At 43.4% G+C, this 72,089-nt stretch overlaps 1 protein-coding gene across 1 annotated transcript; it reads left to right on the top strand.

Annotated features, from left to right (window-relative positions):
* Nucleotides 1-21,640: 21,640 nt before the first annotated feature.
* BARX1 (BARX homeobox 1) lies at nucleotides 21,641-27,044 on the top strand. The gene is made up of 4 exons (XM_073354858.1): nucleotides 21,641-21,845; nucleotides 25,396-25,684; nucleotides 26,092-26,176; nucleotides 26,880-27,044. The coding sequence occupies exons 1-4, from the start codon at nucleotides 21,641-21,643 to the stop codon at nucleotides 27,042-27,044; spliced, it is 744 nt and encodes a 247-aa protein (XP_073210959.1).
* Nucleotides 27,045-72,089: the final 45,045 nt, after the last annotated feature.

The following is a 72,089-nucleotide window of genomic DNA, read 5'->3' as shown; positions in this document are numbered from 1 at the left end:
TTAAAAATTGCCAGTGATGGAGAATCCAGCATCACCCTTGGTAAATCTGTTATGCCTTATCTCCAGTCTGAATTTGTCTAGCTTCAACTTCCAGTCACTGGATCATGTTATACCTTTCTCTGATAAACTGAAGAGCCTCTTATTAAATGTTTGTTCCCCATGTAGGTGGTTGCACACTGTTATCAAGACACCCATGAACTTTAATTTTGCACAGATCTGGCCTGGTTCTTCTCTCACACTGGTGTAAATCAGAAATAACTCCATTGAAGTCAAGGAAGTTACACAGGTGTAAAACTGCTGTGAGAGAAGAATCAGGCACATAGTATGCAATTTCCAAAGTGATAGCAATAGTCCCAAAAGTGTTAATATTTTCATCATTAGCTGTGCAATTTATTTCCAGTATCACCTCTATGTACAAAACTTTCCTCTGAAACAGTGTATTTTCCTGAGCCTTATCACTTCTCAAACCCCTACAATAGTACACTTCTGTACTGCTGTTCTAAACTGGCATTCACAGAAATTAATCAAACAGACTTTCCACTGGAACATATTTCACTGGAGCTGCATATGGGATGTCCCAGGTGTAAACATTATTATCTGTGACACAGCTGGGATGACTTGCATGAGTAGGGTCAGCAAGAGTTGGACAGAAATGTGTCTTTGGATCTTGACTACAGATGTGTTTTGTCGTTGCTTTAATTGGTGCTCAGCCATGTGACCCACTGCACGATTGGCACTGGAAAGAGTAGGCAGATAGTAAAGGGAGTGACTGCACTGGCTTCTGTTCAGTGCACTGTCAATGTTCCTAAAACTGATCTCCCAGCTATTATATATTATATAAATAGCCACCCTGCTATTCCAGTCCAGCACTCGCAATTTATTACAGAGGCCCCAGCAACACTCTTCACAGACTCTTCTGCCCATCCAAAGTCCCACTGAAATCAGTGGGCCCAGATCCACAAAGGGACTTAGGCATTGTAGAGCCGACTTTTACATGCTTTGCCACCCAGTGGAATCCACAAATGCTGGGTTAGGTGACCAGGCTCCTTACAGGAGGCATTGGGTGAGACAGGGATCCAGAAAAGCCAGCCTGCTAGGCCTGAAGCTGCCTCAACTAGCCAGTAACAGGTGCTGAGGAGCGGGGTGTGTCCTAAGCTGTCCCTACTCAGGGAGTTAGGTGTGTACAGGGCTAGGCAACAACTGAATGGGAGTTTTGAGGATCTCAGTGTTGGACTTAGATGCTTACCTCTTGCTGTAGGCATCTAAATCATCCTGTGGATCCAGGCCCTGGCCTTTCTGCAGGCTTTGGGGTCTGTGCTAACAACTCCCAGTTCAGCAATATGCTGACCATCTGACAAAGGAAAAAGCTGCCAGCAAAACAATATGATTCCATTAAATTCCCATGTGACTTAAGGAAAATTGCAACACCAAAAGTGAAAGGCTAGCGCACTAAACTACTTGTCATCAAGTCTCCTCCTAGCAATTGCTTTGATTTTTCTGATTGCACCTGGAAATGCTTATTGTATGCTTATGGAACTTGCTTTGCCTGAGCGATCATAAACAACTAAATAGGAATTTTAGTGATAAACAAGTTCCTTGTATCTGTGAACAAAAAAGGAATAAAAGCCAACTAGGGAGGCCGCTGAGTTGAGTGTCCTGGAAGAACAAGAAAAGATGAACCTATTAAAAGCGGGAAAGAATGAGCAGCATGCCGTTATGTTCTGCCTGGGATGTGGTCTCTGGGAAGATAACAGAGCCCTTCTGGGGCCAGATCATGCTCCCATTGAAATCAATTGCAAAATAAATAAGAACAGAAAATGATCTTCTGAAAGAGCAAAGAACTCGGGTGTTCAGGATGGGTTTTAAACCATGGGAAAGTAAGGATTTGAAACACTAGAACTGCAATGGAACACAAGACATTATCAAAGGTTGATATCTTTTCTGCCACAGAGTTATTCAAAAAACCTGAAACATGTCCTGATATAACATCTGATATATTTTTTAAAAATCTGAATGCCAGGGTGAGAGCATTTGGCACGTGCTCTGACAGCTAGTGATGGTGCCAGATTCCAGAAATGTGTTGGTTTGGTTCAGAGAGCCACACTCTGGTGTGTGGTTTCTTACCTAAATCACATCCAAGCCTCCTGCGTCTGCAGCCTTGCACTCAAGCTACCAATGGGTGAGGCTTTGCCATGAGATTCCCAGTGTTCCCCATAAGGGCAGGAAATGCCTCAAGAATAGCAATTTCCCCCACTATTTCAGCTCTTCCAGCATAGTGAAAGCATCCAGGAAGATAAAAAAAATAGTGGCGGTGGGGAAGAAGTGATCTGAACTTTTTTGACCCACCAGGGTTATATTCTGCAAGCCCCTACGTATCAATTGTGCCCAAAAGTTAATAAGCACCAGCATGAATGTAGCATAAGGTTCTTATTTTATCCAAACATCCCTCACTACAGCCCATATGTTATACAAGGGGCGGAGGGGCAATCCTGCTCACCTTACTCAGAAGTCTTGGGCACGACCCATGTGAGTGAAGTGATCGAGCTCTGGCCATTTGGTAATCCTCACGTTTTAATTCAAAACAAATCCTTTTGCTTAGTGTGAAAATTAATAGAATCTAGACACTTGGAGTTTTTAGTCTCCACAGCCGTTCCACTTGAAGGGTACCAAAAGCTGTAGCAACAATAGACAGAGCAGAGCACTGTCACGGAACTCGGGAGACCCAGGTTATCTGCCCAGCTCTGCCACTGACCTGCTGGAGACCTGGGGCAAGTCACTTCCCCACTCTGTGCCTCTGCCTCCCCTCCCCTTCTTCGTCAGCTTTGTAGATTTAAATTGAAATGTCCGTGAGGCAGAGACTGTCTTACAATGCATTTTGTACAGCGCCTAACACAATGAGGCTCTGACGTGGGTTAGAACCTCTTGGTGCAACTGTAATAAAAAATAACAATAAAATAATTGGAGCGCTGAAGTTGTCCATAGTGTACACAAATGAGGATGATGGAGAATACAGGGACTGGAGTGTAATAATATAAAATCATGCGGTCTGGTTTGTGCTCTTATCAGCAAGTTCAGGTTATATACATTGGATCAGGCTCCCGTAGCTACTTGCTCAGGGAGCCTATAACATCACAAACCCAGCAGAGGGAGCCAGAGCCCTTGTAGCTAACAACTAGAAGATAATTTCTGAGTCCTGTAATTGGGTAAACGTTGCTTTTGCATTTCGGATTCTGTATAACCAACAACACCTTTGTAATACACTTTGGTTTCCCCCTCTTTGTATGACAGTGTTATAGTGTTACTCTTCATGCCCCTGTCATTCAGGTTTTGTCAGCATTTCTGTTATAGCTTCCTGTCCTTTTAAATAAATAGGGCTTTATCAGCTGGCCAAAAACATTCTTTTCATTCTGAAACTTGTCACGCAAAGACTTGACATTTAAGTGACTTTGACTAAAATGGCTGGTTCGTGTTTCGGTTTGTGTTTAATTGTTTTAATTAAATACAGAGTATAAAGAAAAACGTTGTGAAGGGAGCCTAAAGAAAACAGGAATAGAACATAACAATGCAAAATAAATCACCTGTAGTTATCACTAACATGGTTTAATAATTAGATATATTGGAATTTGAAAATCTATATTTAAAAAGTCTGAAGTCTAGTTATAAAGTAGAAGCAACATAGATTATGCATGAAAAGCAAAATGGTATGAATTCCTTAAGTATACTTAAGCTTCATACATAGGTTGAAAACTGTATCAGTCCCTCTTGGAAATGGCAAGTAGAAAGTGCTTTATCTAAAATTAGTCCATGTTGCCTTATTATGTGATGTACCTGGAAGTCTGGCCCTACTCCTGTTGAGCTCACTAGCAAAATGCCTATTGACTTCAGTGATAGCAAGGTTCATCCTGTGGGGGAGATTTTCCAAACATCTAAGGGAGTTAAAAGCTCCCAGCACCCTGAGGTGCTTTTGCAAATTCCAGCTCATATGTGCAATCTGAATAAAAAGGCCTGAGCTGCATTTGGGGTGGGGTGGAGGCATGCAGCGGTGCCTGAGGAAAACCTACAGGATCAGAGCCAAAATTACAAATTGTAAGAAATTATAGTTGCTTAAATGATCTTCAGCATTATAAAGATTTTGTCCAAGTTTAAATTGACTGATTTTTAGAAAACACTAGAGCGCTCTCTTTAATAACCCAGCAAGAAGGTTTAAATTCAGTTCTTGCATAGATGACTTTGCAGATGACTTCATTCTAATTTTCAAATTAAAAATAAACCCTGTGTACAGACCCTGGACATAAATTGAGGGTTATAATTTGTAGGGTAATTTGATGTTGTTTTTTTCATGCAGGTGGCTTTTCTGATCATGAACCAGTCCATTCCCAGCCCTCTCAAACCTTCAATGAGAACTCTGGGTGTGCAGGGTTGGACCCATACCAATGTCCATCCTTTAGTGAATTACTTTAAAATATATCTTTCCTAATTTGGACCTTTATGTCACTTGAAATTAGATTAAGATTTAGATTGATCCTTGGTTGGCAGGGATGAAAATGTGTCAGATCTGAGCTGGAGCAGGATGTAGAAGGGAGATGGACCATTGTTCTCCCCCACGTATCCTCCTTCTACCATTGAAGTCAATGGAGATGTAACTTGCATATGCTGAGCACCTGCCCCTATCTATGGGGATCAGAATCCATGACTTGGAGTGGGAAGAGCCATCCCATCTACCCACCCCCACACAGAGATTCCTCACCTAAGTTAATGATGATGGAGTCAGTCCCAATTTTAGGTGCAGCCCCCCATCATGTGAATTGGTTCTGAGAGTAGCACACAGTGGACAAAGCCCTGAGAGCATGGCTTCACCAGACCCTTGCTCCCACACAGGCAAAGGAGTGCTGTGCAGGGTCAGAGAGTAGTGCAGAAGCACAAGACCAACACACATGATTTTGGCCCCAGCTGGTTCTGTTGTCCAAGGCCCGTCCACTTCTTTTCGGGGGGGGGCAGCCCCTGCAATGGAAAAATGACAAGAACACTCCATGACTCATGAGTCTAATTCAACATAAACTCTGTTCTTACAGCGAGGGCTCCTCTATTTGTTACTGCGTGTCACCCAGACAAATCAATAACCCAGCTCTTCACTTAGGGCCAGATCCTGTTTCCATTGAAGCCAATAGCAAAACGGCCACTGAATTCAGTGAGTGCAAGATCAAGCCTTTATATACTAAAATTACCAAAAGGGGGCGTATATAAACAGTGATGTGCAATTCATTTAGAGCCAAATTCTCTGGCTCAGGTGAAGGCAACAGAAGGCCCTGAAGGAAGAGGGACTGGTGCAGGGATGGAGCCGGATGCAGCCAGCACTCTGTGTGCGCGTTACATACTTGTATTCCACAGGGGCTCCCTCCACCCTAACATACAGGGGGGAGGAGGGCTTTGGGAGCATATTGGGGGTGGGGCAGTGGTGTGTAATTGATCTGCAACTGTATGGATTCATCAGCTGAAATCCTTTGCCGGGAAGGGTGCAGCAGCTGCAGATGATACTGTAGAGCAGCACTGGAGTAGAGAGCCTGGGAGGAGAAGAGAAACTACAGCCTGCTACCCCCAGAACGTCCCTGGGCACAACCCCATGTTCTGTACTGCAGCTGTGCACAGGTACCATTACACATATGGATACAGGTCACATGGTATTGCATATGCACAAATATATCAAACACACCAGCTGATTTATGAGTGAGACTCCTACAACAAAAGTTACCTCTTTAGAACCCATTGAACTCCAGCCAAAGTGTATAGATTAAAATGGATAAAGGCTGTTAGGAATGTAAATGGCATACAGAAATCCTAATCCATGTGGCATGGTTTTGTTCCCAAGTGTTATTCTAGACTGTGGCAGTAAATCACACTAACTTTATTTCTGTATCTAGGGACCTATATATCTTTATTTGAGTTAACTTCTTTTATTAATTCTCCTCACAATGGGTAACATTCAATTGATTTTTGAGACAGTATATAGGAGACTAATATTTCCATTATGGAAATATTCAACCACACTAGATCTATTGCCCCGTCAGTTTGAGTATTTGGAACAGTCAGCAGTAGAAAGAGGAACTTCTAAAAATAAAGCTCATTTAAGAGATTTCTGACATCTGTTCTCTTTTTCTAAGCATTTATGGCTGATCTGTTTTGTTAACATTCTGTGGGCCCATCCTGTAGATGCTTCTCACGCATAAGTCCGATTTACTTCGGTGGGTAAGGTGGAAGAAGTCCTGCCTATAACATTTATTGTAGGGACACATTTCATGCGTGGTCCCTATATTTTGAAAAGAAATATATTTTTACATCAAACGCTTGTAAGTTTCCCCCCAGAAAACCCAGCCCTGCAGTTTAATGGTTTCATATATTGCTTGGCATTTAAAGGAATCCATTTTATTTAATGTAGGCCTGGCATTTAGATTTTGTAAAATAAATAAATTAAAGTGGTGGAACTGCGTGTGCATGTGTGTGGGGTGGCAGAGTTAACATAACCTAATATGGCTGGACATGATTTCATGATTTTTTTAATAAAACAGTTCAGTTAAACTTTTTTTGTTTTAAGTGATTTCAACATCTCCCTGCTCCTCTACAAACCCAGACACTACAGATCTGGGCTAGTGCATAAGAACCAGAAACTGAAACCTACTAGAAACTGACAATAAAACTGAACAGGCTTGGGGCCTGATCCTGCTTCTTTTGAAATCAGTTGGCGTTTTGTCACTGATTTCAGAGCAGGCCTCAGTAATTTAGCCCAACTGGGTGAAATACACAAAGTAAACACAGTATAAGAAGTGAAGAGTTAAGGAGACTAAGATCCAGATGCTCAAAAGTGTTTAGGAACCTCACTCCCATTGAAATAAAGTTTTTTCAGTTTAGGACTCGAGGGCCCCAATAGTGCAAAGACTTGGGCATATGCTTAACTTTATGCACTGAGAACAGTCTCATTCCAGTCAATAGGACTATTCAGCGTGTGTAAAGTTAAGCATGTGACAGGATCAGGGCCAACATTGTTATTAGTGATATAGGCTCACCACAAAGGTATTTAGACTCCTCACTTCCAATGATTTCAGGATATCTTTCTAGTATACAGCTTTTATAATTGGTTGCAGGAATTTCAGGAGGGATAAGTGCTGATTCATCGTCTTGCCTGAAATGGATTTGGTAGCTAGACGTGTACTGTGCACACGTGTGTAGATTGTTTTAGTTTGGTATAGTTGTCATTAATTAAACAAGAGAGCCCAGCTTTCAAAAAGTACATGGGCTTTTACATGCACCCCAGCTGGGTGTGCAAAACCTCCAAAGCCTACCTACAACCTGGAGATTTGCACACGCAGAACTCTGGTGCACTCTCATCAGGCATTATAACATGCAACTTTGGCAGGAGTAAAAGTGTGCGCACACATTTCTTAAAATCTGGGCCTAGGAGTTTACATGGGCTACGGATTCAAATATAAGGTTTACACCTGCAGCCATTCATTACTTATGGGACTTCACTGAGAGCTTTGCTTAAGGAGGGCCTGATCCTGTAGACCATAAATCTATCTGTGTATTAACTTCTCCCCTAACAGTTTCAAAATATGTATATCCTTGTTTGTGAGAGGTGAGTTTGACCCATCTCCTAAAAGGCCAAACCTGCCCCTTCTTTGCATTGATGTAGAAGGTCCTAAATACCACAGAACTGCTGCAGTTCTGTTACACAGGAGCCACAGGTTTGCACTCCTTCTACACACCACAGTGAAACCCTCTACAGCAGCTTTTTCTATGGCATGCGTCCACCAGGGGCTTTTCTTGTGGCTACAGCCTCCTGGGCATTGACTGGGGGTGTGTGTGCAAAGCAGCGGCCCCTCCCCAGGGGCCAGCAGGAGTGGTTGGGCCTGCCCCCCTTTGGAGAGACACAAGCTGAAGGAACAGGCAGCCAGTGAGTTCCCTACCTTCCCAAGGGCACTGGGATTGGGCTTCAGCCCTCAGGTGGCAGGCTCCAGCCACGGGACTTTGGGCTCTGTTCCCTGGGCTTGGGGCTTCGGGCTCCATTCCCTGGCTGTGTGGTGATAGGATCTGGCCCCAAGCTCACCCCCACATCACCTCTGCCCCCCTGCTGCCTCCCGCAGTGCCCATGGCCCCTGCTGCCTCTGTACCTACCTCCCCATCCAGGGCTTAATTTGTTCCTGGGCTTGCCGGGGCTGAGTAAGTCTGTTGTGAAAAGTTATATTCATATGTTTGTTAATATCACTTTTCACAGCACACTGAGTAGCTAGCAAGTCTAAAAAAAAAAAAAGCACCCAAAAAAAAGCAAAAGAAACAATAAGAAAAATGACAAGAACATTAAAAGCACTTTATTTGTGTTTCTATTCTGTTTAGGTCCAATAAAGAATAGAGACAACTGTACACTTTATTATTGGGTCTGCAAAAACAAACAAACAAACAAAAAACCCTACATAGCTAGATTACAATGATTTGGACACATATCTGTGCATATTTATTTGTTTTTCCTAAAGTTAATTAAGTATTTTAGGAAAAATTGTCAGGGCGGCCACCAGCAAGCGTTGGTAGCCGCACTCTTCAGCCACCAAAAAATTTGTTGTGAGAACCCCTGTGGTGGAGCAGAAAAGAGAAGGATGGCCGCATGTATGATCAGGAGATTCATGACTGCACTGATCCGCTGGCTGAAATACCCCCTTTCCAGAGGCCACAGCAGCTGTGCCTCTAAAATAAACTGTATGCTGGCAGGAGCGACTTCTTAAACCCCTCCCATATGTCCCCTGGTGCAATATACGTTTATATGGGCTTTGCACTGGAACACAGAGCTTAGCTCATAGAAAGGAGTATTTCAAGTTGGTGTTACGAATTACACCTGGTAGGACACGCACACAAATGCTTCGAATTACACCTGGTAGGACACGCACACAACTGCTGCGAATTACACCTGGTAGGACACGCACACAAATGCTGCAAATTACACCTGGTAGGACACGCACACAAATGCTTCAAATTACACCTGGTAGGACACGCACAGTTCGATTCTAGGCTGAGGCACAGAAACAAAGTTCACAACTGCAGAGTTCCCAAAAGACACTAAGTTTATTACGCTCGAGCGTGGTGCCCCCCTGCTAGCCAGGAGGGGACCCTGAATACAGATTATACAAAGGTTATATACTTTTTAGCAAAGCATGTTGCCCTCGTGCATCGGAAACCTTAGCCAATAAACAAACCCTTGTCTTATCTACCACCTATCCCTGCTTGGTGCATTCCTCGTGCTATACCAGTATGTTAATTACACAGCATGGTCCTAAAGCCATGCATCAGTAACCTTTATTATCAGGATGGGAGGCCTCACATCAAGGCCAAGAGACAGGGAGTTAGAGACTGACAAAAAAACAGATACTGGGAGTCAAGGCAGGCTGGAGACAAGGAGGAGGATTTTCACAGGGATTCAGTATCTAAGGATCACTCCTCCTGGTGTATGATGTGCTGGCATTTAAACAATGGTGGGCCCCAAACCAAAATGGAGTCACATGTGCTAACTTTTCCTTAACATTGGTCAGTATCAAAAGTTATAACTTTAGACCCTTCTGATTTGGACAGCCAAGTACTGCTTTCTGTTGTGCACATGCATTGTTGGTTTTGGACCATGAGCTAAAAATATTGCCATACCTGCTTTGTACTTGTCTGGCAGTTCATATTGTAATCACTGTGCATGCAGGGTTTGTTAATGCTCTTTTGTTACTGGACTTCTGCAGAATAAAGGGGATGGCACAGAGAGAGAGCGAGATCATTGTCATTTCTTAGTCAGAGAATGGTCAGTGATGAGGGATAGACTGATAATCATAGAAATATATCTGCTGATCCACATGTAGTAATAATAAGCACCTACACTACTTTCCATTTGACAAACATTTAATTACAATGCCATAATGAGTGTACTATATCCAATATTAGAAAGACAAATTAACACCATCTATATCCAATTCACATTTTTAAAACTTGTGGGATATTCTATAGAGTATAAAATTAGTCTGATTAGAAATATTCACACATCTGTGCTTTCGGGGCTACTCCCTTTATAACGTTCAAGTTTATTAAAAGTCCTGGGCCAAACTGAGATGCTTCGGTTGTGTCAATCAGCAAAGTGCATAGAAAGGAGGGGGGGCATGACTTGGTGGTGCTCTTTAATTGGTAAGGAAATAAAGGGAGCAGAGGGCAGCTCATATGGAAACCTAATTACATGTTATAAGCCTGATTTTTCAAAGATAGCTAAATATTCAAACTGTCTGGTAAGGCCAGGTGTTTGCAGAAAATCATTTTTGGAGGAATACGTGTTTAAATGCTGATGAAACTTTACTCAACCGTTAAACAGTAACATATTACTCAGGACGGAGCTATTCCCTCAGCCCTATTGCTCTTTTACAATTAATGTGTGATGTCACGTTTTCCACTCCATTCATACCACTTTGTGGGTTTCCTGAGTATCAAGTGCCATGAGTGAGTTGGAGTTTATTGTGACTAATTTCCCTCTTCAGCGATCCTGCATCAGTTAGAGGGGTGAGGTGTGTGGGAATGATGTTCCTTGAATGGCATGAAGGTCGCTCCCAATTACAAGCATCTGGATATCAGCTAGCGGAAGCTGGGTATGCTGAATGGTACCTGCTGCACTGCAGCTCCTAGGAGTATGGACTTCCTTAGTGATAAGCCCCACGTCACAACCTCAGACGCATACTTTTAAGGCTTCATGCATTAGTGCAAAACACTCTCCAGTATAGACAAGGCCTTAGATTTCAGAAACCTTGAGAGGGTGCTCTGCCAGAATTATTCTTCCGATAGAATAAAAATTGGTATTTAAAAAACAAATTACAACAATTAATCAGAACTAGGCCGTGCACCTAAAAACCCTGCAGCTGTAGGGGTTCCCAGTTCTTAAAAGAGCCATCCAAAAGATTTCTTTTAAATGGTTTTATGTCCTTTTTTGTTGACTTTTGATGTATAATTAAGGCCTGGAAAGTTTGGGATGCTTTAAAGATGTTTATCTGCTTATTTTTAATCATAGAAATATCAGAAATGTACTTTTCCCCAGTCTTTATTTATGTTTTTTGTTAGAGTTCTGAGGGAGTTTATTGTGAGCATTTAACCCCTTAATTGAAGGGGCAAGGTTGTTGAATGTTCAACAAAGGCTTAATTAGTCATTGAAGCTAAAGACCTTTCATCAGAACCAAACAAAAAACGAGACTTTCCCCTCTCGAAAGCAAAACTTCCACTTGTTTTGCTGTCACCATTTCATTGGTTCACCAGCCAACATAGTCTCCTAACTTAGACAGGACCTGAATTTCTAATGTGAAAGTAAGCCATATAAACCCATCTAGTCGTTCACACCGCCTTTATCTATCATAAAGATGTAAAAAGATGGAGAAGCCTAATTTTTTTTCTTTGCAGGTTTCTTTTAAGAGCCCTTCAGGGGAAATAGGGTTTAAACTATGATCTAGGGGTTGGGATGAGATCTTTTGCATTGCAGTTCGCAGGGGGAACCATATAATCTCTTGTCTGATCTGAAATAAGCATTTCATATATTAGGTATGTACACGCACATACACATATATATTGTTTCAGTATCTCCTATCTTGAATGAAGCTGTTTACTCTTACAAGAATTTGCTGCTTTAATAACACTGGTGTTGTGTTTCCCAGCGTTAGGTCCGGGTAGAGGGTACAAAATAGGACTGAGAATTCAGATCCAATTTGAAAGCACTGGAATTAAGAGAATGTCAAAGCTCTTGTAAGGCAAGAGTCCCAATTTTAAAAATGTGTTAATTTAACAGTTGGTTGTTTTATTTATTTAACTACAAAATCTGCCTTGCAAAAGTTTTGAAACTGATTTCCAAAGCTTTCTGATGCTGAAACTGATTCCTACAGTCCTACTTGGCATGATCAAACTTTTATGATAGCAGTATCTTCTATGATTATTTTTTAAATTAAAATGTAACGTATTTAGGCCCCAATTCAGAAATTAGATTTGTGTGGGCAGACCTCTGCACTCACTGATTGACTTCAATGGGGCTTCATTTGGGTGGAGAACTCTGTCTGGGTTGATCTCATTCCAGGATCAGGGCCTCGAGGCCACATTTCTGCAGCCTTTACTCATAAAGTCTTATGGAAACCAATGTTTAAGATATAATTACTGATTTACACTTCCATGTCATTCCATATTCCGAGAAACATATAACACCTCTACTCTACACTGAGCACTTCCTCCTGTTCTAAAGGCCAAAAGAGTGACCATATATATTTGCTGTATTCAGACTTTTTTATTGTAAATAAAAAAGGGGAAGCAGGAAACAAGAAAATAACAGGTGATTTGTCATGGTGAATGAACTAACTAGCTTAAGTATGTGGGGATTTTGTTTAAACAACATCATGCTGATTTTACTCTGGTAAGGATATGGGGCCAAATCCTTCTCACCTTACTCAGACATTACCATCGTATTCATCTATTACAGTAGCACCTAGAAGCCCCAACCAGGATCAGGGCCCCATTGTGCTAGGCAGTGTACAAACACAGAGGCCTGACCTATACCTAAAATTTAAGTTGACCTAGCTACAGCGCTCAGGGGTGTAAAAAATTCATTCCCCTGAGAGACATAGGTAAGCTGAGCTAAGCTAGACACAGTTAAGTTGGTGGAACAATTCTTCCATCAACCTAGCTGCTGCCTCTTGAAGAGGTGGACTGAAAAACTCCTTCGGTTGCTGTAGCGAGTGTCTACACTACAGGGCTACTGCTGCAGTGCTTGTAATATAGACCTAGCCATAGTTAAGAGCCAGTCCCTACCTCTTTGTCTGTCTTCTCATTGAGACTGTAATCTCAATCTAAAGAGTATGAGGAGAAACAGGCACAGAGATTCCTCAGTATTTGATTATTACATTAGGATATAAAGGCCCCATCCAAGATTAGGGCCCCATTGCACTAAGCACTGTTCACACACAAAATAAAGACTGTTTCTGCCCAACGAGTTTTACAATCTAAATTGACAAGACAGACAAGTGATGGGAGGGCAAACAAGGGCACTAAGAGGTAGAGTGACTCAAGGTCACACAGCAGAGCCATGAGTAGAATACAGGTGTTCTGAGTTCCTGCCCCGTGCTCTATCCACTACACCAGAATCATGTATCTGGTCCCGTTGACCTCAATGGCATGGCTGGTGTAAGTCATGAGAGTAGGACTGGGTGCATAATTCACAGTGCTCCACTGACACACTTACAGTGAAAGGCATTAACAGAGCAATATTTGAGTAAGTTAAAGTAACCTAACAGAAGTTATAAGAATTATGTAAGGGCTTGGTGAAGTTGATAGACATGTTTTCCAGGCTGGTTAGAGTTTCAAAAATCAAGGGACGTTATTTTAAAATTCAGAAACTAGGAGAAAATAGAGAATCTAGGCAGAACTGCTTCATGCAAATGGTAGTAAACATATGGAACAGGTTACATAGGGAGCCAGTGGAAGTAAAGAGTATAAATGAATTCAAGAAACACCTAAAAAGAAAAGGAGTACTTGTGGCACCTTAGAGACTAACCAATTTATTTAAGCATAAGCTTTTCTGAGCTACAGCTCACTCACCTAGTTTGTGTAGAATGAGGGGGTGGGGGGGGGTGGCGGCATGGTGGGAAAGCAGGAAGATGGGACTAAAATAAACCTAAAAGGGTTTTCTAAAATATCTCTGTCTAGTCCTCCACTAATATATTTTAAATTTGCATCAAGTATCATTTTAAGGCTTAGGTATCCTGATGTGCATCTCTGAATGTATGTCTACACTACAGCGGCACAGCTCCATTGATGGGAGGGTTTATTCCACCTCTCTGAGAGGCAGTGGCTTGGTCGACAGAAGAATTTTCCTGTCATCCTAGCTGTGTCTACAGTAGGGGTTAGGTCACACAGGGCACAACATTTTTCATAGCCCTGAGTGAGGTAGGTAGGTCAACCTACGTTTTAGGTGTAGACCAGGCCTCAGTATCTGTAAACTCAGCAACTGTAGTCGGTATCTAGCTACCAAATGCACATGCTAGATTCCTAGTTAACATTACAAGATGTATCGCAGTGCAGCCCAGGGTCAAATCAAGCCCTTACATATTTACCTCAGTGCTATAACATGCAACTGAACATAACTAGAGTTGAATCATGTGACAAAGTTTTTTTGCAGTGTTGGAATAACTTGAAAATCTTGCACATATTCCTTAGCATTTTAAAGACCCAGAGCCTAGTTCTGCCCTCATTTATATATGGTGCAATGTCACTAATCCATTCCTGTACCTGTGTGCGTGGACTCATGAAGTGTGCTACACACCTGATTAGGAAGTTCAGTTAGGTCATGAAATGGAAAGATTTGTTTTCGTTTCCATCAGCTAAATGGTTTATTGGAGGGAGTTTGTCCAAAAGTCAAATTTGCTTTTCCTTCTTTTTTTGCTTGTAAATCTTCACTTTTTTCAGCTTACAAAATTCAGCTAAAACATTGAAACCCTTCACAGTCTCCTGCATAGTGCAGACTAAATTGAACCACTTGCATTGCATATGGTCTTTATTGCTGTCAGGGCTGTTTCCTTTTTTCCCACGAATGCATGGTGGGTCCCTTGCATTACATAGAAAAAAAGTATTTAATGGTGAAATCATTTTATTCTGAAATACAGCTGACTTAGGGGTTGCTTTAGTAAACATCTGGCAATTAAATCAAACTCCAAATGACAAGAATCAACATTTAAATGGAAAAATATAGCCAGGGAGAACAACTAAATACAAAACATTCCTGCTTTCTTCTCGCTGCTTCTCTCAGGGCCCACTTTGATAACAAGCTGATTGTGTCTCACCGGGAAAGGCAGTTATGGGTACACAACCAGATCCTCAGCGGCTGTAAATTGGTGAAGCTCTATTGAAGCTAAACACTGAGTCCTTCAGAAATCTGGTATTCCAATTTACATTTTATATATAAAAAGTGTTTGTGTATGATAAACATATACTGGGTGTGTGCATAGATAGATATACATATATATAGTTATATCTACATATGCGCAGATACAGAGAGAGAGAGAGAGAGAAATACCCACAACACAGATAGATATATTGACACACAAGCATATAACTGTCAAAAAGGGAATGAAATTCTTTTGCTGGGCTCAAGCTCCTGCTTTTCAGAAGAGATGGGAATTATAAAAAGCAACCCATGCACTACATTTGTGTCTCATCAGAAACATTAGAAGAATTTCCCTTTCGGCGGGGACTGTGCATTTCTACATGATTCCTCCCCCTCCTCCCTCTTTTCATAGCAATCAAACTCCTTCAATCCCCGGCTGAGCTAAACTGGAAGAGACACGAGTTCAGCGAGTTTCCCATAATTAGCTTTTCGGATGGTTATGCAGGCTCATCGTGTAATTAAAATAAAGACTTAAAGGTAGTTTTGCCACTAAACGACTTCCCCGGGAATAGTCAGGGGAGCGTGTGCTGTCCGGGCTGGAGCTCTGGTTTGCATCTGCAAAGTATTTTCAGGAAGGCTGAAAATTGCTACCTTTTGTTCGAAAGGGGCCATTTCATTAGGAACTGTCATTGGGAGGCAGTTTGGAGAGAGTCAAAGGGCAGATGTCATCTCTGGGCTACACCCCCTCATCCCGCAGGAGGGAAGGGAGATCCTGAGCTTGTTCGGGGATCTGTAAAACCGGCAGAAATGGCCCGAATTGGTAGTGTCAGCATCTCCTGCAAATCTCTCTGACAGCGCCAGGCATTAACTCGACAAAGGGCAGGTGGCGGGTGGGGAAGGTGTTTCTCAGGCATCGATCCCCCGCTCTTCGCCCCCGGGCCCGATTCTGCGCTCCCCTCACAGGCCAGAGGAGGGGGTTCGGAAGGGGCGCAGCCTGGGGGCCCGCTGCCTTTGTTTCTCCGGGGTCCCGTTGCGGTGACCCTCGGGCCGACAGGTTTCTCCCCAGAACTTCCTTCTGCCACCTCTTCAAAATCGGGGATAAAACTGACCTCAAGAGCATCAGGCGGCTCCAGATCGGTTCTTTTCCTTCTGAAAATCCCCTGCTGCCCCTCGCTGTTTGGGGGTCTCCAGATCAGATGTGGGATGTTTAAATTGAAAAGAAATTAACCAAATCTTAGATGAAAGGAGAAAAACGAGCCCATCTTCCAGCGCAGTAATTCACCTAGAGGTGTGGGGGGGCGGCTTCTACTCTTTCTTGGGCCATGAAATGTCCTAGACTTTGGTAACCCCCCGAATTGATTATTTTCCCTGGTGTCGGAAGGGAGGGGGCTAAATAGCTTGAAGCCGGTATGAAAATGTCTACTCAGAAGGTGGGTGGTGCGCTGCTAAATCGTTCTCTTCCAAAGGCTTTGGAGGTTTCACACTGAAATCGACTTCATTATTCAATCTTCTTCTCTTTTTCTTTGTGGGGTCGGGGGGCTGTCAGAAAGAAACTCACCCTGTGTGCAAACCAGAGCCACTTCAGCCGGGAGAGGGGGGAAATGGATGAGCTTACCTATCCCGTAGGCAGATGTCCATCCTTTCATGTTTCCTTTCTATGTAAAGGGAAACAAACCATTTCTAATTGTATTAACTCGTTTAAACATCTTTTCATTGTTTAAAACTAGCTCCTACGTCCATCCGTGGGGCCCGATTCTCTTCTCCGTTGGACTCATTCATCTGGCTTTTATCACCTCCCCCCCCCAGGGGAAAGCTGCCCTCACCGAAATGAAGAACGATCCCCAGGTCAGCGGGCTCGTTAGTTTGCATCCTAGTTTGCACCGTTTGGGGGCAATTCTCTTTCTTTTGTTCCCCCTTTATCTCGGGATGGATTTTGTTCCATGTAAAAGCCAGTAATGCTTAGACAGGGTTGGGGGGGGGGATATCCTTATCAGTTCCAACCGCTCTAATTATGTCCAGAAAATGAGCCTCCCCTGTACTAATGCCAAGAACAACACCCAGAAGAAATTGACGTGGACAATTATTAATTTGAAACATGTTACCAACTTTCCTAGGAGGCAAATTAATGGCTTCTATGGCTGTTTTGATTGAGAGGAACAAACCAGATCCTCACTGCAAACAAAAGGGGCATCAACAGAGTGAACCAGCTTTTGCGCCTGTTTTTCGCAGCTCTAAAAATATTGGGGTCTTTTTGCTGTTCAGAAGGGACGGCGGGGAACTGGGTAGATGCCTTTACACTGGGAGACATCTTCCAAGCCTGGGCGTGTTTCGGGTGGCTCTCTTGTCAGGAACGCTGGAAACGGAAGCAACCCTCAAAGTGCCACAACGAATTTCCTAGTAAAGAATATTTTCTTTAAGAAAGAAAGAAAGAAAGAAAGAAAGAAAGAAAGAAAGAAAGAAAGAAAGAAAGAAAGAAAGAAAGAAAGAAAGAAAGAAAGAAAGAAAGAAAGAAAGAAAGAAAGAAAGAAAGAAAATCAATGATCTATTTACACTGTAGCCTCCACATCCATGGTCAGATCTTGCTGTCGTTGGCAAAAAACAAAACAAAACAAACCAAAACAAACAAACCCCTAAACTTCCGTGAGAGCAAGGACCGGCAGCTCTTAGGACAATTCAGTTTTGATGGTGCTAGGAGAGCCGTGCAATGAAAAATCTAAGCCCCTAGAGAGCCCCCTTTCTGGTGATAAAAGTTCGCTCACATTCACTTTCCCCCAGTGCTTGGGCACGTCTCCTCCAGACATGCGGGAACGCACTCTGGTCAATGGTTTGTGGCGTGGGCTGGGACTAGGCAAATTTCCCATCGACTTCAGTTGGGTTTTTGTCCGGCTGAGGACTGCAGAGTGGGACCTACGAAGAGGCGAGATTGCTGCTGCCTTTGGCTGTTGAAGTTAGCCTTACAATTGATAGTGAGTACGGGTCCCTATTAAAATACTGTCAAGCTCTCTTTCTCAATCCTGCAGTCCTCACTCGAAGCTGTCATTGGGTCCAGTGGTAATTATGCCCGGTCAAGGACTTCAGGAGTTTGTCCGGAATATTCCCAGCTACAGAACCCGCTCCGAGAAGGCTTTCTAATATAAGGATGCCAGCTCACAAAGCCGCATTCCCAGGGAAACGGCTGAGCAAACGCGCTAAAACAATATTGTTTCAGATAACGCTATAAATAAGGAGATTGAGTTTCACGTCTACAAGGAGATGAGATCGACTTTCCTCCCAATTCTCTTTGTGTTTCACGCGAGGAGCAGCAAAGAAGGTTAGATTGCTTTTCCTGGAGAAAAGGACTCCCCGAGAACACACATTTAATAGTTTCCTCAGCCAACAAAAGCCCAGTAAAATACTGGCCATTATCTTTGGAATAAAAACGCCAGATTAAAAGAAACGAATTACAGGTGCCTAATTGACATGGCGTTTAGCTACAAACTTTGCATTTGTAACACACCGCCTGTGATCACAGGCGCTTTGATTGTTTCTTCCCATGGAGTTTAATTAGATAACGGTTTTCCATGTATAAAACAGCCCGCTCATAATGTATTTTAGGAACGTTAAGAGCCTCCTTTCATCTCATGGAGAAATGGAAATTAAAAGACTTCCAAAACCATGTTAAAATTAGAACACCACGAATCTGTTGTTGCTTAAATTTTCTATAGACTGATTTGGCTGTATCGATTCCCAGGTGCATAGATCTTGCCTGAAATACATAAATCATATGCATAAATCTTTCATTAATTATAGGCTGCCCTGCCTGAAATATGGTCTCTGGAAAATAAACGAATCCCATCGTTCTATGCAAAATATCTGTAAAAGGGCTCTACAAATAAGCAAATATAATCAGTGATCCCCCCCCCCCATCAGTTCCTTTAAATTGTATACTGAGGCTTGGCATAGACACGGTTCTTCTCTGATCCGCGGTGATTCCAGCGAGTCTCTGTTATGGTTCAATAGAAATGGTTTTAGAAAAAGGCAATCTGAAACTCCGTAAATTCCCAGATATAAATCTTTCCTTTCAAGCGGGTGTTTCTCTCTCTGTCTGCGAGCTACCCATCTACCTACGCAGGGTCTGATAGCTCATCTCAGGAGCCTTGTTTCCGAAAGGAAACAGGACTTGGGCAGGCACTCCCAGTGCCAGTTTGGGCACTTCTGTAAGTTTCGTCTGTCCATTTCACCTTTTGGAGCCCGATCCCGCAGCCCTTCATTGTTTTCCTGGGGAATGAGGGAAGGATCAGGCCCAACCACGATCTCTTTCAGGGGGTGATCCTGAGCCATGGGAGTTTCCCACTGGTTTCTCTTGCAGAGGGGTCGAGCAGCCCTCAGACATGAAAATATTAACTACTCGCCGTTTGCAAGCAGCTTGGCTGCATAGCTCGAGGGCAGCAATGATACTATCAACCCACCCCACCCCTGCAGACTCAGTTAAACAACCCCTGGGGGATACAGGTAGACTTCCCAAGACTGAGCGCTCCCTGCGCCTTAGCCACGCCACCAGCGCGCCCCACCAGGAGAAAGCCATCCAGTTTCAACCAGGCCCCGGACAGCCCTTCCGGCACGTGCCCTGAACTTCACCATCCACTCCAAATTCGGTCTTCATTTCTCTTGCCAGGACCCGATCCTGCAGTCCCTTACCTAGTCCTGGGTAGGCACCGCTCCCGTGGATCTAAGCGGGAATCTTGCCCGAATAAGGACTGCAGGGTTTGACCCTTCGCCAGTGCCACCAGAGAGTGCCACCTAGAACGGGGCGGCCCAGCAGAGCAGTCCCTGGGGGTTCTCCATGTTTCTCGGCCGGAGCTGTTGCTAACAATTTTGTAATGCAGATGGAGGGGCTGCTATACGCTGTTTTCGCCCAGTACGTCTATGAGATCAAACTACACAGCCAGGCCCAGGTTTAAAAGAGGGCGGGGGTGGGGGAGTGGGGAGGAAGAACCTCTTGACATCCATGAAGGCAACTGGGGTTCGAAGGCAAACGGAACCTTTCACCTCCCCAGTCCCTGCTGATGACCCTGACCCATGTCACCTTGGAGGAAGTGAACTTAACCCCCTGGTTTCCTTGCGGGATCCGCAGTTCTGAAAACTCTTCTCTTCCCCGAAAGACACAGCAGACTGCGTCGAGTGGGAAGGACCCTCATTAGTGTCCCGAGGTGTTGGGTTTGCGGCACTTGGTTCCCGAGATCTCAGACACTGCGTTAGTCCAAGGATGATTTCCCCTTCGGTTAGCGACTCATGGCTTGCCACAGATTTGCTGTGTCCATGGCAAACAATCCTAGGCAGACGCGGTAGACAGGGTTGAGGGCTTGTAATTTTGCTCATCAGGTGACAAATTATTTAACTCACCTAGGTTGCGCACACTTCACTATTATTCTTCATCCGTTTCTCCTGCCTTGGAAAACATTGCGGTGCGCCTTTGGGTTTCCTTTTTGACGTTTTTATTACAGGACTGCTCACTGGCTTTAGACAATGTACGATAATGTTCGTAGCCTCCAGGTAGTGGGAGGGTGCGGCTGTGAGACAGGTTCCGGTAGGGCAGGAGGAATCACCTGGCCTTAGTTCAGTGTGTTTTCCTTCTCCAGACTTGGCATCGGAGAGGAGAAAGTAAATGACTTGCCGCTTGCCGCAAAAGCTTGTTCCCTTCCCCATGCTTTGGGTAGGGCCAAACGGGATATTTGCGGGAGTTAAAGGCGAGCAGGACGCGGCCCGTAGGTTGTGGGGCTGGGACATTCCGAGAATGGAAGCGGGGAACGCCAAATACTGTGCAAGGCGATTAGCGTGTTAAATTGTACACCGTGAACCTAGGTTTTTTTTTCATGGAATGCACAATATTTGACAGGCTCTTTGAGGTGTGCCTGACCTGCAAAACTGGATGGGGAGATGAGCTACGAAGGAGAGCTGGCTTTGCGTTTGGAAAATGTCCTTAGACTACATTTAAAACCAATAGGACGTTGCACATCCTAGAGGGTAAATGCAGCTCCAGCATTTCTAAACCACGGGCACATTCCTCTTCTTGTTCGGAGCGGGCTGGAGGTGCATACTTGGTGTAAAGTATCTTTAGCTTCAAATCGGTCATCGCTGGTTTGGGTGCCTAGGAAAATATAAAGGCTCATTTGCTTTAAACGGCACAGGATAGACGCTCTTCCCTAACCTTTCGTTTCCAGGTACTAAGCGCCCCCTTTTTCCCCCTCTCCCCCCCCCCAACACACCCCAGTCCAGCTCCTACAGTCCCAGACTCAGGTCAGGAATATAATAGGCTGCTGTCTTCAGTCCTGGGGCGGAGAAAGAGCTCTCCTATGACGTGCCTCGTGCAGCATGAGGTTGTAACTTTTCCAGCCTGGGCTCACTCCTTAAGGAGATCTTCAGCCACTCGGTGCCGTGGGGAAGGAAGAGGGGGGGTGGTCGGGGCAAGCACACGCCGAGCGCTAGCCCCTCGAGCCCCTCCGAAGGGGAAAGGCTACCAGGGCTGCGGGGCAGCTGCGCGCTTGGGCAGCCAAACCCCAGGAGGGAGAATGGACAAAGCCTGCCCGAGGTCCCTGGGCGCCCTTCCAGAGGCACCAGGCGGAGGGCTGCTCTAGGGCGAGCCCGGCAGGATCTGTGCAGCCCGCGGCGCAGAGAGCCGGCGCCTCCCGGAGGAAAGGGGCTGGGGGCGTCCCTGGGGTCTGGCCTGGGGCCTCGCACGCAGCGGGAAGGATGCAGCATCCCCTGGACCTGGGAGCCGCGCATTATTTCCCAGCGGAAGCCTTTCCTGACCACCGCTCGCATCGCTACCGGAGTTTTATGATCGAGGAAATCCTGACGGATCACCCCGACTCCAAGGTCTCGGCGCCGGCCGGAGAGCTCCTCAAGTTCGGGGTGCAAGCGCTGCTCTCAGCCCGACCCTACCACAACCACCTAGGTACGTCCCGCGGCCTCGCTTGCCCCCCCCCCCCCCACAGGCCGGGGAGCAGAGTCTGTCTGCATCCGCCCGGCAGCGGCTGCCAGACTAGGTGCAGGGGGAGGACAGGGGCGCGCTCTGCCCAGAGTGACAGTCCCGTGCATTAGCTCCCTCCCCGGGGAACCAGCTGGGCTCCCGGCGCAGGGCAGGTCCCGGGGATGGCAGGGGTCGTCCCAGATGGTAACAGGCTTAGACCTCTCTTCCCTTGTTTGTCAGCGTGCCTGGTGGCAAAGGGCGACTGCACGGAGGAGCTGGGGTCAGGGTGGAAACACGAAGCAGCTCTCTGTATTCAGGGATCCGTTCAGCGGCCGAGTTCGGTGGATAGATCCCTTCACATCTAAGACACAAACGGATCTGTATTTATATGCCACTAGGACGATCCCATTTCATGTGGTTTCATGCCAGAAGTTTAGGCCACAGTCAAGCAAATATCTCATACACACCCAGAAAGGAAGATTCAAAATAACAAGATAGTTTTTTCCAAACAGGATTGTAAGAGAAGCCGGTTTCTCACACATCTAAACAGCCTATACATAACTGGCATGAAACAAACTATGTTCTTTCCCTTTCTCCCAAGTGTTTGAGCTGCATTTTTCTCCTATAACTGATTTTTATTAGGCTCATCAAAGGGAACAGACTGTTTCCTTCGCATTCGATTTGCTTGCTTTCAATTGGGAAAAACTTTTTTTCCCTTCTGCGCAGGGCGAAATCTTAGTCTGGTAAACGACACATTGTAATTACACCAGGAAAACAAAACAAAAACTTTCAAAATAGTATGTGGCATTTCTAATCTTTTCCCCCCGAAGAATTGCACCAATTTTCTTTTCACTTTACTTGTCAAGGTTATTTTCAGAAGGAAACTCATATCATTCACTACACATTAAAATAAACGATTGGGTTATTAATGTGAGTAAACGGTTTGTAAGCATTTCAGACAGGCTCTTTGCCTTCTGACACTGAAGGCCTTGACTGGATTTAAATTCAACATAGGCCTAAAAGCTTGGGCCTTATGAAAGCTGTATTATGGGTCCCATCCTATTTAGAGAAAGCCCCTCCAAGATAAGGAAAGTTGTGTTTGTGTACAGAGTAAGGGATTGGACCCTAAATAGTGATATTATGATTGTATTGTATGGAAGGAGGCAAATATAGAACGTTGTAGACTGACAAATATAGAACTTTTATTTGTATTTAGTAATGGACTACATAGAACATTACTCATCTGGGTGTGCACATATAGTGTAATATATAGACTGTAACATATATATCTGGACATATGTAATATATTACTGATATATTACAGGCACAATAAGCAAACCATTTATGGCTTCTGAATTTGAAAACTGTCCATTTGAAAATTGTTCTTTCCAAAGCTACCTTTATGTATAACCAAATCTTTCTTTATCATAGAAAAAAGAATCAAATACAAAGAACACAGTTTATTGTTTCCCATAACACAGTCTGTTTGCATAAAGAATCAGAGCAACAATTGCTCTTTGGAGGGATCGTTGCATCCGATGAAGCTGTAGCTCAGGAAAGCTTATGCTCATATAAATTTGTTCGTCTCTAAGGTGCCACAAGTCCTCCTGTTCTTTCTATGGAGGGAATGTTTTTTACAGACCGGCCGAACTCAAATGCTCCTTTAAAATATTAAACCAAGTATAATGAGGTTTATAAATTATTATGGCAAAACTCCCATTGCTTCAGGAGGAGCAGGGGCGGATCCTAAATTGGGGTAATAAAAGTTCGTGCTTCTGCCACACAATTTATATTTAGGCCCGGGAGAGGGAGTTGGAAAAGCCTTTTAGAAACATTTTTTCCTGATTGTCCCTGTAGTTTCCTTGCTGTCTGAGGCCGTTCAAGATCATCGGTTTGTGTTTTAATTTAAATCGCTCTAGCGAGTGCAGCGTACTGTCCTTTTAGTTCCTCCCCCATCAAAGCTTTGTAATATACTGAATGAATTATTCATTATTTCCAAGCTAATTCTGCATATGCGTTGAGCCAGGTCTTTTGCTGTTTCCTCCTCAAGATTAATAGGGAAAGGACTTCCTACTTGTGCGGGGCATGTGGGGGGCTCCGGGGAGGGATGCTTGAACTGTAAGTTTATATAGTTTCTTAGCCTGCTATTAGCAAACTAAACGTCCAGGAGGTCATTTGTCAATTTGATTTTATACTTCAAATAAGAGAGTTGAAACTAAATACGTGGTTCAGAGAAGAAGTATCGCCAGTTCAGAAATAACTTGTTAGGCATTACTACAATATTTTGGATCGAGAAAGGTTAGACCTGAATGTTTTGATTGTGATTCAGTATTATACATTTCACGATGGGTTTGTTTGTGAATTTAAATTAGAATAAACCCTTTCTGTTTTGTTCTATAGCATATTGCTTTACATGCAAAATGTGCCAGTATTCTGGATGGTTATTAAAATTAATATTTTATTAGAATGAATGAAAACGCAAAGAACGAAAATATTATATAACTATACGGGGACTTTGGACTATATATATATATATATATATATATATATATATATATATATATCAGTGCCAGTGCCATAACCTCCAGTCCATGTACGCTATCTTATTCTATTATCTTGATTATTTATTCTATGGCCAAGAACTAAGACCTTTATTAGGTCTTATTACATACTAGTGCCTTTAAATTATTTTAAGTTATACCCACTTGTAAATCCCAAACTATTAATTATCAACGGCTATCTTAAATTTGAAAATACATTTACATAATAACAATTCGATCATATTTGGATCTGGGATTTTTATATTACAGCAAGATATTTACTGAACGGGGGGGGGAATCAAACATTAAGAAATATACAGATCTAGGCTGAAGAATATTGGCTACCTTTTTTAAAAAAATAGACTTTGGTTTAAGAGACCTGTGAACATTTCATTCTCCTAATTGGAAATATTTTAATCTTTCCCCCTTTCCTTAGTTGTGCTGCATTTTACTCATTCCCCCCCCCCCCCCGCACCGCCCCCGAACAATAACGTTCATGTTGTTTCTTTACTGGAAATGTTTAAAAGAGACAGAAATACAACGCTGAAGTTAAGAAAACCTGACAGTCTGATCGCTTTGACGTATAAAGTATTCCCAACTTGATCCCCCCCCTCACTGAATGAAGGTTAGACTCGTTTGAAAAATGAAATTAAAAAAAGCGCTGGATGGTGATGTTAAATGCTTGTCCTATTCGTGTCTTTGGATCCACACACAGAGCGCAGCAAGTAACCCATTTCCCCCCACTGAACTCCATCCCGCTTTCCCCGCGGGACTCCACATTTCCTTCATTTCCCCCCCGACCCTGTTATTCCTTTTTTCCCAGGCGGTGCCCGGGGCCTCTCAGCTGTCGTAGGGGCTGGCTGGGGTGGCTTGGGACATGGGCACGGCATATCTGAAACACGCCAACAGCCATGCGGCGATCTGGGGAAGCTGAGCCAGCGCTAGATACGTGCCAAGGGCTCCTGCCTGCTCTCACCGTGTCTTTCTCTCCACAGCGGTGCTGAAGGCGGAGCAGGCGGCGGTGTTCAAATTTCCCCTGGCCCCCCTGGGCTGCTCCGGCCTGGGTTCGGCCCTGCTGGCTGCAGGTTCGGGGCTGCAGGGCGGCTCGGGATCCCCTCACCTCCCGCTGGAGCTGCACCTCCGGGGGAAGCTGGAGCCGGGACCCCCGGAGCAGGGCAGCAAAGCCAAGAAAGGGCGCCGGAGCCGCACGGTGTTCACCGAGCTGCAGCTGATGGGGCTGGAGAAGCGCTTCGAGAAACAGAAATACCTCTCCACGCCGGACAGGTGAGGGGGGGGGGCAGGAGCCGCTGCCGGGAGTGGGTGAGGGGTAGAGGGTTCCCAACCATAAGACCAGTTCTGCCCTGCAGTCTCAGGGCAGCGCACGGGGCCAGTCAGGCTGGGTTACCTGCCCCCAGACTCCGGGGCTGGGCACCAGGCGGACTAAGCGGTCCTGGCCCCAGCCCACAGATCACCCCCCTTCCCAGTTCAGATACCTGCTGAAGAGAAGCTTGGTGGGGATGGGGAAAGAGGGCTGGGAACACCCGACTAGTCCCAATCCTTCCTTAAGGAACAATACGGACCAAGGGGGGAGGGGAGCGGAGCGATGTATGGGATTTATCTGAGCAGTGGGGTTTTGACTGGCAAGTGGGTGGTTTTCTGATGCAGTACGTGTGTCTTCTCTCGCCTTGCAGAATAGACCTGGCAGAGTCCCTGGGTCTCAGTCAACTTCAGGTGAAAACGTGGTATCAAAATAGGCGAATGAAATGGAAGAAAATAGTAAGTGTCTTTACTTGTCTGTCTGTAAAGCCTCGGGTCTCCCCCCACCCCAGGTAGAAGTTGGTTGCTGGCCGATAGCTGGTTGCATCAGGGAACGTTAGGCACTTGCCGGAAGAGGAAAAGGGGTTTAGATTATTCGCTCTTCGAATCTAACATTTCTCTTTGTGTTCCCTGATTTGCTCATTGTTCGGATATAGATTCTCTCCCTTTTCTACGTTGTTGGTGACAAAGGCCTGCAAACCCAGCCCGGCTGGCTATGGCAGAAGGGGGTATCTATCATGAACAGCAGAAGAGCTTGTAAAAATGCAACTGCACAAAGGCACAACATTGAGGAGCGCAGGAAGACAGGGAAAGAAACCAATAGCCAAGTCTGCTCCGGGGGTTTGAGGATATGTCCTCTCCCCCCACCCCCACCCCGGCCAGGATATTCAGGACCAAGTGAGGGAGGTGATCTATAGAGGTAAAGATCTGTTAAAAGCAGTAAATGCAACCCAGGTCATGATTCAAGCCAGCTGTAAGCTGTTCTAGTTGGCTGCCTCCCAGACCTGGTGTTGAAATACTGGAGACATAGAATATAGTTTTGATTCTCGTTATAATTTTTAGTGTAATATCGGCCAGCCTATAGCTTTCACAATAGGACAAAGCCCTTGTATCAGGCACCTTTAAGCGTTGTTTTATTCTGGAATATCCTTTGGTTTTCCAGGTATTACAAGGTGGGGGCCTTGAATCCCCTACCAAACCTAAAGGCCGCCCGAAGAAAAACTCCATCCCAACCAGCGAGCAACTTACGGAGCAGGAGCGAGCCAAGGAAGCAGAGAAACAGGCGGAAAGCCTAAACTCGCCATGTGAAGTCAACCAGGAGGAATAAAAAAGGAAAAAGGAAAAAAAAATCAAGGATGCCTCGTTAGCGTGGCAGACAGCACAAAGACTTACAAAGCAGCGTCGATCAAGTGCCTTCGCTAACGAGACCTGAACATTTAAAAGACTGGATTAACTATGAGAAACACACTATCTGCAGCAGTTGGACTGATCCTTAGACTTGTGTGCCATACATTTGTTAGGCCTCATGCACTCCCTTCTATTTTAAAACCTAGTTTCCACAATGTGGAATGAGGAGCAGGATAACTAGACAAGGCCCATGCAGCGTTCTGTTCCACAAGAAGATGCAAGGTGGAAGAAGATGGGTGACAAAATGGTTAGTGGATTATTATTACCATTTGATTTCCGTTGTATTTAATATTTGGTTGATTCCTTTCCCTCTCTTTTTCTCCCCCCCCCCCACCCCCATGTACATAAGGAAAAACACACCCGTTTCTCTTTCTCTGTATCGGCTTGGGAGCTCTGAGATGGAAGATTGTTGTATTTTGTATGACAACCTGAAAGGGTCAGGAGGAGATTGTTACTGTTATCTTAAGCCTTACTTGCTGTCTACAATCCTGTGGTGCCCCAAGTTATCCGAAAACTGCATTTTATGATCAGTTAATGCAAGATATTTACTTTATTTCAATAAAGTATTTTATGAGCAGTTACTTTCAGTAAGGTAATGTGTTTGTGTCTTAGTAGAAGCAGTTTTCCTGTTAGCTTTTCAAATACAAGTTAATTGACAGATCAAAACGAAACAGAAGATACACAACTCTGTTCCAGAGACATACTGTATTCTTGTCGCTTTATTTCTTCCATTTGTGATACTGTATTCATTTTCACAAGTAAATTCTCACCCGCAGAGTAGCGCGGATCTAGGGGGCACAATCCTTAAATCTTTACTCAGCCCAACTTCCCTCATCTTGGTCCATACTTAGTATATTTCACGCATTGCTTTTTTATATATAGTTCACTGATTGCTTTTCGTACGACTTCTGTTAGCAAGTAAAAAGTGATACGTCTGCACAGTAAATATGTTAAATGCTGTTTTCACTTAAATTAGAGGCGAAACAGAGTTTCTTGATGTGGGTGTGGTAATATGTGAAAGTGGATAGCCGAGCTATCGTGTTACTTTTAAAAGGCCACCAAATAATTTAAAATATACAAGCTTTCGAAGCCGATGATTCTCCCTAAACGGCACAAAATGCGTATTATAAATTGTTTGGTTTAGTAATAAGCAAATCGTTATCTGGACTGCCTACAGAAAACCAACACTAATTTCCTCTATGCCATATTATTGTGTGTTGCCTAAGTTTCATATAATGTCCAATTCCCCATCAACTTCAATGGAGTATAAAAGATCGGGTCCATAAGAAAATGCTAAAACTATAGACCGAATTGGATCTTAAATTACTCTGAGCAACACCCTGGAACAATGTCACTGTTTGCCCCTATATTTATATATTTAAATAGCTACGTTTTAACTAGAGACGTAACCACACACCATACTTCCTCTAAGGAGAAATTAAGCGGTTTAAAAGTTTTTAACTGGATGGTATTTTTCCTTGTATCCGATAAAGATTAAGACCAAAAAATCGAAACCATGTAAAATATACTGAAAATACATTATTCATTCAGTATGAAAATATTCACATTAACATTTGCGTCAAAGAAAGTTCTCTCGATAACAGGTTTTCTCTCTTGCTCTGTACATTTAATATGCGAAGTGCCGAGCAAGAGAAATCGGCCGTGAAACAGCGTGAACCAAACGATACAAACGGGTCCCTCGAAGCTGCCGCGAAGTTACCCACAGATACAGCACACTGGAATGTTCGAAAGCTAGACGTCACAAAACCAGAGTTACGTAGACAATTGCCTCCGGAAATGGAGCGAATCACCCATTCTTTACAACCTGGAGGGTGCATTCAGTGCGTCCTAACCGCGTGTTCGAGTCCTCGAATTTACCAGCACGATTTTAACACTGTGCGGCAAGGGGAAGTTTTTTTTTTTTTTTGCAAATAAATAAATAAATAAATAAATAAATCAGTTGCTGGTAACACGATGATACTTTACACACGATGCTATTTGTTTTGTCTTAAATTTCGGGGCTGATACTGCAGGCTCGGGCCCACAGTCTGTCGAAAGCAGACCGGCCCTCTCTGCGGTCTGTGTCTAACAATTTCGGAAATGCTAACTGGAATATCTCCGCGTTCAATCCGCACCCCGTGGTACTATCTACACAGAGCGCTCACAAATTCGGATGCTGCTCTGTCGGCTGAGCCCTTTTCGGGCAACAGAAGCGATTATTCAAAATAAGGAGAGAGAAAAATATTCAGGAAACCCCAGATAGGAACCCCCCAGAGGCTGACCCTTAATCGCACATTAAAAGAGAAGAGTCTGGGGCTGATTATGATGTTTAGGAAATAGGGTGTCTCAGGTAAATGGGCGGATGGAAACGCCACGGGTCCTAGGTTCGCTCGTTGTAAGAGAATAGTTTCTTGGGCTGGTAAACGATTTTGGCTTGTCTGAATCTCCCCCCCCCCCCCATTAAGATGAGCTATGGGAATTAGAGGTGTCGGCGGGGGCGGGAAGGGTTGTGCGCTAGGGATTTTTCATGATGCCTCCATCCAGGTGGTCTGTGCCCACAACCTGCCCTCTGCTCCTCCAACTCTTGAAGCTGTCAGTTACAGACTCCTCTGCTTACATTCTCAGCTGGTGTACATCAGTTTAACTACTCTGAAATCAACGGAGCGACACCGGTTTCCGCCGCCTGGCGACCCTGGCTGCCCATCGCGTCCTTCCATATCTCCTCCAGCTATTAATTCCACCGCGGTGGAATATGGAAAGGACGAAGCAAGCTTGGAAACTGATTAGGTGTTTCGGTGATAGCGCTCGAAGAGAACGGTTGGCTCTGCTGAAGTCATTTCAGTGAATTATAGCTCCCCCCAGTTCCTTTCCACTCTCAACTCGTAAATGTCACGGGCTGCGAGAATCTTAATATTTCACCTATTGCATGTAATATATATAGTCAATGATTCCGTGCCAGGGCTATGTTACGGGGGCTGTTTTGTTAACTGCTGAGATGAATAGCAGGATAGCGTGAGATCCTGCCTGTTTGAATACAGAATGTACTGGTTTTTCTATTGAGTTATCAAATCATAGCGTGGCTGCGGAAACATGCAATTGTCCCTTCTTTAAAAAAAACAATAACGCCGCAGGAAACAAACTGCTGGTCTAGCAGAGAGAGCAAAGAGAACATTTGTTCTGAAGACTTCTTAAAGCATCTTAATTCCTTCCTCCCCACCTGGACGAGACGGAAATGAGGGCATCCTAGCGCGCTAGGCAGTCATTTTCTTCTTTGAAGGTGTGCTGTATAGACATATGAACTATTTCGGTGTGAAATTTTCTGCGCATTGTACTTTGAAGCATCCTTCCCTGAAGGGGGGGAAGCATGTTGTCAAAATCCGATGACATCTGATCTGTTCAAAGGAAGGTCTCTAAATTGCTGACGGGAAAAATAATCAGCCAGCCAGTCTGAGTGTCTGATTCCCAGCTGGAGCGTGGTGAGACAGGCAGAGACCATCCGCTGCTGGACCCGGCCTTTCGCTGCCTTCCAGAGTGGGCACGAAGGGAAGGGGGAGTCATATTCATTTCACCCTAGGTTTTAATTTAATTCTGGGGACAGAGCAAAACAGGTCAGGAGCCCGAGCCTGCTGCTCTTGAAACCGAGAGGGGCCCCACGGACTGCGCGGGACTCAACTTCGTTCAATGGATTGTTTGCATGATTATTAGTGGATTGAATTAGCTGATTTATTTCGGTCTGTCTGGCACTACAAGTGTGGCCTGGTGCCTGCCGATCAGGTTATGCAGAGCCTGGCTTGCAGGATCCATGTCCCAAACGGGTGCCTTGAGAACATGGATCATTTAAATCGGGCTGATAAGAGGCAGAGGCGGAGTGTAGGGCTTTGCAGCGTGCCAATCATCGCTACAATTCTGCTTCTGGCAGGTGGCTGCGATCCCCAGTGCGCTGCAGGGAGCGATGCTGTCTGCGCTTGTGAACACCTTGGCCATGTGTCTCCCTCTCTGGGTGGCATCACAGATGGAGGAGATCAGGGCTATGGATGGCTGCCGTGGCTGACCTCCTGCAGCAAAGATTGATTGATTTTAATTTTATTGGCCAGCCTCTCCCAATTAAGTGAGTAATTAGTAACCCAATTAAATAACTCAGTAAAAAGCAATGCCCAGGAAGGCGGAGGAAAAAAAAAAAAGAAAAAAGAGCAGAGCCGCCTGTTCTGAGTAACTCAGGCCCTGACTCACACTCCCAGCTTCCAGCCCTACAGCATTCACAAAGAGCAGGACCGGCCCGGGTCCTTAGGCTGCGGCGTCGGGGGGAACGAGAAGAGGCGAAGGCGGTCGAAGTGCACTGGTTCGACTCGCCCAGCGTGACTGACAGCTCCGCAGTGAGTAGCGCCTTTCAGGGCTGCCCGCGGGGAACAGCAGCGAGATCGGGGTCTGGGCACAGAGCTCCGAGGGGCCGGCGGGGGAAAGTCCCGAAGCAGTCCGCTATCCAGGCGCGGAAGCGGGGCGTTCAAACACCTGTGCAGCTTTCCCTCGCTGGATTAGAAAACTCTATGTGCTGATCATTTTGCAAACCATTACTACGTCCTGTTTGTGGCTTGAATAGGTATTTTAATCTCCGTTCTCCTCCCCCTCCCTTTTTATTAAAAAATAATGGGTTAGCTGATCTTATTTATGTATCGGTTCTATTTCTGTGCCTGGTTTGATTTCTTGTGATTTAGTAGTAAGCGAAATTAAACTCTTCCCATTGGAGTAATAATGTTACATTTACACAGTTACACTGATGCACATTTGTAATATTTACAGAGCACTTTGCAAACGTAAATTACTGTATACATATTATAAAGAGGCTTCCATCCCAGTCACGTGAGAGACAAGGTGGGGGAGATCAGTCGTGTCAGACAGGTAAATAGTACAATGCATGGTGTCCTGGTATATGCGCCGCAGGGTAGGATTAGATTCAGTTTGCAAGTCTCTGGTCCAATACGCTTCATTCAGGCGAAAGTCTTATTGGTGGCTTCCTAGTCCACCCATTGTACCTTTAGAGCTGACTACAGAAATGAACATGAAGGGCTTAGCCTCCCCCCCCCCCAAAAAAAAAAAGTTAGTGGGAAAACTCTCAGGATTGCAGGATCAGGCGCTTAGTTTCGCGAGAAGAAACTGCAGTCTGTGTTTGAAGGCTCTGCCAGCTAGTTATGGATCTGTCCGGAATAATTCTAATCCCAGATAACTCCGTGTCCCTAGCAAGGAGGACATGTATGTATCCCACTTAATGTCTGAATCTTTAGGCAGAACTCCTTGCAAGGTCGGGGGGGGGGGGAGGGGAGGGTTTCCTTTGTCAGGACAGACGGGATCTGGCTCCTAGACTATTGGTAATACAAGAAAGCAAGCCACTTGGTTACAGAGACAAGAATGCCAAGTAGCGTCCAGCGCCTGGCCCTGCGATAAGGTCGGATCTCGAGACTAGAGCTGGTAGAATAATCAAACCGTATTTTCACTTTAAAAAAAAAAAAAAAGTTGTTTACTTCGGAAGTGTCTGAAACGGACTCTCTCTTGTCTTTCTATTTTCATGATTTTTTAAAAAAACGAAAACATGATCAAAATCGTTATAAAACGTTAATTTGCTGAAAACCCAGTTTCCAGTGTATGAAACACTTTTTAATAAGGTTTAAAAATAGTAAAAAGTTGATTTTTTTTCATGATGAAACCATGCCAATATGCACTATTTTTCGTGAACGAAAATCACTTTTAAAGGTCATTTTTCTTCCTCTCTCACCCCCACCCCCTTTTCCTGCATAAAATGTTGACTAGCTCCACTTGAGACCAATGATGTATCCAATCTCGATTTGTCAGTCATTTTTACAACTTGTAACTTTTGGCTTCCTGTGTAGTCTTTCCTCAGAACTAACGTGAGGTTTCATTAAAGCAATTTATTTTTCGACACATTTACCTCAATCTGTCTTATTTCCGCATGGGTTACTCATTTTGCAAAATGTTAAGACGTTCCTGGGAGGGGAGCGCTTTGCTGTTGTGCCTGGATTTAGCTTGCAAATACGGCCAGTCAAAGACCTGATCTGAAGGTGTAGGAGAATTCCCTGTTCGTGTGTGTGTGTGTGTGTGTATTTAGACGATAGCTTGCGGTTGCTTCCTGTTGATAAAGCTATATCTGTGTCCTGGGTTAAATAAACTCCAGGGATGAGTGAGGAGGTGTTTGCAAGCCCAGGATGGTGATTGCTGAGTAAACAGGAAGCAAATTCCTTGTTGTTGTTATATTAATAAAATCAATAATATTATTAGTCTAGTTACATATTTTGAGCAATGATGAGCGAGTTTGTATTTAAACTACAGGAAAAGCTGAAACCGTGTAGAACACCACATGATCCGGATGGGGGAGTTCTGAGAGCAATGACCAGTCAGAATACAGGGATTTGCATATTTCAGTCGCTGACCATTACTATACACCTTTCCTCCGCTCTGGCTGAGACGAGGCCTGTGGGTGTAATACAGAGCACTGTCTCTCTTTCGATTTTGCCTGCCCTACGGTTATTGGTTTATAACTGCAAGGGGAAGCTAGGTTATAAAACAATGACAAAATCTATTTTCAGTATATTGGCAACCAGCAGCTCATTATCATGCTGGGAAAATGTAAAGGGAAGAACTAGTGCATTAAAGCATAAATAGATTGTGATTGTATTATTAAATCTATGTCCAGGGTAGATGTTAAACAGAGATTTGGAATTAGCTAATCTTTCGTTATATTTCATTTATATGTCTGAGACACAGGGTGGGTGAGGTAATATCTTTTATTGGACAAACTTGGTGAGACAGGCTAGCTTGCAAGCTACACAGAGCTTTTCTTCCAGGACCTGAAGCTTGTCTGTCTCTCTCCAGCAGAAGTGTGTCCAGTAAAAGATATTATCTCACCCACCTTGACACTCTAATATTCTGGGACCAGTAGGGCTACAACAACACTGCACACATTTTATATTTTTGGTGTAAGTGGTGAACAAGTGATGATTATTCACGTGCCGTAAAGACATTATTTGAAAATGGTTCTACCTTTTCTCTTTATTCAGGGCTGTGAGGGAGAAAATTAGGCATATGTTATATTCTATATTATTTTCATTGCTGGTCTTGGAAAGGGCCCCTTTAACAAGGGATGGAATCTACCCAAGGATCTGCAAGAGGGAATATGGCTGGGAACTCTACTGCAATATAAATGATAATAATTCATGTGTTCATAGGTACAGGATGTTTTTGGCTTAAAGAGCAAAACAAAAATCCAAGGAGCTTTCTCTTTCTGCTTATCCCAGTTATTTTATTCAAACCACGCTCCTGTCAACACAATCTCCCAGTATTGTTGCTGGGGCTAAAGTTTGTTGTGAATGAATGCACTTATCTCAAACCAATGTGTGGCAACTTTATGCTTACAACAAAAGCCCCATAACCAAAGGCCAGGCCATTCATTCTGCAGGACGGAGTGAGTGTGTGCGCGAGCGTCCACCATTCTGGGATTTTGTACCACCCTTCCTTGCTTCCTGTTCCCCCATGTACATCCCTCCCCGGGGCACCACAGTATTCAGAAGCCATGGGATTTGTGGGCTGAGGTGGAGCTGAGGACCAGCTTCTTTCCACAGCATGCTCCTTGGCTGACTCATCCCAGAAGATACTTGTGCCAATGCCTCCATGGTGTTAATATTGCCCTAGCATTCTAACTGCTGGGGACTCTCCCCTGAAGGTCCTGCTGTACAGCCCTGGGAGCAGTCTGACAAGGCAGTAAGACTCCTGGACCATTCAGCTGGGCTGGGAGTGGGCCAGTAGAGTACCATCCAGACACTTCCACATGGTTGACTCCTTTCTCTGGGCTAGGGAAGTAGCTGGCAGCTCTGCCAGCCTCAAAACCTCTCCCACCTAAGGGAAGTAGAACCAAGAAATCTGGTGAGGTGAACCTCACTGAGCTTTCTAGCCCCTCTTCCTTCCCTCTGGGTTTTTCTGTGGTAGGAAGTGATCAAACCCCAGATTATCAACCAAACCAGGACATTGCCCGGTCAGGTCACGTGGAGACAGATCAGAGTCCAAAGAACCAATCCTGGACACTGCACTCTCCGCAGATTCACTCCAGTCACTAGGTTAAGAGGCGTGACTGAGATGTGCTCATGTTATTTGTAAACAGACATCCTGAAGTATATTTGGCGATGTAAACAAGTTCTGAATGAAAACAGTGTCTCAAGCCACATGCAGAGCTCTTTAAAGCAAAGATTAATGGCCTCAATGTTTAGGGTAATTGAACTACTTGCCTAGAAGAATTTTAATTTTGGAAGGAGTTGTTTACAGCAGAGAGTAAATATGTGCTGTGTACTGACTAATACTCTGAATCTTTTTACTCATGCTAGCAAACTCCAAACTCCCTTTACTCACATGAAAGGTCTGTAAAGAAGTTGACGATACATTTGGTAAGTTGACTTTTTGGTAAAGTGCTTACGTTTCTGGGGCAAGTTTTTTTTTTTTTTTTTTTGACTGGCTTACACATTGAAAGGAAACAAATTTTATTTCCATGAGTACTTTTACTCAGGACCAGCCATATTCTGCTCTTGGTTCCACCAGTGCAATAGCTGAGAGCTGGTTTTGGCATGTGTTTAAGCTGCTGCATTGGGAAGGTATTCTACTGCCTGATGGTAAAAACAAAGACAAGCCATGGAATTTATTGGTAAAACATTACTTTCAAGTGTATTTTGGAAAGGCCCTGTAAGTACACTTACAAACAGGCTCATGGTCCGCTTCCCTACTATCCTCCATGACAGGTTTCAGAGTAGCAGCCGTGTTAGTCTGTATTTGCAAAAAGAAAAGGAGTACTTGTGGCACCTTAGAGACTAACCAATTTATTTGAGCATAAGCTTATGTGAGCTCATGAAAGTTTATGCTCAAATAAATTGATTAGTCTCTAAGGTGCCACAAATATCCTCCACGAGTTTCACATACATTTTAGGTACCAATCAGATAAGAAGCTTAGAACTACAACAGGCCTGCTCTGAACACAGCTTTTTGTACTGATATAAGTGTTTTGGTTAGGGTTTGATATTCTTTTTTAAAAACACATAGTTGTACTGGTACAACCCATAGTGTGGATGTAGTTATATTGGTATAAAGGTGCCTTATCCTGGGATAATTTATTCCCCTTCCTGGAAGTGAATAAGATATACTGCGACAAGCATGTTTATACTAGTAGAGCTGCTTCCACATCTGGGGGTTGCACTGCTTTAAGTATCTGGTTCAAGCCAAATATCTTGTTTCTAACCAAGAGAGCTGTGTATTGAAGGCTGGATAAGCACCAGAAGTAAAGTGTTCTTCCCATATTAGAATGTTAATTAGGTCATGGCTAAAATGTAATTAAGAGGTTCAACATTAATAGATCACCAAGTCCATCTTTGTGAAGGATGGGCTATGTCAGGTAATTAACATTAGCTTTTAATAAAAAAAATTTAAATCTGTTTGTTATCTAATACACAGGTTAAGGAAAGAACATTTGTACATCTGGTATAATGCTTAAATTAGCCAAAAGGACAAAATTTGGTTCAAGTCATGGTACATAATCTGCAACATCCTAAATTTAGGTTAATAAACGTAATGCTATAGTTTAGATATTAGCATCCAAATATTTGGGTACATCCCCCCATAAAGGGTTATATTAAGAGTAGCTTGTGGAAAGCAAATATAGCAATGAGTGTAGATTGTCCCTCAGTAACTGAGAATTTAGGATAGGTTGTTCCTCAGCAAATACAACCCATCAGAGAAGTATTTCTGTTACTTTCCTGACTTTGCTTCTCAATGGCACTTGACTTCACAGGTACCAACTTTCCAAGGTGCCAGGAGGTATTTGAAACCTGGCTCTGCCCCAGGCCCCTCCCGACTCCACCCTTCCCCCAAGGCCCCATGCCCTTACTGTTCTCGCTACCCCCTGACCCTTGCTCCTTCTGCTCCCTCCTCCAAGCATGCCATGTTCCTGCTCCTTCCCCTCCCTCCCTGCCTCCAGCTGATTACAGCAGGCAGGAGGTGCAGGGAGGGAGGGAGGGAGAGGCGATGACCTGCGGGGCCTGCCGGTGGGCGGGAAACATTGGGGTGGGGTAGAGCAGGAGAGTTGATAGTGGGGCAGTTGGTGGGTGCTCAGCACCCACATTTTTTTAAACCTATGGATGCTCCAGCCCCGGAGCACCCACAGAGTTGGTGTCTATGCTTGACTTTCCCCAAAAGGCCAAGGAGTGGCCTATATGGGGCCAAATTTTGCCCACAGTGACCCTCACCAAAGTTAGTTTTCCAGATTACAGTCAGATTATACCCCAATATTCTTATTTTTTTTTTGTAAAATTTGGGGCAAAATTCTCCCATCTTACACCTTTGCATGGGATATATGTCAAGGCAGAGTCTGGCCATCTCTATCCATGATTATGTAGAAATTAGATGATAGCATGAAAGTATCTTCAAATCTTAGACCCTAGCACAATGGGTACTGATCCATGACTAGGGCTCGTAAGCACCATGGTAATACAAATGAAACATCAGCACGAAATAAACAAAATGGAATCTTGTGTTGCATTTGTCTGGGGTTCTCGCTAGTGTATTGAAAGAACATGGGAATTACCATGCTGGGTCAGAGCAATGGTCCTCCTAGTCCAATATATTGTTACCAACAGTGACAAGTAGAAGGGTGCAGTCCTGGGTCCATTGAAGCCAATGGCAAAACTTCCACTGGTTTAACTGGAACTAGGATTTCACCCTAAATGTTTAAAGGATGCAAGAAACTCCAGTTAGGCAGGAACTTTCCCATAGGGGAAGTACATTCCCAATTCTGTGCACTTAGTGTGACTGCCTTGAGCCTTGATGCAGGAGAGTTTATATCCCTTATACATTTGAATCTCATCTGATATAATTCTGGATATTGTTCATATAGGGCCAGTTGCAAACCCCATTAAGGCCAAAGGGAGTCTTTCCATGGACTTCACTGGGCTTTGGCTCAGGCAGGTAAATGTTCATTCCTTTTTGTGATTGCTGCCAGGCTCTTAGTCTCAAAGAATTCATCAGGGTTAATTGCATGTGTTGTGTTTTTTTTTTTTTTAAATCCTTCATTAGCTTTACATTTGTTGTCTTTCCACTTCAGTGGGTGTCCCTTGGGCAGTACTTAATTTGTAATGAAAGTGGTGCCAGGGCTCAAGCAATTAGGTGGTGGGGCTTGGGAAGTTCCTCAGGCAGCTGAGTGACGTGTAACGGATGCGGCAAGCCCAGAGGTGTCGGGGCTATGAACTACCAAGCTTAGAGGTGTCAGGGCTCAGCCCTGACAAGCCTTGACACAAATTAAGCACTGCCCTTGGGTCTAGCATTATGAAAGAGGTTAAATAGGAGATCTCAAGTGACTTTCTTTACACTATTCTTCTAGTCCCCTATCATGCCCCTTCTTATTTGCCATCTTGGCCCAGATCCTCAAAGGTATTTAAGTCTGTCTGTCTCTCATTGATTTTAATAGGAGTTAGGTGCCGAAGTACTTTTGAGGATCTGGGCCTTACTTCCTAAACAGTATAGTCCTAATCTTTTTAATTTCTTCTCTGATAGAAGGAGAAAACCTTGGATATCAAATTCTGAGCTTTACCCTGCATGGGTGAAAACAAATGCTGCACTTGAAATATTATGGCTTTGGTATTACCAATAAATATTGCCCTGTACACCTTCACACAGCTACTTGTGCAAACTGTTCCTACCAAGAGTAGGAGCAATATGCATAGAGGAAGGCAGTGTCCATATGAAAGCATCCAAGACCACTACTACCTGCCTAAAACTGCTCCTTCAAAGCTCAGGGTGTGAAAGATTTACAACATACCTCTTACAACTTCACCTTTCATGTGTTGTGGGGAGCCAGAGTAGAGATGCAACCCTTGCAACCTTCCGGCCCCCTCTTGGGCACTTAATCATAGAATCATAGAATATCAGGGTTGGAAGGGACCCCAGAAGGTCATCTAGTCCAACCCCCTGCTCGAAGCAGGACCAATTCCCAGTTAAATCATCCCAGCCAGGGCTTTGTCAAGCCTGACCTTAAAAACCTCTAAGGAAGGAGATTCTACCACCTCCCTAGGTAACGCATTCCAGTGTTTCACCACCCTCTTAGTGAAAAAGTTTTTCCTAATATCCAATCTAAACCTCCCCCACTGCAACTTGAGACCATTACTCCTCGTTCTGTCATCTGCTACCATTGAGAACAGTTTAGAGCCATCCTCTTTGGAACCCCCTTTCAGGTAGTTGAAAGCAGCTATCAAATCCCCCCTCATTCTTCTCTTCTGCAGGCTAAACAATCCCAGCTCCCTCAGCCTCTCCTCATAACTCATGTGTTCCAGACCCCTAATCATTTTTGTTGCCCTTCGCTGGACTCTCTCCAATTTATCCACATCCTTCTTGAAGTGTGGGGCCCAAAACTGGACACAGTACTCCAGATGAGGCCTCACCAATGTCGAATAGAGGGGAACGATCACGTCCCTCGATCTGCTCGCTATGCCCCTACTTATACATCCCAAAATGCCATTGGCCTTCTTGGCAACAAGGGCACACTGCTGACTCATATCCAGCTTCTCGTCCACTGTCACCCCTAGGTCCTTTTCCGCAGAACTGCTGCCTAGCCATTCGGTCCCTAGTCTGTAGCTGTGCATTGGGTTCTTCCGTCCTAAGTGCAGGACCCTGCACTTATCCTTATTGAACCTCATCAGATTTCTTTTGGCCCAATCCTCCAATTTGTCTAGGTCCTTCTGTATCCTATCCTTCCCCTCCAGCGTATCTACCACTCCTCCCAGTTTAGTATCATCCGCAAATTTGCTGAGAGTGCAATCCACACCATCCTCTAGATCATTTATGAAGATATTGAACAAAACCGGCCCCAGGACCGACCCTTGGGGCATTCCACTTGATACCGGCTGCCAACTAGACATGGAGCCATTGATCACTACCCGTTGAGCTCGACAATCTAGCCAGCTTTCTACCCACCTTATAGTGCATTCATCCAGCCCATACTTCCTTAACTTGCTGACAAGAATACTGTGGGAGACCGTGTCAAAAGCTTTGCTAAAGCTTCTTCTTCTTTTCTCATGTACACAGAAGGGCAAGCCAGAAACTGGCTCTTGAAGTTCATGTTTTTAGTATGATATTTGAGCTCTACTGTTTAGTATTAAAATAGGTGAGTTTTCTTCCTACTATCAGCTTAATAAATTCCAAGGTCAGAAGGGACCACTGTGATCATCTAGTCTGACCTCCTGTATTACACAGACCATAGACTATCTCCAAAATAATTCCTAGAGCAGATCTTTTAGAAAAATATCTGATCCTGATTTAAAAATTGTCAGTGATGGAGAATCCACCCCAACACTTGGTAAATTGTTCCAATAGTTAATTATCCTCACTCTTCAAAATGTACATCTTATTTCCAATACAAATTTGTCTAGCTTCAGTTTCCAATCACTGGATCATATTATACCTTTTTCTGCTAGACTGACAAGCCTGTTATTAAAAATCAAAATAATTGCAGTTCTTTTGAAGCCTGTGGACGCTGCTCTCTCGCTATTTGTGCTCTGTGGGCCTCTCTGAGCCCAGGGTTGAATGGGGTTACACTCTGTAAATTAGAAGAGAAGGTACCCTTCTGGATCTTAGATTTTTGTGATGCTTTTGTTTTTATATATATATAATGGACTTTGTTAGCTGTGTCAATTGTACAAGATGTTGGTGTATGTCCAGTTAGGATAAAGAAGATGGAACAAGGATGACGAATTAGCCCAGTGGTTCTCAAACTTTGGGGTCCCAACCCACAGTGGGTTTTGACCCCATTTTAATGGGGGTTTCCAGGGCTGGCATTAGACTTGCTGGGACCCAGGGCCGAAGCCCAAGGGCTTTAACCCTGGGCAGTGAGGCTCAGGTTACAGGCCCTCTGCCTGGGGCAATGGGGCTCAGGTTTTGGCTTTGGCCTTGCTGCCTGGGGTGGCAGGGCTCGGTTGCCACCTGTAGAAGCACCGTACCACTGTATAGGAAGTTTGAATTTTTGTGTAACTTATGGTTATTCCCTTTAAGATGTGTGGCTCTAACTGGTTCTTAGCAGATCAACCTTGCTCTGTCTGACCTTGGCAGCATTACAAGGAATTCACTGCACACCAAAGAATGATTCTTGGACCGACATAGGCACCAGCATGCAAGTTTTCTATCTCCACCTAGTCTGCCTTTAATGGACTTGTATTGTCCTTGTTTTAAGGACTGCATTACTTTCCTCATTTGCTGCAGTCTCTCGGGGTTGCTCATAGAGTATCTCAGGGTTATAATCTACAGCATTACAGGTTCATATTCTCTACTGCTTTATTTTTCTTTAGTGCCCCTTGCAGCATTTTGATGCAATGGAGGAGTGAAGAGTATTCATTGGTCTTCTGCGATTGGTGGTGAGAAGCGGCAGGAGAGATTGAGACTGATTCTCATCTTAGCATGTAAAGATCCAGAGTGTCCCTTGTCTCATCAATCAAGAAGCTTACAGAGACACCAGCAGCAGAAGATAGGGAGTCAGCAGCCTTGGGCACATGAAAACTGATCACAGCAGGAGGACCGTTAACGCATGTGCAATGTGATGAATCTGGTTTGCCGACACAATTGCCATAAATTGCAGCACTTCACTTTGCAGCAAATGGTTGAATGCTGTCTCAAGCGTAAGGACTTGGAGGATGGAGGAATGATCCTCCAGGGCAGTATGCATTCTATATTATTCATACATAATGCTATTGTTTTCCTTAGTGCAAACACTTAGGCTGTATGTATGCAAGTCAGTCTATTGCTCCTCTGTTCATCTTCAGAGTTGCTGAACTGTCTCTGCTGAACTGTCTCTCTACAAAACATAAAGAGAATCAGATATTTAGGAAACATCATAGAGGGCTTTCGTAGTACACCAAAGAAACAGATGGTTGGATAGAAGAATATAGTATCAATTTCTGTTTGCTTTGAGGAATATTTCCTCTCAATAAAGCACAGCATTTTAAAACCAATATTATGAAAATTGTATTGTGTATCGTTAACATATTTTAATTGTTTAGATCTCTTGCATGAGTGATACAGGGGCCTTGATACACACATGACCTCATTTTCATTACGTTAAGTTTGCTAAAGACATGTATCGTAGGGATTGATGAACATGTGGAATTCCAGGTATATGAGCATCACAACCATTTTTTCCCCAAATGTGTTTTTTTTAATTTCAGAAAAAGAAGTTTGAATCTGTGAGAATCTTTTCCTCCTAAGTTAAACACATATTTGTTCAGTGAAATGTAAAAAAATATTTTTTTTACCTGGAGGCAAGTCTAAGCTATGCCAACAGTGGTGGAAAAGTATACGAAAGCTCACATTGTGTGCTGCTTATTCTCCTGTCCAGGAATATTACCAAGATCTGATTAGTGCCTTAGAGATAGGACAGGGCCTGGAGTTACACTGCAGGTTAATATGACATGCTGAAAATAACATAGTGCATTTTTTCCCAAGACATGCTGTTAGGTATTTATATGGCCCCCATCACCATAGTAACTCAATACCTCACATACCTTAATGGATTTATTTTCACATCATTGCAGTGAGATGGGGAATGATCATCTTCCTTTTCCGGACAGGAACAAAGACAGGCCCAGATCCCCAGAGATCTAATGACCATTGATTTCAATGAGAATTAGGTGCTTCAACTGCCTTTGAGGATTCAGGCCAGAGAGGTTAAGTGACTTGCCCATAGCCACACAAAGTCTGCAGCAGAGCCAGGAGTTGAAAACCACTCTCCTACAGCCTACTGCAGTGCCTTAACCACACGATCGTCTTTCCTTAACTCACGCCAGAAGCCAGCTACCCGTATAAAAAGGAGTTTTGTTTTGCCAGTGGTGTTTCTTCATAAACACGGAGTTGGTCTTTTCTATGAGTTTCCTGGCAAAACCACTGCCAGCCCTTGTGCTGAAATAGAAATGTGTGTTTAAGAATGACAACGGCTACTACCTCCCCTCACCATCCTTCTGCTTTCTTAAATTGGTTCAGCTGTCATACTGGGGCCAAAGAGAAAAACTGGATTTTTGTTGTTGTTGTTGTTGGTTTCCCCTGCAGACATTCTTCACACTGAATGAGTTTATACAATTACTCCAAACACTAGTTAATTGTCCCAAATATTATTGCTGTGAACAAGTTTAAGAGGTTAATAGCAAGCTCTCTCTGTGGCATGCTGGGAGCTGTAGTCCTTTTAGAGCAAGAATTCTGGGAGTTTCCCTGGGTGTAATGATGCCAGCTTTAAGGTACTAGAACAGTTTGCAGCTCTCTCTGAGTTGTATTTGCATCGTAAATCAGAAAAGCTTCAGCCTAATTCAAAGTTATCAGCAGTAGATGAGGAGGGGCTCTTCTTGCCTTGATCCTGCAAACATTCATGCACCTGCTTAACTTTAAACACCAGAGCAGTCCCAGTTGAGTTAGGATGGGGCCTATGGGTGTGGTTTTCTTTCCCATGCAGGCTTTGTTCAGTTCTGTACCACATGTTCTCCAGTTTATCTGAGCCTAGGGTAGCTGTCTGGCTCTCCTAAAAGCCTTTACTGTTTGTGTTAGGTTCCTAGTCAAAATCTGGGGTGGTTTCAGGTCACTGTGAATTTTCAATGGCAGGTATGAAGCGTATATATTTTTATAAATGTAATAACTTTATCAAAGCACAAAATGAAAGATTGAGAGCTAGCCACTAACTTTCTCTCCCGCATTCTGTAATGGTTGACTGTTGTGAGAATGAAGAGGCTGGGTAGGGCAAGATCAACCATGAACCCATTTTTGTTTTTCAACTCCAGGCAAGTCAAACGTAAAGCAAAGAAATAACAGACCATTTTCCGGGCCCAGCCCCTGTGGAAAAAGGTCTCTTCTGATGCCTGAAACTTCCCAAATGTGCCATACAGAGATGGCTAGTGGCTTAAAAAAATCCATTGAATGCTAACAAGGTCATGATATGGTTTAACTTTAATTTAGATCCCACTGTTTTCTTATTTTCATGAGGCTGCAATTTTCTGCATGATTTAAAACATAACATAGAGATTTGACTGACAAAACATAATATGTTGAAGGCTCTTAAAAAAAGAACAGTCTTTGAAGTGCAGTGGGGTCTTTTGGAGATAACTGATGCAATTATAAGGTCTTGGGGGGGAGGGGTTAAAACTTTTAATTTAAAGTAATGTATCCACTGGATTCTTAGAAACATTGGGCTAGATACTCAGCTACTGGGAAGCTGGCCAATATACTTTTATAGAAGAAACAAGTTTTGGGAAAACCTTAGGGGTAATAAAGACCTACTAATTTTAATGAGCCTGTTTCTACTGCATGCACCTATTTTTCTAAATACATCTGAATAGATGGCATCCTTAATTTAATGATCAGTAATCCACTTGCAATTGCAAGAAGTCCCAAGAGCAAATATGTAAGCTGTCATTCAGCCATGTGGCTTGAAGAGCACTCATGTTGCTGTTAACATGCATTGGCAATAAATGATATGAGAAGTAGTGTTGGCGAATGGTTAGTGCAGACAGAATGGGAGTTGACTTCAGGGTTCTGTTCTCAGCACTGACTCACTTGGCCAAGCCATATAATTAACTTTTTGTTTTTCTTCTCTTTGCCCCTCTTTAAAATGGGAAGAACAATAATCCTCTTGCTCTTGCCCATGTTGTACTGAGAAGTAATTAGGGCTAATTCATTTAATGGCCTCCCTCCTAAACCGTTCTGATTCAAAACCAGCATGACCTTGTGGTGATGTAACATATGTGGGGGAGGGACAGCTCAGTGGTTTGAGCATTGGCCTGCTAAACCCAGGGCTGTGAGTTCAATCCTTGAGGGGGCCATTTAGGGATCTGGGGCAAAAATTGGGGATTGGTCCAGCTTTGAGCAGGGGGTTGGACTAGATGACCTCCTGAGGTCCCTTCCAACTCTGAGATTCTATGCCAGGACTGAGTTAGGAAATGTATGTGTGGAAACCCCTGAAGCCAAGGCACTGCTTTGGAGTTCCCCTCTGAACTGTCTGGTGCAGCAGGCTTGCAGTATAGTCTCATTTAGTGAGTTTTGGTTCAGAGCCAGTGTAGGAAAAGTAAGTTTTATGCTTCATGTTGCCAATGACAGGGTTATTCAGTGGGGACCTGATCCTATAAATACTGAGCACCCTCAGGAGTCAAAAGCCCTGGTTGTGGCCTTTGCATAGTGCTTGAGTAGTCCCATTCCCTTCTAGGAGACTGCTCGTGTGCTTAAATGCTTTGCTTAGTCAGGGCTACAATCAACAGAAGTTTGGGGTGAGGGGTACAGTGCTTCTCAGAACTACGAGGCATCATTTTAAAATATAACTAAGACTATCCATTGCAAATCTTGAGAGTATTTTTTAAAATTAAAAAATATCACTGTTCATACAAAGTATGAACACCCTACTGCAACTTTGTGGTGCTGTGTAGGCATTGTGGGAGTGTTTTGTTTTGTTTTTATATTCTGTTAATATAGTTATAATCTAGAATTGCCAATATAATATAGTTATACCTAGAATTTCTTTTCCACCCTTTTGGACAGAGATAAATAGGTGGTACTCGTATCATTGCATATTAGATTGATTTCAACCAAATTCTCTGAACACGATTGATGCTTGTACTTTATTAGAGTTAGGTTCAACTCAAAATCTAGGATCCAGATCTAAGTTCAAATGTGATGTGGCAGCTCCGAGCAGGCTTATCTACCCATTGAATATTAATACCATGACATTTGGGAAAGGAAAGTTTAAATGAAGTGTAGTGTAAGTTCAAGTGAAACAACCAGCTTTTAACTTACCCATCCTATTTTTGCCAAATGATTGATGTAAGTCACTGCTCTTGATCCTGCAGTCTTAATTTATGCCAGACTCTCTGAAGTCAATGAGTTTTGTCTGAATAAAGTCTGCAGGAACCACCAGGTCTTTATCTCTAATGGAATGATATCTGATAGACCAATAAGCAGTGTTTTTTTGCAGTATATTTTAAAAGCATATGAAGCTTAGCCTCAAACCAGGCAGTTCCCTGTTGATTGGAAAAAGTCATAGTCAGGGTCTTATCTGGTTTCACCCAGTTTACAAACATAGCTCATTAAATCAGGATTATATTCAAAGTGGGCTCACTGACTGCAAGATACCAGAATCTGTTTATACTGAACACAATTAAAAAAACAAACAAAAAAAACCCCAGAAAATGCTAGTAACATGTCTATAAAATGATTAGGTTGAAAGTGCAGATACTTTTTAGGACTGAAAAAGCATCTGAAAATCAATTGAGTAAATAAAGTGTCATGATTTCAGACTGACATTGAGTTTAGTATAAAAAGTATTAGTTAAAAAATCATTCCAACACTTTTGATTTACAGAGAACTTTTAAGGAACTGTACTTCTGCTGTTTGCTTAAAATATGAAGTGATTGGCAGCAGCAGTTCAATTTAAATAGCTAATTTATGTAACACAAGACTATTTGAACAGGTAAAGAAGTTAATGGATTAGATTTATCTGGAGGATGCTATTCCAGGAAAAATGCCTGCAAAAGTCAATTTGATATAAAGAAGTTTCATAGTGGGTTCCAATAAAGATCTGCTCAATGCATTATGCTCTCTTTATTTATATACAAGGGTTCTTCAACCATCACACACAATGAAGAATTATGGATTATATGCAAAAAAATTTTTAAAAATGTCAAGATTGTTTCCATTGTAATGTTGCACTACTTTCTCAGCTCTGCGTGATATCCCAGACCTCACATGCATTCTTGAAGGATAAAGAGAAACAAAAGTAAACAAGGCTGTGAAAGGAACAGACAAGTGAGTCATGCTTATTCATCGAATGAAAACTTAGAATGCTTCCCAAAAATCTGTAGCCTCATCTTTCTGCAGATGCACAGCTGTCTCACAATTTAATCCAAAGCTTCTCCAGACAACCTATTTCCATGAATTATGCCCTATAAAGCCTGCAGCCCCCCAACATTATCCACCTTGCGTTGTGCAAATGTTATGTAAGGGAAGTGTGCAGAGCCAGATCTAGTTGAAAAATAGGTTTGACTTGGACTAGCAAGGAAGCTACTCCTCTCCTCCACTCCAAATGCAACATTTCTGGCAAAAGTAGGGTGTGTAAGTTAAAAGTTGGCTGGTGCATTTGAACTTATAGTCTGACTTGCGCCTATGATTTCTCCTTGGCCTCTTCTCTACTATCCCACAAATAACTCATACCAATTCTGCCCCATCAGACACTTCTAAAATTACTCCTGGAGACACCTAACTGGAGATTGTCAAGTGCTTGGTTTAATCTAAAGTAACCCTCAAATTTATTTTAGACTTCAAAACTGTCTTATTTATATCCCTCACTTAACTGTGTCTGAAATTCCCATGTTAGGCTGCTCTTATTCAGCTAACATTTAAAAATGAATTACTTGGACAGATCACCCATCTCCTTCTCCCTGAAAGCAAGTCTGGGGAGCCTTAGTTCTTAGACAGATGTTCTAATACAACATTTAGTCAATGCTATCGTGTTGGGTTTTGTGCCAAAATGTGGAGAATATTCAAAACCTAATGATTGCGGGTTCACCTTAACTAGATAAGGGCTGATGACTGTCTCAGCTACTGTTTTGAAGGGCCCCTGATCAGTGCGCCCGAAGCAGGGCCCTGTGTATTCCGTGATGCTATGGCACTTATCTTTTGCCAAACGGCCATGCGCTAGAATATGAGCTTTCATTTAAAAAAAAAAATTTAGTCCTCACAGTTGCCTCAGAAGATAACACTGAAATTGTGAACTAAGTCTAAGCAGTACCGCCGGCCCCAAGCATTAAAAAATCGAATCAGGCCCCCAGAATCATGGAATTGTCATGTGTGGGTTTGTTTTTTTTTCTAAAAATCTCAGGATTTTAAAAATAATACATTTTTGGGTCTTTTTATTTGCATTTTTATTTTAGTGTTAGGCTTGAAAACATGAATCCTTTCTCCACAACAATGAATGCTAGAAACTTCCTCATTTAAAAAAAAAAGAAAGAAAGCTAAAATTCTCATAGTCACATGACTCCAAGAGCTAGGGCTTTAAGAAAAATACAGATATCAGAAGACTCATGATACAAAATCACCAGAGCTGGCAATACTGTTAAAGCCACTTTGCAGATGGGCTTTCAAATGTCCTTTTCTGTCTGTGAAATACTCACAAGCAGTTCAGGAAATTCTCGAATGTATTTACTCCACTAACAATGGGAAAATATTGAATATTTTAATTTTGTGCTCTTGGATAGTTACATAAGTCACATGGTGTGTTTTCCATTTGGCTACATGTTATTCAACAACACAGTTGAATTATGAATTAATATTAGAATAGAACATGCTTTTCGAAAGTCACTGATTTACTTAAGCATAGAATTATTTTTTTCACTAGTATTTGCACGAGTAAAGCTCAAGTGCTCAAATATTTGCAGAAAGAAAATGCAAAGCAGCTGCAAATATGGTTGAATTTACTTTTGAGTTCTATTGAACTCTTGCAGAATTTTTTTCTGCTCTTGGCTAAACTGTACTGTATGTCAGTATGTGTAAATTCCAGCCTTTATTCTTACTTCTGTTTAAATTGTAGCTAATCCTATTGAGCCTAATTTATACACTTACTGTCCAGGGGCAGGGCACGGCCATGTTTGAAAAAGCACGAACAAAACCTTTCAACAAAACGTATAGAACTTCTGCAACTTTGGATGAGCCCTTAAGTGGAGGTCCCGTCCTCTGCATGTATCTGGTGGCTGTCTGGGTGGAAACGAAGAGTTCGTAGCATTTTTCACAATTGCTGGGGGATGCCTTCCTCATCCTGGCTAAACTGCCCACTTCCAGTAAGGCAGGTCCCATCTCTTTGGTGCAGAAGAGATGAAAAAAGCACAAACCCAAAGCTAGCTGGTGTGCAGGGTGCGAAAGGGGGAGTGCAGCAAACCAAAAAGACAGCAGGTAGGTTTCATTGCAAACACTGCCTGGTTGGGACCCTGTAGGTTTCATGGGGAGAGGCCAGTCACAGAGTTACTGCATAGAGGGTCTGCCCTTAGCTCATTAAAAAGGTCAGAGAGGAGTTTTTAAACTAAGGGCTGGGGGAAAGCAGAATGGCACAGAGGCGCATGTGGTTTTCACAGAGACATTGCATAGGGGAGGAGGAGCTATTAACCAGGATTCTCTATCCTCTCCTCTTTACTAGGATATAGAAGTTGATAAAGCACAGGTAGGAACTGAAGAGAAACAGTCAAAGGAAAAAGTGTCCCATTCAATTACCTCACAGGAAGGCAAACAACTAAAAAGTGACACATTGAATAAGTGCTCGTACACAAATGCTAAAAGTCTAAATACTAAGATGGGTGAACTGGAGTGCCTGATATTAAATGAGCAAATTGTACCAGAATCTCTCTAGATAGAAAGTCCACGCTTGAATAATCAAAGTATAGCACTAGGAATATACTGCTGACCAGGATGATGACAGTGATTGTGAAATGCTCAGGGAGATTAGAGAGGCTATAAAAATAGAAAACTGAATAATAATAATTAATAGAAGAGTTCAACTATCCCCTTATTGACTGGGTACATGTCACCTCAGAACAGGATGTACAAATAAGGTTATTAGACACCATTAATGACTGCTTCTTGGAGCAGCTAGTCCTGGAAAACACAAGAGGAGAGGCAAGTGATTTAGTCTTGATTTAGTCGTAAGTGGAGCACAGGATCTGGTCCAAGAGAGGTGAATATAGCTAAACCGCTTGGTAATAGTGACCATAATATAATTAAATTTAACCTCTCTATGGGAGGGGAAAATACCAAAGAAGCCCACCACAGTAGCATTAAACTTCAGTAAGGGGAACTACACAAAAATGGGGAAGCTAGTTAAATAGAAATTAAAAAGAATAGTCACAAGAGTGAAGTGCCTACAAGCTGCATGGAAACTTTTTAAAGAAACCGTAGTCAGTGAGTGGGGGGGAAGACAATAACAGAAAATGTGGAAATGGCAGAGCTGCTTAATGACTTTTTTGCTTTGTGTTTCACCGAGAAGGTTGGTGGTGATTGGACATCCAGCATAGTGAATGCCAGTGAAAATGAGGTAGGGTCAGAGTCTAAAATAGGGAAAGAACAAGTCAAAAATTACTTAGATAAGTTAGATGTCTTCAGATCACCAGGGCCTGATAAAATGAATCTTAGAATACTCAAGGAGCTGACTGAGGAGATATCTGAGCCATTAGCAATTATCTTTGAAAAGTCATGGAAGACAGAAGACATTCCAGAAGACTGGGAAAGGGCAAATATAGTGCCTATCTATAAAAAGGGAAATAAGGACAACCTGGGGAATTACAGACCGGTCAGCTTAGCTTCTGAACCCGGAAAGATAATGGAGCAAATAATTAAGCAATCAATTTGCAAACACTTAGAAGATAATAAAGTGATGAATAACAGTCAGCATGGATTTGTCAAGAACAAATCATGTCAGATCAACCTGATAGCTTTCTTTGACAGGGTAACAAGCCTTGTGGATGGGGGAAAGTGGTAGGTGTGGTATATATTGACTTTAGTAAGACTTTTGATACTGTCTCGCATGACCTTCTCATAAACAAACTAGAGAAATACAAACTAGATAGAGCTACTACAAGGTGGGTGCCACACCTGGAATATTGCATATAGTTCTTGTCACCCCATCTCAAAAGAGATATATTAGAAATAAAAAGGTACAGCGAAGGGCAACAAAAATGATTAAGGGTATGGAACAGCTTCCATGCAAAAGAGTTTAAAAAGACTGGGCCTATTTAGTTTGAAAAGAGATGAGCGGGGAGGGTGGGTATATGACAGAAGTCTATACAATCATGAATGTGTAAGGGGACTGTTGCCCTAAATTAATTCAGTGGGGGTGTTTTGGTTTTCTAGCTCCCAGTACTAAAAAGGGGGGAAGGGTCGATGGGGAATCAGGACCCTGAGACTGACAGCCCCAGGAACAATGGGGAGAGGCCAATACTACAGGTCAGCCTGGATGACAGGGTGAGCAGGCTAATCAGGGAGTTAGGAGGCCAGGGAGGTCCCGTCCTCCGTGTGAGCTGGAATTGCCTGGGTCAGACAGAGTGGGGCCCAAGCTAAGCTGGGGACCAGAGCTGTGCCAGATCCAGAGGGACCAGAAAAGCAGCCCAGAGAGAGCAGACCCTGTGCTGGGAGCAGAGCTGCAGCCCCAAAGCCAGAGGCACAGCCCAGAGACAGCAGACTTGCCGTGGGAGGTGAGCTGCAGCAACTAGAGCCAGAGGGGCCAGAAAAACAGCCCAGGAAGCAGGTCAGTGCTGGGAGCAGAGTCACAGAAGCAGCCTGCAGAGCAAACCTGTCCTGGGAGTGGAGCTGCAGCAACAAGAGGCAGAGGGGCCAGAGAAGCAGCCCAGGGAGCTGGAGGCAGACCAACAGTGCTGAGACAGAGTGGTGGAGCTGGGGCTGGAGCAGTCCGGAGCTGGGTGCGGTGAGCAGCTGGGGAGACCGAGGGGGACCCTGGGCAGCGGGCCCAGCACAGGGAGACGCCTCAGCCAAGGGGCTCTGCAGGCCAGGCTTGGATCGTAACCCCGACAGGGCGGGGCGACACTGGGAAGGAGGGTCCTCCCACTTAGAGCCTGAGAGCATGTGGCCACCACCAGAGCAAGTGTCCAACCCGCAGCATCCCTGCAGCATAACCGGGGCCTGAGAAGAAGGCCTGGGACTTACAAGGAACAGACAGTGAACTGCCCTGACATTCCAGAGACACTGTTTGTGATATTCCCTGCCACAGAGCGGGTTGATGTGTTTCCTTTAACCTTTCCCATTTTTCCTTATTCTTTTTAAAATTAATTGTTGATTAAATAACTTGCATTTGCTTTAACTTGTATGTAATGGTCAGTGGGTCAGAGAAGTGCCCAGTGCAGAGAGAGTACCCAGGAGTGGGGACACCCTAGCCCCTGTCCTAGGTGACCACAGCAGGGTTGGGGGTCGAGCCCCCCAGGAATCCTGGGCCCAGCCTTGTTGGGGTTACAAGGACTCTGCCAGACAGGAGAGTGGAAGGGGAGTCCTCCAGGGCAGGGAGGCCACTGGGTAAAGGAAGTGGGAATGAGGACTCAGATCCTTTCGCTAGCCCACTTCATCGGGGTAGTGCAGAAGCCAGGAAAGTTCCCCACAATAGCGGGACTATTCCCCCGCTTACATAATTTTGTGGAGAAAGTGAATAAGGAAGTGCTAGTTACCCCTTCACATAACACAAGAACCAGGGGGTCACCCAATTAAATTAATAGGCAGCAGGCTTAAAACAAACAAAAGGAAGTACTTCACAGAACACGCAGTCACACTATGGAACTCGTTGCCGAGGGATGTTGTGAAAGTTATAACTGGACTAAAAAAAGAATTTGATAAATTCATGGATAGGTCCATCAATGGCTATTAGCCAAGATAGTCAGGGATGCAATCCTGTGCTTTGGGTATCCCTAACCCTCTGACTGCCAGATGCTGGGATTAGAAAACGGGATGGATCACTTGATAATTGCCCTGTTCTGTTCATTCCCTCTGAAGCATCTGGCATTGACTGCTGTCGGAAGACAGGATACTGGGCTAGATAGTCTGACCCAGTATGGCCATTCTTATATTCTCTGCCACAGACTCACAAGTCCTCCTCCGCAGAGGGGATGATGTTTCTGTATCACCAAAGTCTTAGAAAAGGTTTGTTTGTTTCCCTGTGTGGGAATAATTTTGCATAGCAGGGGATTATTTGCCCCATGTCTTTAAATTGCGACTCTTTTCCGTATACCCATTGAACCCTATTATTTTAGTAGAGACAACTGCATTACATTTTACGATGCGTCTGTTCACTAATGTGCTTGTAAAATAGAGTTTTCATTTTGTTTTTCTGAAACTAAATCCACTAATTTCAGAAGAAATTTTTATTTCTAAGGATGAAAGGGGAGTTGTCAGTGAGGTTAGGAAGAGATTTTTGTTTGGTGTGTGTTGGTGTGGTATGAGACTCTCATGTCTCCAATCACTTAACTTATTATTGTTTAATGTGGAAGCAGACAAAATACCACACATGGAAATGCTGCTTTGAAACATCAGTTATGCTCACTATCTGATTATACTTGCAGAAAGTGGTAAAATATCTGCTTCTGTAGGCATAATAATTGTATCTGACTGCTCCTTACTGAAGAGATCATACAATATATCAGACACTTACTTTAATCCTGGTTTTTTTTGGTTTTTTTTTGGTAGCAAGATTTACTTTTGTGTGTGGATCTTTAAAGCCTCTTGGAAGCAAAATACAGTCTTCTAAAAATTGCGTAAATCAATGCAATTTTTGTAAAAGCTTTCTGTTCCTCCCTAAAAGGTCCCATATTTGGTGAGAAAGAGACTAGTAGAGTATTTATCCCTATCTGAATTTTTATTAGGTATGTGTGGGTTGGATAAGAAAATACCACCTTTATTACCAAAGAGCCCATGATTGGAGATGCCCAAAATTGGGCCAAACACATTGGCACATATGTGTTTTCTGCCCTTTGAAAATGGGAAAAAAACCCTGTTTTTCCTGGGCTCAGACATATGAATTCCACAAGGGTTCTCTTCTTTGACCTTTCGTTTACATATCTCACATTTTCCAGGTGTGCTTTCCCTCATGATATTTTTATTAGTGTATTTACAGTAAATGTGCCCTTGACTGTCCTACAATCTCTCTCCAATATACATTTGGTCGTATTATGTTCAATTCAGATGAAAGCTAAACCTAAAGAGCATAAATTCCAGGTGTCAGTGTTTTTAAAATGGAACTACTGTTCCTGAGGAATGTGTTTGAGGCAGGACTTCATTGCCTGCTAAAGAGCTCTGGGTCTAATCCTGCACTCCTGACTCAGGTCAGGCTTCCATTGATGTTATTGGGAAGCTATGCATGGGCAGCGAGTGCAGGATCAGACGTAATAATAGTTTGGAAATCACAGCAAATAGGGGGTCAGTGATGGTATTCACCATACAGTAGATTGTACTGAATAGCAATCCTGATATTAACAATCTCTGGATGATAGCACCACTTTGCCAGGAGCCAATCCCACCATGTTGACTTTAATGTTAACAGGATTCAGATATCAGCAACAGCATGATGCTCATTGAGAACTTTTGGGAGAAAGGTCCTGGTCACCTTCAGCACTGCGAACCCGCCCGTGGCTAGTGTTTAGCATGTCCCAGCGCTTCCTGCCCTGGCTGCCTGTCCTTGGGGACCCACTGCCTGCATAGAAGGTAATCGGCTGGGGCACCCATATCCCCACGCAACAGAAGAGCCCCTGCCAGAGACCCAGAGCTGCCAGCTGGGAGGGGAGGCTGTGAGCAGGGCAGCAGTCAGGAGGGGGGCTGCCACCCGGTGCTGGGGCTTATCCGCTCCTGGTGGTAACACTGTGGGCCTGCATGGTACCTCTTCCTGTGCTCTCCAGGCTCCTCCCTGCCCTGGGGAAGGAAGGAGGAAGCTGATGGGGGGGGGAGGCAGAGACACAATTTAAAGGTTCTGGGGGGCACGTGACTGCCCCACAGAGGTTTCAAACGGAGGAGCGTGCCTTCTTAGGGGGGATGCAGAGGAATGTTCGGGCAGCTTGGGTCAGTGATGCAGGGCAGCTCGGCAAAGGAACGCCACCTCCACCTCCTAACTCACCTCAGCAGGCCACCCAGCTGTCTGGTTTGGGGCAGCGGGGTGCAACCAAAAAATCTGGGGTGGAGATGTGATCCCATGTGCCCCCCCACGCATTGCGTCTGGCCCCATTTTTCCACCCCTGTGACTTTGCATCCTGGGTGGCTGTCCCACTCATCCTGGCCAGCCCTGTTACAGCTCTGTTAAGTCGCGTTTCTCAACCGGTGGGTTGTGACACCAAGCGGGGAGTCGCGAAAGGCAGCTAGAGGGATTGTGAGATGTTGAATATGTTATGGCACTCTAAAGCAAAGAAAATTTTGTTCCCATACTCCCCACTCACTTTTACGTCCTTCATGGACAGCTATTCATATAAACGTGGGGCAGAGTCAGATTTTTTTTTTCTTTGACTAAGGGTGAAATACAGATCTATAGCGTGGGAGCCACCACATGCTGGGAAGAGCTACGTTTTCTGAGAACACAGCATCGCTTATTGCGGTGCGTACATTTCTGTTGGGCTCATTGATGTATATAGTTACTGGAAGGGGGGCGTACACGTCTTACCAGGCAGAAAAAAGTTAAGGAGCTGCTGTTGGCTCAAGCAGTCCTGGGCAGGACTGCCACACCTGTCAGACCAGGAGGAAGAGTTTTAAAAGAGGGGGGCCCAGCTCCCTTAGTTGCAACTATGGGAGGAGAACAGCTCTCCAAGCCTCTGCTCCAATGGAGGAGTGTGGCTGAGAACAGGGACACATGACCACAGCTAATCTGAATCCCCTGAAGGGAAGGTGGGCAGGGCCCTGAATGACTAGCTTGGACTCTTTCCAGTGATTTGCGCAATGGCATTAAGCTGGACTGCAGCTTGCTAAAGACTCCTAGAAAGAAGAGGAGCCTGCAGCATGTTTTACTGTTCATCTGTCTTCCTTTTTGTCCTCTCTGGTGGACTGTCACAGGCAGCTGGGAGGGAACAGGCCCTGGTTGCTCAGACTAATTAGCTGCCTCCTGGTAGGGACTGTTTAGCTTACCTAGCTCCACCTGGGGCCAACTCAATTAGTTATCAGTCCCAGCTGGTGAGGGACTAGCAGCTTCTCACAAAGAAAGGAGCTCATACTAGTGGAAGGAAGCTGTAGGGAGAGAAGGGATGGTCTCTGCAGGCCTTCTCCAGTTAGCATAGGGGAGTTGTCTGGACCAGAGATGCTTAGGCAGGAATGGGGGAGGGGGGGCTGCCAGCTTCCCCAGGTGAATAAAGAAGTTGCTGGAAATTCCCTGGGGAGGCCTCAGAGTTCCTCGCTTCTGAAGGAAGCAGATAAGCACTGCTGAGAAAGGACAGGTTCACGCTCCAAGTTGACAAAGTGAGTACTGACTTAGTGTGTGGTCCATAGTTTTCAACTGGTCTCCACAGTCTCATTGTGTGTTTTCTCATCTTCCAGAGGTGTAAAAGATGACTGCATCTGCCATGCAGTGTTCTGAAATGGTTTTATGTGGACCATTGTTTCTGGGGTAGTTCGAAGCCTGAAATTTCTTTTGTGGGATGGGTAATCCGGTGTGTGTTTGGGACATTAGCATTATCCCAAGTATTCTTCCCATTGTGCCTCAGGATTGGATGAGGACACTCTAAGAGCTTTAGACTGATCCCCAAAAGGCTTGTGAAATTTGGGAAGGTTCTGGGGTGCCTCATGAATTGGTAAGTTCCATTGGTTGTGGTTCAGTTGTACTCACAAGGTGTATGTGTGCATATCTAGATTTTTGGGTGTGGATATATATGCTAGTGTAAGCAGCTATTGAACAGGTGTTGATTTTGATGTTCCAGTCAGGATTCTCATGGCAACACTGAGCTGCGCGCACAGAGACTCGGTATGTAAGCTGCCCAGCCATGCATATTTCAACACATCACAACAATCATAGAAGGTTAGGGTTGGAAGGGACCTCAGGAGGTCATCTAATCCAACCCCCTGCTTGAAGCAGGACCAATCCCCAATTTTTGCCCCAGATCCCTAAATGGCCCCCTCAAGGATTGAACTCACAACCCTGGGTTTAGCAGGCCAATGCTCAAACCACTGAGCTATCCCTCCCCCTTAAACAATCTTAACTCTGACCCAAAAGAAATACTATTCTTTCATCAGTAATCACAAAGCATAAGCACAGTGACCTTCTGAAAAAGAAATATAAAAATAGTAATATGCAGCTTAATGGCACTCATTGATCATGCAAGACAGTGTGTGCGCGAATACACACACGCTTTTACTATTTCTTGATGTTACACACTCATCCTCTTTTTAAAAAAAGTACACATACAACACTAGTCACAAGAGACACCAAGTATAAGAACTTTCCCAGCAAAATCGGGTGTATTGATAAATATCTTAATTTAAAGGGGAGATAACACTACTCCTTAAGAACATATTTAAACGCCAAAATCAGGATACAAGTAGTGTACTATGTACTCTCCCAGCAATCTGAGTAGGTTAGAGTAAAAGTTGTTGTGATGAAAATATGCATTCTTAACGCATACAGAAATGTGTTCATGAATATTGCGTGTGCCATGCAGGATTTACTCAGAATTACATCTATCGTTCTTTAAGTGCTCGTGCAATGTTGTACACTATCAGTCAAACTTCATTTCCCAGATACAAAAATTTCTTTGGACTGCAGCTCCAGAACCACTGAGGCAACGAGACTCAAATTTTAAGGCCAGCAGGGACCAAGGCCAGCAGGGACCATCGTGATCATCTAGTCTGACCTCCTGCACATTGCAGACCACGGAGCCTCACTCATCCACTCCTGTAATAAAGCCCTAACCTCTGGATGAGTTACTGAAGTTCTCAAATAATGATTTACAGACTTCAAGTTACAGAGAATTCCCTCACGCACGTTTCCTATAGTTGTTAAACCACACCACCACAAAAGCTATTTGGAAAAGTCAGAGTTAGCTTCCTTCAAATGAATGAGAGGCAAGGCATCCGGTATGCTGCTACTCTATCTGGTTGTTTGTTTTTAATGCCTAAAGTATAAGTAAGTGGCAGAAAACTGAAAAGCAGTAACAGAAGTTTACCAGAGATTCACATAGGTGCTGAAAGCTAAAATATTTCCTGTATTGCTTCTAAAGCTATTTCACTCACTCTGGCAATGTGACTACCTCTGGGGATGAATGCAGCAGCCTTTTAATAACACACAGCAAACCTACACAATCGTTTATGGCAGGATGTGAAGAGTTTGATATAGTCAATGAAGACTGCAGGGGGAATTTTAGGCAGGCAGACTGCATCTACCCAAGCTGGAATTTGGCCAGGACACTTGGCTTGGCAGAGACTCCTCTGACAGGATCAGATGCTCTACATGGAAAAGTTATAGAAGATCAGGATGGTTCTGCTGTATGTGGTGAGGCTGGGTGTGGAGACCCTATGCAGGGAGACTTTATACACCCACATTTCATGGAGCTCAGCAAGGCGTCAGTCTCTGCAGCTGGCCCACGGAAGGAGACCTGGGGGTCAGGACATGGGGGACTTCAGCTGCATTGAATCACTGAGGAAAAAGCTGTACTGTGGCCATCCTGTGCCCCACAGACTCGGTTTCAGCCCTGAAGCCACCTAAGGTTGCAGTGATGGCTGTGGAAGGGCTCTGCTCCCTGATCGGGATAGAATATGTCTTACACACATACATCTGCCCTTCTCCCCCACCCAAAATAACACCTTGTATTGCCTTGCACACAGCACTAGTTGTGCCCAGAGATCAGAATTTGGTCCACAATAAGTGCTATGGAAGCAACCACAAGTGCACTGAACTTTGGTTTTGTCTCAACTGGAAAGATAATCCCTAATGCAGAGGTGCTCAAACCAACCTCTGGACCTGAAGTCTACCGTTTGTTTTTTGGGGTGGGGAAGGTGGAAAGAAGGCAGGGTTGGGAATTACAATTATGATCTGCCACTGTTTCTACAATGGGACAAATTGAATTTCCAACCTGAATACCCTCAATGTCAAATTTAGATCCAAATTTTGCAGCTTCGGCACCTCCAGAGTAACTAATCAGTGTGTAAATCTTTTGGCACATACCAGCATTTTAAAAAAACAAAAACCTATCCCAGGTAGCTTAAAAATCAGCTGAGTTCCAATTTGTGTTAATCTTTGTTAATCTGCTTGCATTGCGAAGAGCCGCCTGAAGGATCAAAGTTTTGTCATTTAGGCTCTTAAATTGACTTGGGAACCCTTAAAATATCTCATTGTAGGGTAGTATGTTCAGTGCTAAATTTAATGTCTCTAATCTCAGTGCAATTTACAATTGTAATAAAATTCTCTCAAATTACAGTTTGCTGTTCCTTTGTATTTGAAGTGGCAACATTAATTTCATTATTTTTATCAACATGCAATTGCCTTAACAAAAACAGCAATATATCATGTCAGTATGCTGAGAAATATTTATCTTTTGGGACAGCAAAATCATTTGCAGAACGTTTTAACTGCTAAATAAATACTTTATTGGCAACTTCTGAGGCATCATAAATGCAGTCAATATAAACACAGCAATGTGGAAACCAGTTCCAATCTCAGTTCAAATGAGTGCTGGCTAGTTCATGGCAACACAGTATAAGCATTTGGAAAATCTGATTTCTTCCTGGTATTATAAGCAAGCTTACTCGGTTTAGTCGTAAATTCTGGCAATGAAAAGCTCATTAAGCTTGCAGGCCTTGTGATACAGCTGGTCAGCACTGGGCTGAACCCCAGTTCTTGTAATTTAATGGTTTAAAATTGAATTCAGTGCTTATGAATGGAGCTGAATTCATAGACCTGGAGAGGGACAGGGATTGTCTGCCTGGGGCTGCACAACAAAAACATCATGAGCAGTGGGTAGCGCAAGCTTTCTCCATACTCTCCTGCCAATGTACTTCAGCTCTGACCTGAAGGTACGTCACTCCCAATGTCCATTTCTCCTTAGTGTCTTTGCCGAGGCTGCCATTGAAGATGCTGGTTGTAGTGAGTTCTAGAATGTGGGCATCTGTCCATTAGAAATAAAACGAGATTGGTTTAGCAGAAGCCATTGAACAGCTGTCAGAGGGTAAAAACTCTTGCTGGCTACCAATATCTGGTCTGGGTTTGAATCTGTGACCTAATGCTAAAAGGTTCTGTATCTCATTTCCAATTCCTGAGCCATCCAGTCACACTCACTGCTTGTTTAAAAACTCAGATTATGCTGCTTGCATTGTAATTATTCTTACTGCTGCCTAACACTTTCGATCTTCACAGCACCAGTTGATATTCTGCAGTTCCCTCCCATTAAATAGCTGGTAATAGGCGTGTTATTTTTACACCACGCATTTGTCAGTATCTGTGCGTTTAGACATGCACTTTATATTTGACTAATACATGTACAATACGTTTTAATATAGTCAGCCCATGTCGGCTAAATGACCACGCATTGCCATTAGTAAAGATTCCTATTTAAAATGTTCCAAATGTTGTTCCAAGGATTTTACTCATGGACATACCTATTTATAGGCATGCCCTGTCGTAAATATGTTTGAAGGAGTATCTTTTGTCAGTCGCTATGAATTTTCTATTTCTAATCTTCACTGCTGATTGCTTCACTTGCTATTAGTCTTGTATTTGGGAATAGCTGGGTGCCCGTTCTGAGGGCTCAGAACGGGTTTTTTTTTGTGTGTGTTTTTTTTGTTGTTGCTGATATTCCTACCCTTACCCACCTTAGTCCGTGGATTTGTGGTGTGTGTTTACAAAGGAATGCTCTTCCTTTTCTCTGGCCACTCCTTTTCTCCTTCCCCCTCCCCACAAAGGGTTAAAAACAAAACCTACTTGTGATGTTTTAAAAATCTTTTAGAAAACATGTTAAAATGATAGCAGAGTTGTCATCAAACCATTCCAGACACACCCAGTTTATTGTTGTGATTTGATATTTTTATTCAGCACCTTGAGAGTTTTTTCTGTTTCGGAGTTTCCTGTGGGACCCATCATCACACGATACTCTTTAGAGCAAATAAAACTGGCCTCTCCCCCAGGTCTGAATAATCTGTTCAGCCACAGCACAGCAAGGGGTGACAATAAAATGGGTGTGGGGGTATATGTAGGAGGAAAAGGCTTACAGCAGAAAAATCACTATATATATTTATGGGTCTTGCTAATTCATGTTTTTAATTTACAAGTGAAGCTCCTTTAAAGACTGGCCCACTAGTGTTCCTACAGCATACTGCAACTATGTAAGTACAAAGGGTGTGAAAAATAGCAGCAGCCAAATGAGGGAACTTTGAAACAGGAAGCTATTATGTTTCCATTTGAAATTTTTTTTTAAGGTTTATCTTTTTGAAAATAGGCTTACTGAACCTAGAACTTGCTCTGTTTTTGAATGGAAAAATTAGAAATATTCAAACTTTGTGTTTTGTAAAGAGAAATTTTATTCTGGGAAAGATAAGTTTTCGACATTAAAACATAATTTTGCATGTTTCAGTATGAAAAGCTTCATTTAATGAAAAGCCTATGAAAAGCAAACTTGGGGGGAAAAACAGAGTTTAACAGTATTTGCTCAGTGCAAGTAACTCTTCCCCCTACACCTTCTTATCACCTGTATAACTCTCATTTACATTAACAGGAATTTTTTATAAAGTGTCCCATAAAGTTATGATTACTACCTCTGAAATGCTCTCTCTCTCTTCGGGAGGTTTTCATTTTCATAACATTCTACTTTGTCAGTGAATCAGATCACACAGCAAAACAGAACACGGTTTAACGTACTATTTAAATGGATTTTTCATGTCCTTATTAGAATGTGCAAAGATGCCAAGTCCAATACTGTTCCCTTATTTATACTAATGTTGGCATCTTTGCAAGGGGTAAAAATGGGGGCAGGGGAATATTCTTGTCTTGAAGCTGGGATAAATCTATAAAAGGTAACACATAATTATCCAGGACAATTTAATCACCTCAAAAGGTAGCTTGGATTTTGTCATTAAACCAGCAAAAAAGACAGCATTATCTAGATAACTGTGTCTGTAAAATATATCGCTACAGGATCCGGGGAGTAGATGGCTTAGGAATTTGGTAATGGGTGAAAGAGATTTCACACTTCCAGATTGTCAGATCTGTCCCAGATTAATAAAGACTGAAAATTGTTGCCATCTGGTGGCTGGAGAGTGACAGATGTGAAATGAGTTTTGGTCCCAATGAGTTCCCAGTGGACAAGTGTCCAAATTACAAAACTATCACCAATGCAATGGGCCCTAGCTGGAGAATGTGTTGGCAGTCTCATTGGTGAGAAGACTGAATGAGGATGCAGACTGAAATATCGCCTCCCGGAGAACAAGCCATGGTCCAGGACCTCTTTAAAGCACACTGGCTGGGCAGCAGGGGGAGGCTTGTACTGCCGTTGCACGTGCTATCCCTGTTCAGTGATGAAATAGAGGACTTTGACACACTGACCATCATGGGGACCAATCTAAAGGGAATCTAACTGAAGAAACCTCAACTAAATCTGCATCTGTGCTAGTGTAAGACTTTCCCAGGATTAGAGGTGTTAGGAAAGCTATTTCCATGTATCGGGAACTCTCTTGGCTGGCCTACCTTGCTTCCCTCCAAGATGACCTATGCTATAACTTGTACTTGCAGCACATCTTCACTATTCTCAGCTGTGCTCTGCAGACTGGTGAGTTGTATTTGGTGTAAGGATTATACCTTCTTCCAAAGGATACTGAATTTCCTAGATTATCCATTTGATCGCGCTCTTACATTTCAGAGTTTACTGTTAATCTTGCCTTTCCTAGTGAGGAGGGAGGAAATGAGGTTGAACAGGGAGGAAGTGAAGGGACTTATGAAAGTCCTCTCACTCCAACAATTAGTGAGGATCCCATTTCCCAAAAGAATAGGATTTTATGCTGGCTAGCTGACAATATAAAATGAAACACCTGTGTGGAAGAAACGTATATCTAGCTACATGCGTGCCATTGGTGATCTAGTGGCAACCCACTTGTTAATTGCTTTACTTGGGTTGGGGAGTGGGAAATCTTCTAAAATGAGTTAATGCCCAGGAGATGGTTTAAATATTTTTATCTTGGCTCTTGCTTATCTGACCTCCTCATCCTAAAGAAACAATATGTGACCTAACTATGGTCACTCAATTCCCTCTACACATAAAGCTTCACCTTCCCCATTATTAATGAATAAACATAGTTGGAGCACCAGAGAAAACAAGTTGGCAGTATTTGATCAGGGGATACATACTAGTGACTGTTCTGAAGACTGAATGTGATTGCCATGAAGAAGTCATCCATGTGACATTTTAAGTGTTCAGTGCAATAGGAATGAGGGCCCGTGGTTAGCTGGATGCTATGGCAACATACTGTATGTAATAATGGATAACACATTTGTCTACCATCTGAGGAAAGACTTGCAATTTCGAGAGCTATGAGCAAGCTGGGTAATTTTTCCTCATGTGGGATATAACTCAATCTAATACATGAGGCATTTAATGTGTACCACAGACTCTTGTGATTTGATTTCTTTTTTTGGTTAAATGTACTTAAAGGGAGGAAAAAATCCTTCCACTTTAGCAGGACCACTTATTTCATGGTGTGAGCAGTTTTTCCTCAGTGTTTGAAGCATGATTAAAAACATCAGAAGAATGCTGTATTGTACAGGGGAAGACAAACATACATTTCATTTAGAATGTATCTTTCACAGATGTGACTGGGGAATATATTGTGTTCATAATTGTGCAGACAAAACTGACAGAGGCAAAAGTTGACTCAGTCCAAAAATCCATTGAAATAACCCATGTTACTAGGGGTTGTTGGTAATAACTAGAATTTAATTCCTCCTTTTAAAGGACTTTTGCTAAACTGAACAGCCAGGAAGAAGCCAATGGTGAGATTCTTCAAAACAGAGGTAACTATTTTTAGGCATTAACCTGAATTTTAGGCTATTTGTCCATGTTAAATCTCAGCCTTTACTTTGCCAAAACTCCAGCTTCAGCCCCTATTCAGCCAAGTATGCATGTGCTGAAGTCCCAGGACTTCAGCATGGTCTTACCATGTGCTTAAGGGCTTTGCTGAACAGGGATAGGGTTAAGTATGTGTTTAAATGCTTTGCAGTTGCAGGGCCTTTGGTGGTCATAATAGGTCAATGGCAGTTTGGCCTGAGTAGGACTTGAGGATTGGGTCAACTCTAGCTTTTTCTGTAAAAAAGAATGTAAAAAGTGTAAAGAATGGTAGGACAGTATGGAAACAATATAATGGTTAGAATGTCTTGGATCTAATTAAGCAATTTTTTTGTGGTTCACACAGCTATACATTTTAAATATATTCTTAAAAATTAATCACATGCCTTTTAAGTCAAAGGAAGGTTAAATTTTTTATTTTGTGGAAAAATTAGTACTAATCTAGAATTAGGAGAGCAGTGGTTCCTTCCAACTTCTTTTGTTTTAGGCTACGCTTGTTAAATGAAGTTAAAAACCTACTACCATATTCAGAATGAGATTTATACACGCAGCTCTGATGCATTACTGTCCACTGGAAACCCAAACATCTTCTCAGAATCACAGACAGACACCTACAAACTACTTAAAGAAAAATGTCAAATCATTTTATTATGTTGAATTTTCTCACATCATTTGCCAAATATTTGAATCACCAATATACCCTGAGCCTTTTTGTGTTAATGGTATGAATATTAATTACACACTAGATACTTTCTGGACAATTTTATTCTGTTAAGGGGAAAAATTCACTGGCAGGGGTGTTCATGCCACACAAGGAAGAACCTGTTAAGTTAGGCTAACCTACCTGATAGGCTGCAATTGAGGGAGAGCCAGGGATGGAAAGCATGATTGATGCAGGAGCCCCACCAGGAAGGAACAGGGAGAGCTAGTACAAAGCCAGGAATTCAGCAGCAGAAAGGGGCTGCAAGGGAAGTAGCCTGAGTCACTCCCTGGGGGAAGGGAGGTGTTTTTTAGGGATAGGGAGTTAAGTCGTCTGTGGTTACCTCCCTGGGAGGAAGTAGTTTAGGCTTGTAAACCCAGAGGTGGGAGCCAGAAGATGTAGGAACAAGTCCAGGGAAAGAGCAAAAGCATCTGGAAGCAAGCAGACCACAGTTGCTAGGCACAGGGTCCTTGGAATGGAACCCGGAGTAGACCGCAGCTCCAGGTTCCCCTACCAGCCACTGGAGAAATAGCACAGACTAGGCAGGGGAGAAGAAGGCTGCCTGGGACAATCCTCCAACAGGACTTTGATATACTGGAAGGGAAGGACTATACGGACCTGGGCAGTGGGCCAAGTCATGAAGTGGGAGCACCCTAAGTGGTGCAGAGAGAGATGGGTGGGTGAACAAGCAGAAGTGGGCATAAGACCTGGAAGGAGCTAATCCCCAGAGCAGTCAGGAAGAGGTACCTTCGCAGTGAGTGGACCCCGTTACATTCACCCTATGCAGAGGGTCATCAGTAGGCCTATGCATTACCCAAATTCCATTTAAACCCTCTGTTTGTGTGGGGCTTAAATGGTGCATAAGACTTCTGCTAGCACTGAGCTGAATGTCCTCCTTTGGCCCCAATCCTGTGACTGATAGTTATTTGTATTACAGTAGTGGCAAGAAGCCCTAGTTTTACAGCATGACCACATTGTTCTAGGTGCTGTACAAACAGAGCAAAAAGATGGTCCTTACCCCCAAAAACTTACAATCTACGTAAAAGACGAGATGGATGGAGACGGGGGTAGTTCAAGAAAACAATTGAGACTGTATTGCTCGGCATTACAGGCAGCGTGGTCTTGGCCAGTAGGGTCGTCGAGGGTAAACGTGGGTAAACTGAGTTTACCCACTTCTATTCCCCAAGAGAGGGCGTTCACCCACTTTTTTTTAATGCCACTGGTCTTGGCACACAAGCAGCCTGACTGTCAAGTGGTGGGTTTTTTTTGTTTTGTTTTGTTTTGTTTTTTGTTTGGAGGCATCACAGCAGAGGAGGGACTGTGGGTGGAGCCCTATTAACTTCAGTGGGCCTCTCCCCAGGTGTAGAAGTCTGCCTGCACACTGTCAGTGGGGCCTTGGTGTTTATGTGGCCGGTTCTGCCACTGAGTTTGTTTACACAAGTGCAATTAATCCCAGTCTTTGTATAGCCTTGGTTCCTATTATCTCTACACCTCAATTAAGGAACACTTTACTATTGCATCTAGCTTTTGAAGTTTCCTTTTCTTAGGACACTCGCCTCCTCGTGTGTGGTACTAAAGAGTTGTCGCCATAATGGGAAACCGTTGAACATTTAACACGTTACTCAGTAGTGCTCTACACTGAAGCCTCCTGCTTTATGGTTGTATATTTATCAAAGGTTCTACTTGGCATGTTGTAACAGAAATTTCATTAAGCAAATTTAATACAAGAAAAGCCCCTAACATTCAGTTTAGGAACTCTCTATCTTGATAGTTCAATGTAGTCTCTCATGATAGCAGAACGAGGCTCTGGGAATGCTGTTCCTGTTTAACAGCATGAGAAATCAGGGACCTTCAAAGTTGTAAGTTCTGGGCTTTTAAAAGAGTGATTATTGTAAGTAGGGTACAGCAGCTTTTCTCTTTTTTTTTGAAAAAAAAGTCATTTTACTTGGTCTGATTCGTACACTGTATTGTGAATTTATTTGTAGTATTGTAGCACCTTGGCACCCAAATCACAGACCGAGACTCGTACACTAATTCATTGTGTTTAAACACATGTCAAGCTATTTTAAATTGACCCACAGTAGCAGTAATAACACATGTAGAACTTCATGTGCTTGGCATGTGTATCGTAGGTGGTACTTTTTGTTGGTCTAGCAGGTTCTATATACTTTTTCGGCAGGAAGCATAGTAGTCTTAGTTCCTGGTCCTGCAATCAGATCTGCATAAGCAGACCCCTGTGGTCATGTTGAGATCCACTGATTCAACTGGAACACTTGTGATCATAAGGGGGTCTCGGCATGGAACAGTTTCAGGATCAGGGCCTAGGTGCTGATCTATCAAAGGCTTATGTGCTTATCTTTAAGTGCGGAAATAGTCTACTGACTTCACTCACATGCTTAAAGTAAAGCGCACAGATACAAATCCTGGTAGGATCAGGGTTTAGGATAAAATCTTCAAAAGTGCCTCAGTGTCTTGGTTAAGTTTCAATGAGAGTTAGGGACTTAGAAGCCTAACTCACTTTTGAAAATAGGACTTAATCTCCTAAATCAGTTAGAGGCTTTGGAAAATTGTACTCTTAGTCTGTAACTGATTTATCAAATTTGCTTTTCTATGACTAATTTAACACCTGAACACAGATGATGTAAATAATTGCAGTTCTGTAAGGGCACAAGGAGACAATAGATCAAAAATAGGGGCTGGATGGATCTTCCATTATACAAAATAAAGTGACATTTGCAGGGCTCTAAATTTTCCTCCATTAATTTCTAGTGGTAATTGAAGGAGAGAGGGATTAATGTATTTACTGCTTGGTGTATTGCCTTATCTGCAGTAGCTATTACTTAAGACTGACAGAATGAAAAAATGCTTGCAGACGTACACAGATTGCTTTCATCTAATCAGCCCTGAGATGAGAAGGGTAAGAGCCAACTCTAGCTCCCTTATCTGTCCTTTCTGGTTTCACAGTAGGCTTGCGATTAAGTGTGGTCAAGTTTCTGAAGTTCACCTACAGCATTAGCTAATTCCTCCCCGTTTCCCTCCCCCCCCAAAAGAAAGATAAAGCTCACTTTGGTCCTACATTATCCAGCCTGCCCAATTCACATGCAAATCATGTCAAGGACGTGAGGAATGGCTTTTACTTCTGTAACAGTCAACTCTGCATCCTGCATGTTAAACTTGGAACCTAAAACCCAAATCCGGACATACTTGTAATGACTTTTCTAGTTCTTGTGGGACTGGAAGTCTGCATTTGAGACTTGGAAATAAAGAAGCTGCTTCTAAAAAGCTTGGTAAGATGAATCCATGAGGACCCATCTGCACAGCATATACAACTGTATCTGGGTCCTGGTTACAACATGGATCTCTGGGGGTATTGTTAGCTGGGGAAAACAACACACAGTATTTGGACTGCAGGCAGCCTGAGTTGCAAGTGGACTCCCTTCTTTATGCAGAATACAAACATGGGGAGTGATTGTCTCTTTCAGTGAAATTCTCTGTCTATTGAAAGTTCATTCAGCATTTGCTCTAAATGTAGAACTTTAAGGCATCTGAAGAGAAATATGGGATGTTGGTGTTTCACAGTAGTATTTACTCCTGTGGGGAGAGGAGATGTGTTGCTGAGACCTGCACCAAGCCAAGGCCTTGTATGCTGGCATGAAAGTACAGACCACTGTAGTCTATCCTGTTTTAACTTTGGCTCGTTTTACTGCATCATTATGGCCCAAACTCTGCTGTACATTATGCATCCGGTGCCCACTGAAGTCAATGAAAGAGGCATGCACATCTGAGAAACAGAATATGGCCCATATGACTGTACTGTAAAGGAAAATTCTAATCACTTAATGCAAATTATGATTAAGGCCCTGATCCTGCAATTGTCAGCAGATTGCTATGCACATGCAGAAGTTCCATTTACATGTAGAGTACACCCATGTACAACCGACTGCAGGATTGGGACCTAACTCATAAATATATAGTGATATGTTATATATGGTATTAACAGGTATAACTTCCCTCACCCAAGTAGTCCTGTTGCATGGCTGATGTGTGTCACGCTAGGATGATGAGATCTGCAGTTATAGATGGAATAGCAGGAGATATCCATTGATGAATTTATTTATTTATTTTGGTGGGGGGGGGCAGGGAGGAGTGGAGGATGGGATAAGGGAGGGGTGTTCTATTTCTCTATTTTTTTTTTCTCCACCCCAAAATATTTCCATGTAATGCTTACACTTCTTGTCCACTACAGAGCCCCCACGCTAATCAGAAATGTCTGTCTCTGGCTGATGCTCTGATCTTCATGTTCTGATACAATACCAAGTTGTGTTTCCCCTTGAATGCAGAATTGCCATTCTGATATCAAGGGTTGAAAAATTGAGTCAGATACCCAATAATCATGAGATTGGCTTACAAATCACACCCCTTTATTTTATTTATTTATTTTTAAAAAGGGGGGTTCTTTGGCTTTTTGAGCCAAGAGGAGTCTGGCGGGGTGTATACCCCGTACTGGTATAGAAAGGACTAAGAGGAGCCTGACAATAAGCCTACTCTGTGATATGTGGCAATAGCCCAATATCTATGTTCTGTGACATGTGGAGAGGAGAGAGGCAATTAAGGATTAGAACCAGACTGGGTAGTTCTGGTAAAGGACGGACTGCAGGGCAATAGGGAGAAGAGATCTCGGAGAGACGTAACTGGGAGTTTCCTCTTTTTAGGGAAAGGAACTTACAGAGGGGCCTAAAGGAAGGAGCTTGTCCATGAAGTTGTCCCTGAAGGGAGATGTCAGCCGGGGAGAGGGGAGACCCTTAAAGTAGGCCTCAGAAGCCCTGAGAGTCAGTGGCTTGGAAGGCACTAGGCCCCTAGGAGGAGAGCCTTGGGAGGCAGCAGTGTGTAATAGGGTGTGGAAGAACTCTGCAGAGCCTGAGAGGGGTGAAGAGTCAGCAGAGAACTGAGCCCAGGAAGATTGGAGGTTCCTTTTGAGTTGTGAGGTTGAACACGGTTTACCCTTGGAAGGGGTGGAGCTCTGACTGTGGCCAAGTCACTGCACAGACCACTGCAGTGCAAAGGAGGCTGAGGCACATGGCTGCAATGCTGGGTCTTGCCATGGGGAGGCACTCCAGGATGGTGAGTGTGACAGGGTCATATTGTCACACTTTCCTCTGCAAAAATTATGCTAGAAACTTACTTTCCAAAAAATATTTATTTAATAGACTCTCAGGACTCCAGGAGCTGGGGCTTTAAGAAAAACAGCGAATACCATGATACTTGCAATAACAGTACAGTAGGTGGCAGCCGTCAGGGATTTTTCAGTTACCAGCTTCTATCAGTAGAGGTTTTAAAACACTTTCTAGTATTGAAGGAAATCACAACGAAAAATTATTTAATCAAAATATGCAATACTTTCCATAGTAATCTAAGGCAGTAGGAAAATAATCACTGCAGTTTGCTCTTAAAATATGCCCACTGCTACTCCAGGGCTGTATTTATCTGTCGGCTCCCAATCTGCTGCTGCCTCCAGAGAGAGGTAGTTCTAGCTGAAAGTGAAGTTTGAAGAAATATTGCAAAGTGCCTTGAAAGAGAAATACAGAATAATTCTGTAGTTAAGTGCCCAAGACTCCTCATTTTGTCCTATCTGTATTAACTGGGTTAAGAACACCTTACTTACAGGAGTGTTGAGGCTTGTTCCATTAATGCGAAAGCTCTTTGAGATCCTCAGATCAAAGTTTTTCAGAAGTGTAGGCTCAGGTTTTCAAAGCCCTTAGCATTGGCCTAACTCTTCTCTGGCTGATATCAAAGTTAAAGGTCCCATTGACTTCAGTGGGAGCAGAGTTATGCCAGTGTTGAGTGCTTTGGAAAGTTTTACCCATAAATTATTACATAGCATGCTACTAGGTTGGAGTCCTATTTTGCTGCTGCGTGGGGGATGTAGGGTGAGAAGCTCTGATATAGCACAGGGTGGAACTTGGCACGTGCATTTTGACTGCACAAATGCTGTTTTACTCTGCACCCAAACAAAATATTCCTGCGCGTGCGTCCTGGCTCCTAAAATAGCAATGGAGTAGGAAAGAGTCAGGTTAGGAGTCTCTCTTGTGGGGGGGCGTGGAAATCATAATGCTAATATTTCAGTGCAAGGTTTATATGAGGTTTTGCTTAAAGGGCCTTGTATGTCTGACTGGCTAGTTAACACAGCATTTTCTGGTTAAAGTCTTTCGAACCTTACACTTTAAATGTTGTATTTAGCAACCCTTTTATTCAAAACACAAAACAAGACTACTCTCGCTAGTCTGTCATCCATTTTATTGTATGCTGAGGAGTGAGAGGCCAAGCCACAAATTTGACTCATTTCAGCCTCTATGGCTTTTAAAAAGGTCTCTGAATATCTTAATTGTATTATTTCAGATTTGTCAATTAATAATTAGTATCACACTATGTTCCCCACAAATAATTGTTTATTTGCTTCAGCTGCTATATTAAAACAGTTATTTGTATGACAGCCAAGTGGCATGAATTTAACCTTTTCACTTGGCAGAAGTGCAAGTGGGAGTTTGGACTGGCTTCTCTAGGCTGCAGTCCTTGGCTTCTTGTGTGTTTCTGCTCCAAAGGTTATCTAATATTTAAACTGCTGCTTCCTAAGATGACTGAGACTGCCCCCTCTCTGACTATATTAAAAGGACAAGGATTTTAACATGGAGGCAAGGGTGCAGTGGAGAAATGTGCCATATTCATTTATCTTTCAACATAAAATCTTTATGATCATTGTGGAGAAAAATATTGCAAACTGCTTGGGGTTAAAGATTAATAGGTGATTAAAATGCTATTCAAATTGACTTTTGAGAGCAGAATATGACTAGGAAATAGGTGCTTAATATTTGGCCAATAAAACTTTATAAATAAAGGGGCCTGATTTTTTTGTTTCTGAATGCTGAGTACCACTGACTTCAGCTAGAGATGTGAGTGAGTGCCCAACGCTCTTGAAAATTGGACCCCTGTTCTTCAGGAGATAAGTAGGGGTTATACAGCAATGCAGGATTGAGGTCCAGGCTTTCTCCATTTCCATGGTACTGGGTCATACCCCTTGAGCTGGTGGCAAACAAGATGGTTATAGGAGTCACCACTGTGGTTCTTGGACATTTTATTATCCCCCCTGTGTTAGGAGGAAGTCCCCATGAGACCCTGAAACTGGCTTTAGGATAGCTTTGCACCCAGAGAGCAGCATAAGATTGTTGAGCTCCAGGTTTGTCCCACATAGTTGGTTTTACAGTTCTAGGATTGTCTGCCTGTCCCTGGGATTGTGAGAAGCGAACAGTCAGACACAGGAGCAAGACGGAGATTAGTATAAAAGAGGGTCAAATCTCAGTCTCACAAACCAAACCTAGTACTCTGGCTTTGCCCAAGGGAAGTGGGCTCCCCTCTCCCACCATGCTGTGTGTTGGGGCCAGGGAGCCTGTATAAAGAGGTGATGGCTGCTACTGCTGGCTGTGTGGAGGAGGAGTAATATGCCATTTCTCTCCCTCATGTGGGATTCAGGCTTGTGGATCAGCACTATACCATGCCTGGTCCCACCCTGGCCTGTCCATATTTCATCCTCCATAGGGAGCTCTCAGAGCATTTAAAGAGGCCTGTGTCTACAGTATGCACAGGGGTGTGGAGATTGCCTTGCCCCCTTGTGCAG

The sequence above is a fragment of the Lepidochelys kempii genome, chromosome 7, assembly GCF_965140265.1.
Source record: "Lepidochelys kempii isolate rLepKem1 chromosome 7, rLepKem1.hap2, whole genome shotgun sequence".
NCBI lineage: Eukaryota > Metazoa > Chordata > Testudines > Cheloniidae > Lepidochelys > Lepidochelys kempii.
Note: the sequence above shows the minus strand (reverse complement) of the source record. Positions and strands in the feature narration are given on the sequence as shown.

What these genes read in the sequence shown, in the direction of transcription:
- BARX1 (XM_073354858.1), top strand. Translation starts at nt 21,641, where the DNA reads ATGCAGCATCCCCTGGACCTGGGAGCCGCGCATTATTTCCCAGCGGAA. An exon ending in TACCTCTCCACGCCGGACAG is followed by an intron (nt 25,685 to 26,091) that starts GTGAGGGGGGGG and finishes CTCGCCTTGCAG; the next exon opens with AATAGACCTGGCAGAGTCCC. An exon ending in GAATGAAATGGAAGAAAATA is followed by an intron (nt 26,177 to 26,879) that starts GTAAGTGTCTTT and finishes TTGGTTTTCCAG; the next exon opens with GTATTACAAGGTGGGGGCCT.